We start from the raw sequence: 72,089 nt of genomic DNA on the forward strand, positions 1-72,089 counted from the left end.
TGCCTGGTAACGAGCTGTGCACCTGTGTACTCATCACATGACCATGGACCATAAATCACATGACCATGGACCATAAATCACATGACCATGGCCAGAGTTTTATCCTCTAGAAGTAACAGAATGAATGACAGCAAGCCGAAATCTAGAAAACTGTGAGGAATTGATACAGAAAGTATATTGGAAAATTGTATATCTTTTTATTGTACATTTGTTTGTCAATATTAGTCTGAAAGTGGCCAACCCCTTTAAGGCTAAGGCCCCACATGTCATCCCGCAGCACAAAAAGTGCTGTGGGAAAAAACACGGTGGCAACGCATCGTGGTTCTTCCCGCAGCGCTTTAGACAGAAAGTTTGCGGAGTTTTCCTCTGCGGACTTTCTGTTACAGCTATACCTATGGGGAAACATTTTCCGTTTCCGTAGGTATAAGTGACATACTACAATTTCCAAAACCGCATCGGTTTTTACCGTGTCCACACCGCTGTTTTTACTGCAAAGTGGGCATGGGATTTCAGTAGGTAGAAATGACATGCTGCAATTTCCAAAACCGCACTGTTTTTTTTTTTACCGTATTCGCACCATGGTTTTTGCTGCAAAGTGGGCAAGGGATTGCCTAGAATCCCATCCACTTTGCCCTTACTGTAAAACGCCGCGATTTTTCCCATGGCATTTTCGGCACAGGCAAATCTCGCTGTTTCTGTTCTGTGGGGCCCCAGCATAAAATAGATATCTGAGACTGGAAAGAATTGGGGTAGAGGTAGGCATTGGAATAAAATAAATAAATAATAATTTACCTGTTGAATACCGTGTCTGCAGAGGTCACGTGTATGACTACACAACTACAGCCATCTAAACATAGGCTTGCCTGGAGTATCACAGCTGTGGGAATTTAACAGTTAAGTATTGCTCTCCTGTCTCTGCCCCAATTTTGTGACTTGGACGACACCATTAGGGTTCACACTGGGCAAGAGGGGGCGGATTTTGGCGCTAAATCCAAGTCAGAATCCGCCCCCTCACAATAGAGGTCTATGCAGACCGCTAGCTTCCTTTTTGCGAGCTGCCCTTTCTTCAGGCGGATTCCTCGGCTGATTCAGCTGTGGCGTCCACTTTGCGGCAGCACCCTCCAGACTAGGCCCATTCATTTGGGCCTACTCCATATCGGAAAGCTGCGACTGTGGAAAGCCGCAACAGCTGTGGCAAGCACATTTTGGTCCTATTCTGACACAGCTTCCTGCGTCAAAATCAGGACCAAAGTACGACATCCTGTGCCCCGTATGAACGGGGCCTTAGGGCCCCTTCACACGGAGTATACGCTGGCTGATTCTGAACGTGTAAACGTTCCGAATCAGCGGCGTTTAAAACAGATCCCATTGCTTTCTATGGGAGCCGGCATACGTGCGCTCCCCATAGAGATGAATGGAAAAAAGCAGCCCATTCATTTCTATGGGGAGCACACGTATGCCGGCTCCCATAGAAAGCAATGGGATCTGTTGTAAACGCCGCTGATTCGGAACGTTTACACATTCAGAATCAGCCAGTGTATACTCCGTGTGAAGGGGCCCTTAGGGTCTATTCACATGGAGGAAAATGGTGAGGAATTTGGTGTGGAATTTCAGTACTGAAAAAAAAGCCTCCCATTGACTTCAATGGGTGCCTTTTTCTGTTAGAATTGCACATTGTGGTTCTTCCGGCAGCGCTTTGAACAGAAAATTCGCTTAGTTTTCCTCCGCGGACTTTCTGTTACAATTATATCTACAGGAAAGCCGCCGGCGTTTCCGTAGATATAATTGACATGCTGTGATTTCCAAAAACGTGTCAGTTTTCGAAATCGCAGCGTGTTCATGCTGCGGATTATAACGCAAAGTGGGCATGGGATTCACATGAATCCAATCCACTTTGCTGTTACTGTAAAGCGCTGCAATTTTTCCCACAATGTTTCCACCACGGGCAAATCACGGCGTATCCGGTCCGTGGGGCCCTGGCCTAAGGCAGCACCTAAAGCCCCACTATAGATTACATTGTGACTTGCTGCACATTTTTGAAGTGCTGTACTATAGCATCTCATATGTCATGTTAGGATCGACCAGACAGACAGATACTTTATGTTGAAGTTTATTTAATAAAGGGGGTGCCCTGAACACCTCCTGTGAATTCCGTAACTATGCATCATTTAGCTCTGTGCTTTTACATAAACCAATCCCTTAGCACAGCCTCTCCCAATTTTGCCTGAGATCTGCTTCTCAAATATCACCCTATGTAGGGCTATCTCAGGTTGACATATTTGCCTTAAAGGGGTTATCCGGTCTCTAACATTGATGGCCTATTCTTAGTCACTTATACCAAGACTGCACAATTGGAGGTATTCTTTACATACCTCTAGCCATGGTCCTCACTTGCTGTACAAGCTAGGCGTACCAGTGTGGGTACTGCAGTGCTGTCCCACTGAAATCTCTGCAGCAGTGTTGGAGTACACTCGCTGCTACAGTTTGTACCGTTTGTAAACAATATCGCTATCGGGTTGTCTCTGTACCTGCTGTCCTGTGTGGATCCCAGGTGTCGGACCCCTGCAGATCTAATATTGATGGCCTATCCTAAGCACATAGGCCATCAATGCTAGAAATTGCATAACCCTCTTTAACCTAAGCCTGGGCCTACATGGCAGCTTTGGCCTTAACTTCAGTTGTGTGACCTAAGATAGTTGGGTTATCCTGTGACTTCAACACTAATAGTGTGCACAGACCATGACTTCAAGTCAAACATTCCTCAATTTTTGCAAATACAAGTTGCGCTTGCAGCTCCATACTGTGTGCAGGGTCCACTATGGAGTATAATACTGTGTGCAGGGTCCACTATGGGGCATAATACAGCGCGTAGGAGGGTCGGTCGAGGTCTTCGGCATCGGGGGGGGGAGAATGTCAAAAGTTCGCCACAGGGCCCCGCCATTCCTAGTTACGCCACTGGACTGGACGTCGTGGTCATGGCTCCATTTACTAACATTAGTAAGATGTTACACTTTGGGACTAGAAGTCCTGGTCGAGGCTCCATTCAATGACATTAGTGAAGGAGTTACAGTGACCTGGTGACCTTTGCATGCCACAGTTCCATAAAGCCTTAACCTTGTAGTGGAATGACTCCAGTTTATGAGGTAAATTATTGTAAGATTATTCTCTGTAATGTCACATCGTACAATCCTCCCACGTAATACCGCAGCTCCATACAGGAACCTTAGTAAATAATTCCATTGCGTAGTGGTAGACTCTCCAAACTAAAGCGAACTCCCATTGAGAAGGAGGGCGCCTCTCACCTCCCAACCGCTAGGGGTCAGTGTTCGTTTGGCTCTCACTTATTTCCCTTCCCAATCTCTATCTGTCTCGTCTACGTTTCTGATCTTGCTCGTTTCTGTGTCTGCTCTTCGTTGTATTCGTTCCTGGGGCTGTGGAAGGGAAGCCGAGAGGTAAATACGTGCGGCAGGGCCGGAGCCACAGGCGGCCCCCGGACATCGGGCTACATACTGCGGCTAAATCCAGGGCTGTCGCCCGCTTTTATTAGCTCCACGTACGGAGCACGATTCTGTGCTGTGCGGCATGAATGAAGACAATGCTCTGCAGCGAGTGTACAGTGTCTATGGACAGGGACAGTACAGCCTTGTATAGGACCTGGAGTAACATGAGGGCACAGGGGCTTATTGGGAAGGACTTCTAGGGGGAGATGAATATTTTGAGGGTCTTTTTTATGAATTGGACAACACTATGAAGTTCCCTAATATCATACACATAGTATCACAATTATATTACGGGTGTGATGACACTTTGTCCAGTGTTTAGCAGTGCAATGATGTGGCCTAAGGTTACAATGTATGACAATGTCAGCGCCTGAGTTATAGGACTAATTCATGCTAGCAGGGACCATACATGGAGTTTATAGGCAGGATACAAGTCTAATATCCTAATAATATGCAGTACTTATACTTTATTATCTGAGGGACCTTAAGTGGGTTTTCTGGATAGAAGAAAAACCATCTAAAGGGTTGGTTCACACTAGCGCTTGTATTCCGTCCGCAAGGAGTCCGCATGGAGACCCCCCCCCCTCCCGAACGGAATACCAACGCTAATGCAAGCGCTGTGCAGTTAAGCACACGGAGCCCATAGACTATAATGGGCTCCGTGTGCTTGCCGCGCACTGCCCGCACAATTCATTCGTTCGGGCAGTGCGCAGCAAGCACACGGAGCCCATTATAGTCCATTGTCCATTGTGATTGCATTCCGTCCGGGGGGTCTCCATGCGGACTCCTTGCGGACGGAATACAAGTGCTAGTGTGATCCAACCCTAAGGCTGAAGCCCCATGTTGCGAAAACGCAGCTTCTTTTGTTGCGTTTTTTTTTATCCAAAGCCAAGAAGGGCTACAGGAGGAATGGGAAATATATAGGAAGCTCTTATACTTCTACTTAATCCACTCCTGGCTTTAGCTCCAAAAACCGCAGCAAAATCTGCAACAAAAAAAGTTGCGTTTCCCCATTGTGGGGCCTTAACCTAAAGGTGCATTCACACGGAGGAAAAGCAGAAAAAGGAACCCATTGAAGTCTATGGGAGGCTTTTTCTTCAGCGCTGAAATTCCACACCAAATTCCTCACCATTTTCCTCTGTGTGAATGCAGCCTAAGACGGCGGCCACTTGTTTTGATGCCGATTTTACTGTGGTTTTTTTTTTTTTTTTTTTTGTGTCAGACAGAAGTGGATTTGGCAGGATGGAGTTGTATAAGTGCTTCCTGTGTAGTATTAATTTCCTTTAACCCCTTCCCGCCGATGGCATTTTTTGATTTTCGTTTTTGACTCCCCTCCTTCTAAACCCCATAACTTTTTTATTTCTCCGATCCCAGAGCCGTATGAGGTCTTAATCTTTGCGGGACAAATTTATGATGCCACCATTAATTATTCTGTATAATGTACTGGGAAGTTGGAAAAAATTCAGAATGGGGGGATTTTAAGAAAAAATGCCTTTCTGCGACTTTCTTACTGGCTTCGGTTTTACGGGTCTTGAACCCCAGGGGGTCTGATCACTAATGCAATGCGTTACAAAACATCATTTCTTTTGCAGGCTGCATAGAATAGCCTGCAAAAGAAAGAGACTGCAGACTGGCCAGGGAGTCTTTACAAGGCTCCTGACTGTCATGGAAACGTGACGTCGGCCCTGGAGATTGCTCCAGGTGCCGGCGATCACCGGCAAAATGGCGGCGCCCATGCACCGCCGGGAAAATGGTGCCTCCGGCGCCTTTGACCGAGGCGCCGGAGGGGTAATGCCTCCGATCGGTCCCTGGACCGATCAGAGGCATTGGTGCTGGCTGCCTGCTGTGTAAAACAGTAGACACACAGCGGCTATGGCAGCCGCCCGACTCCCGGGCGGCTGCCATAGTTAAACACCCTAGTACGGCGGATGTCGGGAAAGGGTTACAGCCACTCTTGTCTATGCCCTACAAATCTGCAGCAGATTCTATGGGACAATGCTGCAGTTCTGAGAGGACCTTTGGCCACCTCCACCAAGTCCAATTAATAGATGCTGCTCCACTGATTCCAGCACAAATGCAATTTTTTTCTGTAGCCCCCACCATTCTGGAGGAATAAGTGTAATTATTTTTGGTGCCTGATGTGCTATTTAAGCTCTGTAATGTCAGAAGGGCGGTATCAGGCAGGGGGCATGATTTATAGCTCCAAAGAGAGCCAGCCAATGTTAGAGCTCAGAATCACACCCTTGTCTTTTACTGCCTGACACCGCCCTCTTGACACTACAGAGCCTAAATAGCATGTCAGAAACCAAATATAACGGCATTGATTGTTCAGGAAAAGTGGGAGCTAAAGAAAAAAATTCCACCTGTTCCAGAATCAGCAGAGCAACAGCTGTTAATTCATGTAAAGAAATGGACTTGTTGGTGACAGGTTTTCTTTACAGCTGCCACTACAGATCATATTATTGAGCAGCATGGCTCCACATCATGTAAACACTACCAGGAGTCGTGCTGTCCTGAACAGCAGATCTGGGCAGGTGTAATGCTCTAACAGATCTAATATTGATGGCCTTCTCTAAGAATAGGCCATCAATATTAGAAATTGAATAACCCCTTTAATCCCATATTAAATAGGCCAAAAAAGAAGAGGCACCGAGCCAACCTTGGTGTAGTATTTTTTTAATCAAAAAGTCAGGGTAAGCAGAAACAAATGGTCGCTCACCTGGTGGGGTTGTGTGAGACACAACCACCTCCATAGTGTATCTTAGGAATGGATGTCACAGGTAAACGTAGGCGGCAGCTGGATATACGTCTGGGAGACATAAAGGCAACAACATTGGGGCCTGTACTGTTCAGGAACTTTTACATTAGCCTCCAACCTGTGTCTCTCTGCTATAACTACCAACTATAACTCCCAAAGTATGCTTGTAAGGGCTTGCTAGGAGTGATAGTTTTGCAACAGCATCATTGGCAAAGGTGCTTGTAAGGGCTAGTTCACACGTGATAACTTGTGTGCATGTTCCGTCGCGGCTGCCGCAACAGGATGCCGGTGCAGTGCACGTGAACGCATTGCGGTTCTTTCCGCAGCGCTTTTAAGAGAAGGTTCAGAGTTTTCCTCTGTGGACTTTCTCTTAACATTATATCTACAAGAAAGCCGTCGGTGTTTCCGTAGATATAATTGACATGCTGCGATTTGCAAAGCCGCAATGGCTTTGCAAATCGCAGCGTGTCCGCACTGCGATCTTTTCCGCAGAGTCGGGATGGAATTTGCATGAATCCCATCCACTTTTCCTGCACTGTACAACGCCGCAATTTTGTCTCCGCTGCAGGCACATCGTGGCGTTTACGTCCCGTGGGGCTCTGGCCTGAAGGAGTTTTCTTGACCCCAAACAAAGATTGAGAAAACCCATGATCAGCTGTCCTTTGTCCTGCCTTCCCAGCTGCAGCTCTCCAGGCTTTGGCCTTTATTTTCAGCATTCCAGAAGTGATATCAATAGCCTTCTACATGGCCAGAGCAGGCATACACTTTTTAAATTTTCATCGCAAAAGTTGTGGTCCTGTGGTAGCAATGATGAGCACGCTTTACTGTAGAAGCAACTTATTATTCAATAACTTATTGCTGAAGTATCAGCACTGAACACTGATGTTGAGGGCCGGGGCTGCAGCCGGGAAGGCTGGATGAAGGACAGTTGCAAATGGCTTATTTTTGTTATTTTAATGCCATTGCTTGTAATGTTATGACATTCCTTGTACCACTAGTGCACTATAGTATCTTCCTGTGCCAGCAGCTGTGGAGTCATATACAGGGGACTAGGAAACACATTGAGCTATGAGGCCACTGTATGGGGAAAACTACATTTGGCAACATCTACACTTGTGTTGGAGGTTCCTTTAGGAGTCTTCATGGCATATTCTGCGTACTATCTCAGACTAAATAAGGCTGCATGTGTAGCCTTTTCATTCTGCTAAATGACAGACACAATAACGGAAACTAAACAGATTGTATAATAATGTATGGGATCTACTGGGTTCCATCGGCATCCATCATTTAACAAATCAGTCTCCAGTTTGCAGTTTATATTTGTGACGGAACAGAACAATGGAATATCTGATAGCGACAGTAGCCTAGCCTTGGCTTTCAGGCACCTTACAGCTGGTGAGACAGAGGGCAAGCACGCTGCTGAATTTAGTAGTAAGTTCTTCTGCAAGTTTTTTTTTTTTTTTAACCTGCTGTTTAATTTCTGGTTCATTTGCATCCTTCAGACTTTGCATTGGAAGGGTTGAAGGCTGTGAGTAAAACTTGCAGAACAGGTCACTTTGTACATTGGGTGTTCCAGCATGTAGCCTTATGGCCCCGTGTGACCTTATGGATCAATCCTTCTTGAAAGTAAACGAGTGTTTGTGGTGCATCTATTAGCCAGAGTCCTGTAACTGACATTTTCCTTGATTACATTTTGGACCCAACCTAAAATTTAAAGGGAACCTGTCAGGTCCAAAATGCCTTCCAAACTACTAATAGTGCAGTGTGAAGTCCTTTAATAGGAGCAGAATCAACAGTTTGTAACCATAAAGGTATGTAACAACTCAGAGAATCATTTTGTAAAGCGGCATTCACACAGAGTTTTCTGACGCGGAATCCGCACAGAAAATAGCCTCCTGTTGACATCAATGGATTCTGCGTGGAAAACGGAACCCATTAGAGTCAATGGGAGGCTTTTTTTCCACGTGGATTCTGCGTCAGAATCCACGCCAGAGACCTTTGTGTAAATGCCCCCTTAGAGCTACAAATCTGTTAGTTCTTCAGCGATGAGCTTCCACCACATATGTGAAAAGAGCCTCAGCTACAGCTCAGCCACTACAGGCTGCACACCTGCCCTTTACCATAGAAACATAAAATGGTGATGGCTACACTTGTGCATTTTCGTTCTTCCTTATTTTTTGTTCTGTTGCTTATGAGATTTATTTTGCCTTGTTATTTTTTCCTGACGTAGTTGAAGGTCCTTCTTCTATCTCTCCATGACCATGAATGCAAGCAGAAGTGTGTTGGGATCCACAAAAAGTTCAGCTGCCTTCACACCGGTTGAGTTCATAGTGGGGTAATACTTGGGATGGGTCATCAATTGAGGATTGGGGAAGTCCAACACCTGGGACTCTTGCTCCAGTTATTAGTTATCCAGTTAGCTACAGCCTCTTCACTACTTAGGGAGCGTTACACTACTGTCTGTGTCCGACAGGTAGTGTCCGCTCAAAATCTGGCACGGACATTAGGAGCGGACACTAGCTGTGTCCGTGACACCTGTCATTTATTTAAATGGGCATCGGGTTTGTTCTTTTGCACTCCGTGCCTGTCCTTCACTGTCCGCAAGTAAAGATGTCCAACTTTTCAAGCGGACAGAAAAACCCGACATGAAATCTAATTCCGCTCTTTTCTGCCCTTCCAGCTTCTACTATGACTTATTAGGCTGAGATGAATGGGTGTAATTGGCTCAGGGCATGGGTTCTGTGGCTGAATTACTAGTAGAAGATGCCGTAAGGTCGAGCAGCACGCTTATGTTTTTTTCAATGAACACTTATTTCCGTAAGACTAGAGCTGCTGCTTCTGGGGCCCCAAGGCAACTTGATCTGTGCAGGTTTCCAGTCTCTGTCCCCCATAGATGACTTGCTAATGAGTATGAAATATTCCTTTATATGGGCTGAAAAACCTCTTTTAGTTCAGGTCCTTCGTTGCGAAAATTCAGGTTTGTTTTTTTTTTGTTGTTGCAGATTTTATTGCAGTTTTTTGAGCCAAAGCCAAGAATGGCTACAGAAGAAATGGGAACGATATAGGAAGTTTTTATTCGTCTACCTTTTGCTAAATCCACTCCTGGCTTTGATTAAAAAAAAAAAAAAAACACAGCAAAACCTGCAACAAACAGAGCTGCAATTCTGCAACGTGGGGCTTTAGCCTTAATGAAAAAATGTCAATAGGCGAAAGACTTTAATGGTGCTGGCCATATCTCTAACAACATTTTACTTTTTCAGGTGGTTTACTATGTCGTCCTGGGTGAAGGTCACAAGGGGTCAGCCACAGAAACCCGTAGCTGGCAAAAAGTAAGTTTTGTGATTTTTGTTTATTACATAGCAATGTTTGCTGTAGAAAATGTTATTTTCTGCTCTTTTCTACATTTATCTTTGCCTCTGAAAAAGACGGGGGCAGATTTAGTATATGTCATTGGGAGGGAGTGGTGCTTCAAGTGTAGGCAGACTTTATTATTTTCACTAAGAAGATGATGCAAGTAATGGCTGATATCTACACCGGCCCCTAGCTGGTGTATATTTCAGCTACTGGCGCATGGACCAGTCAAGAGATGCTGAATTTCTCTCATTTTGTTGACTTGCCCTTGAGCATATTTCTGCTTCGTATAACCTTTGTATTCTACAGATCTGTAATGCAACACTTATAGGCTTCTGTGGAGTCTTACGGTATGCCTTCTAACCCATATGTAGGTTTTTCTATAGAGACATACTGTATGATTAAGACAGAAGACAGAAAAGGTGGTGGCATGCCCTATCAGCATTGCTTGTATGGGAGAGTAACATAATACGAAGTACGATATGTTGGAATCTTTTGTAGTAAATACATCTTAGACATTCATGTTAGGGCCCTTTCACACAGAGTTTACGCTCTGTGTATTCTGTACATTTTACACGTGTAAAAATACATGATGACTCTGCTATAGTAGTCCGTATCAGTGATGGCGACGATAGGGAATACAGAGACTTAAACCGGGATTTTGTTGAATGGTGCCAGCAGAATCACCTCAGGATTAATGCTGGGAAGACCAAGGAGATGGTGGTGGATTTTAGCAAACGGAGAAGTGCTCCGACCCCGGTGGAGATCCAAGGGACATGCATTGAGATAGTCAGGACCTATCTGGGCGTGCTCCTCAATAATAAACTAGACTGGGCTGATCACCTGGAGGTGCTGCACAGAAAGCATCACAGCAGCCTCTACCTGCTCAGGTGGCTGAGGGCCTTCGGAGTCCAGGGGCCACTTCTTAGGGCCTTCTGCAACTCTGTGGTTGCTTCAGCCATCTTTTTCGGTGTGGCCTGCTGGGGGAGCAGTGCAATATATCAACCAAGGACAGAAATAGACTTGACAGGCTGATCAGGAGGGCCAGCTCTGTCCTGGGGATCCCCTTGGACCCAGTACAGGTGGTGGGTGACAGAAGGATACTGTCCGTGGTGACCTCCATGCGGGAGAACAAATCCCACCCCATGTATGAGACCTTGATGGGACTTGGCAGTACTGTAAGTGACCGTCTGCTTCACCCCAAGTGTGAGAAGGAGCGCTATCACAAGTCCTTCCTTCCAACCGCGACCAGGCTGTATAATCTACATCAGACCAAGCGAAGATCACTCCGCACAGAGTACTAATGATTATGACTATGAAGTCTTCCTTCTTTCTCTTCCGTTCCTTAGCTGCTATGGACTCCTAGTATATCTTCTCTTCTCAGCTTATGTGTGTCTACGTCTGTAATATATTACTATGTATTATTCTGTATCTGTATTACTATGCTGCTGTAACATACTGAAATTTCCTGACTGTGGGACTATTAAAGGATTATCTTATCTTATGTAGTTAGCCATTGAGTTCAATGGCATGTTCGTATAACGCGTGTCTTTTTGCGCGCAAACAGATGTGCGTTATACGAAAAAGCCATTGAACTCAATGGCTAACTACATAAGATAAGATAATCCTTTAATAGTCCCACAGTCAGGAAATTTCAGTATTGAAAAACTTATTGAATTTCTCTATGGCCATCGGTATTTCTTAATACATAACTAACATGAGTCTTAATCTATGTTACACCAGTGTACCACTTTTTAAAAACCTATCAATATATTTTTGGAGCATTTAGATGGATTTTTACACACAGGGTCTCACTTGAGATTTCACGCATGCTTTTTTTTTCTAGACACCCCTTCCCCTACAACAAGTTTATATCCTACACATTTTCATTCAGATATTGCTTATAGATTTTAATAGGTGTATTAATACACAGAATTCTTCATATTTCTTGAAATATAAGTGAATCTAGCCCACATGTACAGGACCTTTAAGACTATAGAATGGATGGCTTATTAGCTTGACCTCCATATATGAAGAAAAAAAACTATGTGACAGAACAGTAAAATATGGCACAGTATTAATAAGATGCTAGAAGTCCTAGATCTGAGGTCTGCCTCATATAAACACGTTATGAGCACTGTGTCACAGGGGACGGTGCTGCTAAAATAAGATGGGTATGACACACATACTGAATTCCTCTATGGCCACACAGCATTTCTTCAGGGGCCTTTTCCAGAGCCCGAGTTCCATATTTAGTTTCTTTTTAAAGGGGATCTTTTTTTTTTTTTTTTTTTTTTTTTCCTTCTTACATGAATGAGCACCAGATTACATTGAAGTTTTGGTTTTACACATGTAACGCAGCCGCGCACAATGATAGACTGTAGCCATATGGAAAACCAAGATGTGTTTAGTTACAAGATCTCAATATAGACTTCAATAAAGGAGCTGTAAAACTGTAGTAGAAGCATAATGCACTACAGACACATGTAGCTATTACAGCATACAAGTATGTGTGTAGATAGATAGATAGATATAGATATTAACACTTGTATGTGTATATCTAACGTATACTTTAACTGAACATCATTGTATGAAATGGTGCTACTAGGCCATTGCATACTATTTTTTTAATGGTGTACGGATGTGAGAAGATGTCAGGCAGAGTACTGTAATCTCGCTATATCTCCCCTAGATTTTTAACTTATTTGTGGTCCGCTGTGAGTCTTGAGTAGGCCTCAGCTCCAGGTGTAGACCCTGGGCTCATTACTGGGCCAGAAAAGGCTGCAGCTCCTGCATTGTGTGCAGTTCCTTGGAGTGAGAGGAGGCGTCGCGTCTGGTTCTGTCCTGTAACCCTGAGTCCGGTGAGACTATATTGTACTTGTTTTGTTTGTGTCGCTGGTAGTAAGCCACATGTATAGTTAGGTTATCATTTCTGTTTAGTTAGTCGCTCAGATGAGAAGGATTTTATTCTGTTTTTGCCTGAAGTTAAGGCTGTATTTTATTTTGCTCATTTTGTGCCTGAAGTCCAGGTTTATTTATTTTACTGTTTTTTGTTTTTTTTTTTGGTTTTTTTTCTAAATAAACCTGTTTGCTGCATATTTTGTGTTCCTGTCTTTGACTGTTTGGGTCCGCTCCATTGCTACTACTGAGCTACCTCTCCCACAATGTCTACCTATTTTTGAGTTTTTAGTGTGTATATTGGAAACATTCCTGGCCATCTCCCTGAACATTAATCACAAACGTAATATGACAGTATACAGTAGAGCATGACCTAGAATTTTTCAACCAGGTAGAGCGTGCTGAGGCAGAGACTTGTTTGACACCTAACCCATCATGTATTAAATTGACAGCTATTATCAGTGAAATCTAAGGCCAGTTGTTTCCCCCCCCTTCCTCATTTTCCTATGTGCTGGGAGTTCCAGTGGCCTGGCTTCTAGTGATCAGACACATATTCACTATCCTTTCTCAGCAAACATTATATATGGTGGGATTATCCCTTTAACCGGTTAAGGACCGCCGTACGTAAATTTACGGCCTGCGGTCCAGGTACCTAAAGACCGGACTATTGTAAAAATACGTCCTGTCTTTAGGTACCTATTTCGCGGGGGGAGGGGTGCGGGGAGGACGGGGGTTAGGTGTTACTAACACCTAACCCCTTCCTCAATAACGTCCAGTCGGAACGGAGTCCGACTGGACGTTTTAACCCTTTCGATCGCGCCGTGAAACATCACGGCGCGATCGAAAGGCATCCGCCAGCAATTGAATCAGATCGGCACCCCCCGTGGCGAGATCGGAGGATGCCGATAGCAGTAAAAGGTAGTCTGGGGTCTGGCCAGTGACCCCAGACTGCCCGAAGCCCCCACATACCTGGTGATCCTGCCAGGACCTTCTGATGTCAGGCTGTGCGTCTACACAGCCTGACATCCTGCTACGGAATGCCATGTGGGACACCTGCAGGCTGTGTCTCACATGGCATTCTATATCAGCAAAGTATTGCTGATTGAAGTGTCCTAAATGGACACATGAAAAAGTAAAAAAAAATGAAAAAAAAAATAAAATGAAGTGTATGAAAAAAATTAATAAAGTTATAAAGCCCAAAAATCCCTTTTTCTCAATAGAAAATGAATTATATAAAAAAAGAACTAAAAAGTAATAAAAACAATGCATATTTGGTATTGTCGCGTCTGTAACAATCTGTACAATAAAACTGAAATAATATTTAATGTACACGGCGAACGCCGGAAAAAAAAAACGGAAAAAACTCGCCGGAAGTAATGATTTTTCGCCATCTCTCCATACAAAATATGCTATAAAAAGTGATCAAAAAGTCATATGCATCCGACAACAGTACCAATAAAAAGCGCAGGTTGTCCCGCAAAAAATAAGCCCTCAACCAACTCTGTCAACCGAAAAATAAAAATGTTACGCCTCTTAGAAGATGCGATGCAAAAAACATTGATTTATGTCCCCAAATGTGTTTTTCCTCTGCAGAACTAGTAACACATAAAAAAATAATATAAATGAGGTATCGCCGTAACCGTACCGACCCGCAGAATAAAGGGAACATGTTACTTATACTGTACGCTGCATGGTGTAAAATTAAAAAAGTAAAATTCAATGCCAGGATTGATTTTTTTTTTTTAAATCCAGCAAAAAAGGGTTAATAAAATGTATTCAATAAGATGTAGACACCCAAAAATGGTGTCATTACGAAATGCATCTCATCCCGCAAAGAATAAGCCCTTATATGGCCGCGTCACCAGAAAAATAAAGAAAATATAGCATCTCACAATGTGAAGACAAAAACCCTCAAAAATCGCCAAATTATTAGAACACAACTGGCTGCGTCAGGAAGGGAATATATAAGCTGTGTGAGCGAATGTCAGGGGACATCCCAGATTTACAGCTTATGAGGGAACAGACACCAGAAGTGACCCCTAAAGTGACCCCCAGAGTGACTCCCCCAATCATAGGAGCTACTGGGACATAGTAGGGAATTTGGTGTTTGCAATGTCCTCCGCACTGCTTATATATTCCCTCTTCGCCATCCGCTGTGCAGTCACGTCCGGGATACTAATACTCACTACACCCCCTGATAAATTCTTTGAGGGGTGCAGTTTTCAAAATGGGGTCACTCCTGGTACCCCATGGAATCCACTTTTCTGGTACCTTACAGGCTCTACAAACATGACATGGTGTCCAGATACCAAACATCTGAATCTGTACTCCAAAAGCCGCATAGCGCTCCTTCCCTTCTGCGCCCTGCTGTGCCCAAACTGCAGTTTATGACACATGTATGACACATGTATGACACTGGTGTACCCCGGATAACGGACATAATGTCATATGTGGGTATAAACTGATATTAGGACACAGCCGGACACAGAAGGGAAGAAGGGTCATTTGGTTTTTGGAGCACAGACGGTTTGGTTTTTGGATGCCATGACACTTTTGTAGAGCTGAAACGCTAGTAAAGTGGAATCCCCTGATATGAGACGTTATTTTGGAAACTACACCCCTGAAGGATTTCTCCAGGGGTACAGAGAGCATTTTTAACCCCCAAGTGTTGCTATAACTTATTATCCATAAATGAATACGAAGCGGATTGTGAGAGGTGAAAATGACCATTTTTCCAGGAATCTGTCCTTTCAGTGCGTAATATGTTGTGCCCACCTTGTATCAGAGATGAACGCTCTAAAAGCTGTTGTGCCTGGGATACCCGTTTAACAGTTTTTGGAGTGTCTCTGCTGACATAAGTCGGGCACAACATGTTGCACACTGAAATGGCAAATCTGTAAAATTTTCATTTTTAACTTCTCTATCAGTTGCAATTTCATTTCTGGAAACTAAATAAATGCAACACTCAAGGGTTAAAAATTCTCGCTACACCACTTGATAAATCCCATCAGTGGGGTAGTGTCCAAAATGGGGTGACATGTCTGCGGATTCCACTTTATTGGCAATTCAGGGGCTTTGCAAAAGTGGCATGACGTCCAAAAACCAAACTGTGCTCTAAAAACCAAAATAGCGCTCCTTCCCTTCTGTCCCCGGCTGTGTCCAAACAGCCATTTCTACCCACATATGGTATTAAGTCCGTTATCCGGGGTACACCAGTGTCATACATGTGGGCATACACTGCTATTTGGGTACGCAGCAGGGTGCAGATGTGAAGGAGCAATATGTGCTTTTGGAGTGCAGATTTAGATTCTTCGTTTTTGGACACCATGTCACATTTGCAGAGACCCTAAAATTGCCCCTACAAAATGGGGTCACTTCTTGGTGAATTCCAGTTTACTGGAACCTCCAGGGCTCTGCAAAAACATCATGGCGCCCAGAGGGTCCCTCTAAATCTGTACCCCAAAAGCTAAAACGCACAGTGGTCCTTCCCTTCTGAGCCCTGCTGTGTGCCCAAGCAGCAGTTTACACCCACATATATAATTTTTTGACCCCCGGGATGGCCCACTTAATAGTTTTAGGAGTGCAGATCTCTGACAACACAAAGTGGGTGCAACGTATTGGGCACCGAAATGGCATATTTTTAAAAATTTCAATTTTCATTTTGTACATTAATTTTTGGGAAGCATTTTAGGCTCAAAATGATAATACCCCTTGATACATTCCTTGACAGGTGTAGTTTCTAAAATGGGGTCACTTTTGAGGGGTTTCCATTGTATTGATACTTTAGGGGCTCTGCAAATGCGACATGGCCCCTGAAAACTATTCCAGCAACATCTGCCCTCCAAAATCCAAATAGCGTTCTTTCCATTCTGAGCCCCACCATGTACCCATACAGCAGATTATGGCCACATATGGGGTATTGCCGTGTTCAGAAGAAATTGTGTAACAAACTGTGGGGGGCTTTTAATTCTTAAACTATTTACAAAATTAAAACTATGGCGCTAAATGGACGATTTATTGGGAAAAAAAAGTAATTTTTCATTTTCACGTCCCAATGTTAATAAAATCTGTGAAACACCTGTGAGGCCAAAATACTCACTCTACCCCTAGACAAATTCTATGAGGGGTGTAGTTTCCAAAATAGGGTCACTTATAGGGGGTTTCCACTGTATTGGTACTTTAGGGGCTCTGCAAATGCGACATGGGACCTGAAAAATATTCCAGCAAAATCTGCCCTTCAAAAGCCAAATAGCCCTCTTTCCATTCTGAGCCCCGCCATGTTCCCATACAGCAGATTATGACCACATATGGGGCATTTCTGTGTTCAGGAGAATTTGTGTAACGAACTTTAGGGAGCTTTTTCTCCTTTATCCTCTTGTGAAAATTAAAAATTTGGGGCTAAATTGACAGTTTGTTGGAAAAAAAGTAATTTTTCATTTTCATGGCCCAATGTTAATAAAATCTGTGAAACAGCTGTAGGGTCAAAATGCTCACTCTACCCTTTAATATGTTCTGTGGGGGGTGTAGTTTCCCAAATGGGGTCACTTTTAGGGGGTTTCCACTGTATTGGTACTCTAGGGGCTCTGCTAATGCGACATGGCACCTAAAATTATTCCAGCAAAATCTGCCATCCAAAAGCCAAATAGTGCTCCTTCCATTCTGAGCCCCGCCATGTTCCCATACAGCAGATTATAGCCACATATGGGGTATTGCCGTGTTCAGGAGAAATTTTTAACAAACTGTGGGGGGCTTTTACTCCTTTAACCCCTTGTGAAAATGAAAACTTTGGAGATAAAGTGACATTTTAGTAATTTTTCATTTACACATCCACAAGGGCTTACAGGGATAGGGACAGAAGGAGAGGGGGGAGACAGTTCAGATGGCAGTGCGGTGATAGTGTTATTGGAGGTTGTAGGCCTTCCTGAATAGGTGAGTCTTCAGCGCCTTCTTGAATCCTGTGATTGTGGGGGTCAGTCTTATGTGTCTTGGTAAGGAGTTCCAGACTATGGGGATGCACGGGAGAAATCTTGGAGGCGGTTGTGTGAGGAGCGGATGAGTATATAATAATCATCGCCCTGCTCTAATGGAATTCTTTCATCTGTCCTCTTTATAGGGCTTGACTTTTGCTGGACATAAGCTCATTTTCCTACAGTGTTCTGATAAGTCGCTGTTGTTGCCTTTTAGTCCATCTATTCTTGCTAATAGATATTTTGGCCCCACCTTTTTATTTTATTGTCTGCTTTCCAGATCTACCCAGTCCCAGATTCGTCCAACCTATGTGTACATCTATACCCAGCCTCACGTCTTCCTTTGTCAGCTAGATCACAGCTAGGTAGTCCTATCAGTAAGACATCTTGGGAAAAACCAACTGCACTTCTCCAGGGGGATTTCCTCTTGAATAGAAGCTCCCTAGAGATGTTACTATAGCAACAGCAATGCCTATAGCTTCACTCTCTTGTAATTCCATGGCAACATACCCTCCAACCAAACCAATTTATCTAGTACAATGTGGTTTTGTGACGGACACAAGCAGTGTTGGCTTCCATATTACACGTATAATAATGACGCTGCTCTTGTGTATTATATTACTCTCCTGTGACGGACACAAGCAGTGTTTGCTTCCATATTACACGTATAATAATGACGCTGCTCTTGTGTATTATATTACTCTCCTGTGACGGACACAAGCAGTGTTTGCTTCCATATTACACGTATAATAATGACGCTGCTCTTGTGTATTATATTACTCTCCTGTGACGGACACAAGCAGTGTTGGCTTCCATATTACACGTATAATAATGACGCTGCTCTTGTGTATTATATTACTCTCCTGTGACGGACACAAGCAGTGTTTGCTTCCATATTACACGTATAATAATGACGCTGCTCTTGTGTATTATATTACTCTCCTGTGACGGACACAAGCAGTGTTGGCTTCCATATTACACGTATAATAATGACGCTGCTCTTGTGTATTATATTACTCTCCTGTGACGGACACAAGCAGTGTTTGCTTCCATATTACACGTATAATAATGACGCTGCTCTTGTGTATTATATTACTCTCCTGTGACGGACACAAGCAGTGTTTGCTCCCCATATTACACGTATGATAATGACGCTGCTCTTGTGTATTATATTACTCTCCTGTGACGGACACAAGCAGTGTTTGCTTCCATATTACACGTATAATAATGACGCTGCTCTTGTGTATTATATTACTCTCCTGTGACGGACACAAGCAGTGTTTGCTCCCCATATTACACGTATGATAATGACGCTGCTCTTGTGTATTATATTACTCTCCTGTGACGGACACAAGCAGTGTTTGCTTCCATATTACACGTATAATAATGACGCTGCACTTGTGTATTATATTACTCTCCTGTGACGGACACAAGCAGTGTTGGCTTCCATATTACACGTATAATAATGACGCTGCACTTGTGTATTATATTACTCTCCTGTGACGGACACAAGCAGTGTTGGCTTCCATATTACACGTATAATAATGACGCTGCTCTTGTGTATTATATTACTCTCCTGTGACGGACACAAGCAGTGTTTGCTTCCATATTACACGTATAATAATGACGCTGCTCTTGTGTATTATATTACTCTCCTGTGACGGACACAAGCAGTGTTTGCTTCCATATTACACGTATAATAATGACGCTGCTCTTGTGTATTATATTACTCTCCTGTGACGGACACAAGCAGTGTTGGCTTCCATATTACACGTATAATAATGACGCTGCTCTTGTGTATTATATTACTCTCCTGTGACGGACACAAGCAGTGTTTGCTTCCATATTACACGTATAATAATGACGCTGCTCTTGTGTATTATATTACTCTCCTGTGACGGACACAAGCAGTGTTTGCTTCCATATTACACGTATAATAATGACGCTGCTCTTGTGTATTATATTACTCTCCTGTGACGGACACAAGCAGTGTTTGCTTCCATATTACACGTATAATAATGACGCTGCTCTTGTGTATTATATTACTCTCCTGTGACGGACACAAGCAGTGTTTGCTTCCATATTACACGTATAATAATGACGCTGCTCTTGTGTATTATATTACTCTCCTGTGACGGACACAAGCAGTGTTTGCTTCCATATTACACGTATAATAATGACGCTGCTCTTGTGTATTATATTACTCTCCTGTGACGGACACAAGCAGTGTTTGCTTCCATATTACACGTATAATAATGACGCTGCTCTTGTGTATTATATTACTCTCCTGTGACGGACACAAGCAGTGTTTGCTTCCATATTACACGTATAATAATGACGCTGCTCTTGTGTATTATATTACTCTCCTGTGACTGACACAAGCAGTGTTTGCTTCCATATTACACGTATGATAATGACGCTGCTCTTGTGTATTATATTACTCTCCTGTGACGGACACAAGCAGTGTTTGCTTCCATATTACACGTATGATAATGACGCTGCTCTTGTGTATTATATTACTCTCCTGTGACGTACACAAGCAGTGTTTGCTCCCCATATTACACGTATGATAATGACGCTGCTCTTGTGTATTATATTACTCTCCTGTGACTGACACAAGCAGTGTTTGCTTCCATATTACACGTATGATAATGACGCTGCTCTTGTGTATTATATTACTCTCCTGTGACGGACACAAGCAGTGTTTGCTTCCATATTACACGTATAATAATGACGCTGCTCTTGTGTATTATATTACTCTCCTGTGACGGACACAAGCAGTGTTTGCTTCCATATTACACGTATAATAATGACGCTGCTCTTGTGTATTATATTACTCTCCTGTGACTGACACAAGCAGTGTTTGCTTCCATATTACACGTATAATAATGACGCTGCTCTTGTGTATTATATTACTCTCCTGTGACGGACACAAGCAGTGTTTGCTTCCATATTACACGTATAATAATGACGCTGCTCTTGTGTATTATATTACTCTCCTGTGACGGACACAAGCAGTGTTTGCTTCCATATTACACGTATGATAATGACGCTGCTCTTGTGTATTATATTACTCTCCTGTGACGTACACAAGCAGTGTTTGCTCCCCATATTACACGTATGATAATGACGCTGCTCTTGTGTATTATATTACTCTCCTGTGACGGACACAAGCAGTGTTTGCTTCCATATTACACGTATGATAATGACGCTGCTCTTGTGTATTATATTACTCTCCTGTGACGGACACAAGCAGTGTTTGCTTCCATATTACACGTATAATAATGACGCTGCTCTTGTGTATTATATTACTCTCCTGTGACTGACACAAGCAGTGTTTGCTTCCATATTACACGTATAATAATGACGCTGCTCTTGTGTATTATATTACTCTCCTGTGACTGACACAAGCAGTGTTTGCTTCCATATTACACGTATAATAATGACGCTGCTCTTGTGTATTATATTACTCTCCTGTGACGGACACAAGCAGTGTTTGCTCCCCATATTACACGTATGATAATGACGCTGCTCTTGTGTATTATATTACTCTCCTGTGACGGACACAAGCAGTGTTTGCTTCCATATTACACGTATGATAATGACGCTGCTCTTGTGTATTATATTACTCTCCTGTGACGGACACAAGAAGTGTTTGCTTCCCATATTACACGTATAATAATGACGCTGCTCTTGTGTATTATATTACTCTCCTGTGACGGACACAAGCAGTGTTTGCTTCCATATTACACGTATAATAATGACGCTGCTCTTGTGTATTATATTACTCTCCTGTGACTGACACAAGCAGTGTTTGCTTCCATATTACACGTATAATAATGACGCTGCTCTTGTGTATTATATTACTCTCCTGTGACGGACACAAGCAGTGTTTGCTTCCATATTACACGTATAATAATGACGCTGCTCTTGTGTATTATATTACTCTCCTGTGACGGACACAAGCAGTGTTTGCTTCCATATTACACGTATAATAATGACGCTGCTCTTGTGTATTATATTACTCTCCTGTGACGGACACAAGCAGTGTTTGCTTCCATATTACACGTATAATAATGACGCTGCTCTTGTGTATTATATTACTCTCCTGTGACGGACACAAGCAGTGTTTGCTCCCCATATTACACGTATGATAATGACGCTGCTCTTGTGTATTATATTACTCTCCTGTGACGGACACAAGCAGTGTTTGCTTCCATATTACACGTATAATAATGACGCTGCTCTTGTGTATTATATTACTCTCCTGTGACGGACACAAGCAGTGTTTGCTTCCCATATTACACGTATGATAATGACGCTGCTCTTGTGTATTATATTACTCTCCTGTGACTGACACAAGCAGTGTTTGCTTCCATATTACACGTATAATAATGACGCTGCTCTTGTGTATTATATTACTCTCCTGTGACGGACACAAGCAGTGTTTGCTTCCATATTACACGTATAATAATGACGCTGCTCTTGTGTATTATATTACTCTCCTGTGACGGACACAAGCAGTGTTTGCTTCCCATATTACACGTATAATAATGACGCTGCTCTTGTGTATTATATTACTCTCCTGTGACGGACACAAGCAGTGTTTGCTTCCATATTACACGTATAATAATGACGCTGCTCTTGTGTATTATATTACTCTCCTGTGACGGACACAAGCAGTGTTTGCTTCCATATTACACGTATAATAATGACGCTGCTCTTGTGTATTATATTACTCTCCTGTGACGGACACAAGCAGTGTTTGCTTCCATATTACACGTATAATAATGACGCTGCTCTTGTGTATTATATTACTCTCCTGTGACTGACACAAGCAGTGTTTGCTTCCATATTACACGTATAATAATGACGCTGCTCTTGTGTATTATATTACTCTCCTGTGACTGACACAAGCAGTGTTTGCTTCCATATTACACGTATAATAATGACGCTGCTCTTGTGTATTATATTACTCTCCTGTGACTGACACAAGCAGTGTTTGCTCCCCATATTACACGTATGATAATGACGCTGCTCTTGTGTATTATATTACTCTCCTGTGACGGACACAAGCAGTGTTTGCTCCCCATATTACACGTATGATAATGACGCTGCTCTTGTGTATTATATTACTCTCCTGTGACGGACACAAGCAGTGTTTGCTCCCCATATTACACGTATGATAATGACGCTGCTCTTGTGTATTATATTACTCTCCTGTGACGGACACAAGCAGTGTTTGCTTCCATATTACACGTATGATAATGACGCTGCTCTTGTGTATTATATTACTCTCCTGTGACGGACACAAGCAGTGTTTGCTTCCATATTACACGTATGATAATTACACTGCTCTTGTGTATTATATTACTCTCCTGTGACTGACACAAGCAGTGTTTGCTTCCATATTACACGTATGATAATTACACTGCTCTTGTGTATTATATTACTCTCCTGTGACTGACACAAGCAGTGTTTGCTCCCCATATTACACGTATGATAATTACACTGCTCTTGTGTATTATAGTACTCTCCTGTGACTGCCAAACCACATCTTACCTTGGACAGTTTGGTACAGACCTGACACCAGTATGTTCGGGCTAGTTCACACGGGGACATGGACGCTGATTTTGACAGCTGATTTCGCGGCCAAATCAGCCTCCATAAAATGTAGCCCTATGTGAATTGCTAGCTTTTTTTTTTCTGCTAGCTTTTTTATTGCTAGCTTTTTTTGCTAGCAGAAAAAGAAGCAACATGACCTTTCTTCAGGCGTTTAACGCCTGAAAAAATGAATAGGAGTCTATGGGGCACTGAAAAAAACGCTAGCTTATTTTTGCAGCTGTTTTGGCAAAAACAGCGACTGAAACCGCTAGCGTTTTTTTTTTTTTTATCATGTACTTTTTTGTAATGCAAAAAAAAAAAAGCTTCAAAAAACAGTGACTGAAAAAGCGTCAAAAACAGCGTCCAATGCAAAAAACAGTGTCCAAAAGCAACGCTGAAAAATCAGTGACAAAATCAGCTAGGCTTTTTTTCACGTGTGAACTAAGGGCTAGTTCACACGGGGACATGGACGCTGATTTTTGACAGCAGATTTTGCGGCCAAATCAGCGTCCATACAATGTCCACACTATGTGAACTGCTCCCACCGCGACCATCGTGGTCGCGGCTTTCACCTCCGCTGTCGGCTCAAATGAATGAGCCGACATGGAGGGCGCTGCGGCTGGGCGGAAGCCGCGGCTCATCGCGAGCGGCTTCCGCCCGAAAGATAGGTCATGTCGCTTCTTTTTCTGCTAGCTCGCTAGCAGAAAAAAAAAAAAGCGAGCAGTTCACATAGGGATACATTGTATGGACGCTGATTTGGCCGCGAAATCCACTGTCAAAATCAGCGTCCATGTCCCCGTGTGAACTAGCCCTAAGCCTGTTTGCCATTTGTTTGTGCATCCCTATAAAGCTGTTAAAGGTAAATAAACCCATTCCTGTCACCACACTCGCACATTCAGGCTTTGTGCACACAGCTAGCACCCTGACCTGTATTATTCTATGGACCCATACTCGCGTCGGTGCATGGTGGGGCTGTGAGTCTGGGGCAAAACTCAGAACAAGCCGTATTCCTGTTTATTTCGTGACCAGGTCTCAGTGACGTAAATTAATGGGTCCATGTTGGCACAGGCGGCACACGTAATATCATTATGCGCCATTTATCCGCAGACCTGGAAATGCTTACTATGACACAATCTATTGGTCAGCATTTTAGATTTAATGGGAACTAATCTTCAGACAACTTTGATTTTCTAGCATTATTTGTGTTATTAATAAATTTTGTAATTTGCTTAACAAATTTTGGATCATTTCTGTGTATTCTTGCATTCTTTACTCTCTCCCTTGTTTCTGCATTGAGAGCTGTTCCTGCCTCTCGCTGAATGTTACTGTATATGGAGTATAGGATTATGGCGCTGTGTAACACGTAGAGGGAGAGGGGAGGGTCACCTCAAACAATTATGTCTCGGACATTATGAAATATTGCTTTTTGTGTCCTATGAAAGAGGAGATTCAATGCTATCTAAATTATCTAGTAAAAAAAAAAAACGCAATCCGGAAACGGAACGTCACTACCATTACTCCTACCCCCTTCCCTCCAATCAACTCCATTATACTTTCCTTTCTTCTTCCTTCCAGGCTTCTTCCTGTGGTACAATTCCTTCTGCTTCTGTGACATCTGCGCGCACTATAGACCCGGTGAGCACTGCTCTGTGCAACCGATAATCCACCTCTACAGCGCAGGCATGGCAGCAGCATCATAGACCTGCGCAATAGAGGTGGATCGTTGGCTAGAGGGAAATATTGGGTCTATAGCACGCACTGGTAGTCAAAAAAGGATGGGCGTCCCACAGGGGGAAGACTGGAAGGAAGAGGTTTAAGTATATAATGGGGTCAGGGATTGAGCTGGGACAGCTAGAGAGACACGGAGGGACAGATGAAGAGGGGAAGTGAGGTGAGAGGTAGTTAGTGTGGAAGTTACATAACAAGAAGCTGAACCATGTAAACAAATGCGGAAGATAGCAGGAGCCCCAAGAGACACCCAGAAATCACTCAAAACTCTGCTGAAGGTATATGGTGCATTTATTAACTAATTACTTGCACTGACAGACCTTTGTTTTTTTGTTTGTTTTTTTTTAAGAATTTTTGCCTGGAAAACCCCGTTAAGGCAGGACAGTGTTTTCAACCAATGATATCTCTGGAAATAATTTAGATAGCAGTGTAACCTTATTGTCCTATGAAAGAAGAGCCTTCTAGTCACCATGACTTTTAAAGAGTCTCTGTCAGTAGGAAAATTGGTATCAAACTAATGACAGTGATGACTTTTATACTTTCCAAAGATCTTTCTTATTCTTTATGGCAGTGCCATGTTCATGAAATTAGTGTGTTATGCTTCTGCAAATTAGCAGAAAAGGGTTTTAGTGGCAAACTAATGGTGGTACAGATTACAAAGAAATGAACTTCATATTGTTCAGGGGCACAGTGACAACCAAATAATATATTGTATTTAGAATTTTGTACCTGGGGATAAGTCATCTTTGAGAGTCAGATTTACAGAATAGCCTATAATCTGATTGCCTTAAAATTCACCATTGATTTTGGATTCAGCTATGCCAACATGATCCCTTCCAAACCCCTTTTTGTGGTGCATATTTTTATACCCAGTCTTGCGATAACGTGCACAGCCAGAATGCAGATACGAGTACATAGTTGTCCTGTAGTGCTTCGACATTAACCAGAGGCCTAATCCTGCTGAAAGAAAATTGTCAACTCCGTCACAAAAAGTGCTAAATACACAAACCTAGGAAATTAAACTTTCACATTGTCATGGAAACCTGCTATGATACAATATGTCGTGTCGGAAGTCAACATCTAGCTAGGCTGAATGTGCATGTTATTTCAGCAGGGAAATAAACAGCTGTCAGACCCCGCAACATGATCATGATTGATATCTAGTCTGCTGAATCTTGTTTCCTTCTGGCATCTTAGTTGCCATAGACATTGGGCCCCATCATAGTCAGTCGGGTCCGCAGGGCTCTGTGTGTAACCGCTGTTTTATCGATCCACCTTTGAACCTAGCGTAAGCCAAATGATGTGCTTATACTTTCTGCTCTATAGGTGATTTCTTGTTGCAGCAGATATGTAGATAATATACATAATGTGTCACCAGAAAATCAACTATTGATTAAAGAGGACCTTTCACCACCTCCAGCAAGGCTGTCTCTTTATACTAATAGGTGCTGCTCTACTGATTTTGGAAAAGTTGGAATTTTTTTCTCTAGCTCCCACTGTTCCCAAGCAATAATTGCAGCTGTATTTTGTCTGATATGCTATTTAGGTTCTATACTGTCAGATGGGCGGTATCAGGCAGGTGTAGATGGGGTGCGAGAGGTGGGATTCAGAGCTCTGACAGTGGCTTTGAATCTTACCCTCTGTCAGACACTGCCCTTCTAACATTACAGAGCTTAAAGAGGACCTTTCTCCACCTCCGACAAGTCCAGCCCTTTACGTCATTTAATAGTCGCTGCCCCACTGATTCTGGCACAGTTGGATTTTTTCTCTAGCCCCCATAGTTCCCGAGCTATCAACACTGTTAGTTTTGGTGCTTGATATGGTCCAATTTTGTCGAAAGGAGTGGAGCCCTGATGGGTTGGGCTTGCAGAGGAGCCTGTTTGGTGCCAAATTCTATATTTTTTTTTTTTTTTTTTTTTAGCATTTGGCAACCATGCACTCTAAGAATAAAACTTCTCCAGATCTTCAGGATGGAAATTTGCTATATATTATATATAGCCTATCTTCCTCTTATAAAAGGCAAGTTTGCCAAAAATGCACTTTCAAGATTGTGGCGTAGGAATCATCTTTGCTTCTGAATACCCTGAAGTCCATTAGCAGGGATGTAGTTAGTTCCGCTGGTACTTCCACTTCAGTTCTCCTTAAAGCTGTCTGCTCCACTATGGGCCTTGAAGAACCTAGGGAGCCCTTGGAGAAATAAAGATTGAAAACCTCAAGCATATGGAAGAATTGAAGAACATTCCTAGAGATATTACCTCTAGATTTTAAAAGAAAATATCACTTTATAGTAAAGGATGCAGCCCTTTGAGACTGTACCCTGTAAGGTGGACATCCCAATTGCTAAAATATAATAATAAAAAAAATCTCTGCCTTTAGATGATACAGGATTTTTTTGAGGATCTGCTGAATAAAAAAAGCATAAGGATTCCATGAGAGAGTTTGCAATTTCTCATTGGCCATGTTGAGGACTAGCATTGCTTCTATCTGCACTGAAAAATATTTGCGCATCTGGGTGGATCAGTTGCAGTCCCATTTATCTTCAGGCATGCCCAGAGAATACATTCTAGCCTTTCATCCAGTCCTACAACAGGCTATTAATTTCTTGGCTGACTTGCTTAGGTTATTGACCTGATCTTCTGCAATGGTTAATGTGACGAGAGGAACCATTTGGTTAAGAACTTGGTCAAGGGATGCTGGTTCAAAGAGTAAGTTGTGCCAGTTTACATGTGAAGGGGATCGACTCATAGGATCAGGCCTGGACAATATGCAGGAGAAAGCCTCTGATCAGAAGGGGTTCCAGATACTAACACCAGTGGTATTCCTTTTACAATCTTAACTAAGGTCATCCAGAATAGAACAGCAGGAGAAGCTTTGACAAATCCCAACAGCAGAGAGAATTTTTGTTTATCCCTCCCTCTTCTCATTGAAAAACCAGCCAATGATGCCAGCCTCTGAGTTTGGGAGGGGGTGGGAAACTAATGAATTTCCTTTCAGTCTTTCCTTTCCTTTAAGTCTTTCAACCCCTTCATATCATACAAGAGGTTCAAAATGGAGGCAATTTGCTCTACAGCGAAGCTCCTTACCAAGAACTGTTGGATTCTCTCTCTGGATCTGACTTGTACTTACTCTTTCCTATCCATCTGGACTGTTGGCTTCTCTTGAGAAAGGCAATTGGTTGCAGCTTCATTTCCAGGCTTTTCCATTTGGCCTGTCAACTACCCCTCAAGATCTTCTTGGGAGTCCTATTAGGGCTAGTTCACACGGGGGCAAAGAGGCTGATTTTGACAGCGGATTTCACTTCAAAATCCGCCCCTTTATTAGATTTTCATGAAACAAAATCCTTTCTCTCTCCAAAAGAACAGGATGCTGATATCAAAAACTTTTTTTGTTCGATTCAATAAAGTTTAGTCAGTGAAGGGCTGACACTTCTAGGCTCCTTAACCTCCGCCATCCCTTTGGTCCTATGGGGCAAGGCCCATACAGGAATATTACAGTATGGCACAAATGTCACACCGCTATGTGAAGAGGGTAATCATTGCACAGAAGACACACAAAATTCCTTGAGCTGGTTGCAAGAAAATAAATTTATTTGAAAACCTGGAACGCTTTCTTGGCCTTTATTAAAGATAAGTGGAATCCTTTGTTTCTCTCTTCTTCCACTTTGAATCTTGAATTACTGCAGGCTGGTTTTGAAAAAGGCCTGAAGGTTCGCACAATAAAGGATCATATTGTGTCTCTTATCTTAAGTTTAAGGGAACCTCCAGACTTCAACCTCCTAGCTGTTCCACTCTCTGCCCTCAAAGACTTAAACCTGCTTTGTCTGTCCTGGTGAATCCTGGTTCATTCGAACGCTTCTGACATTTCCTTTGGACGTCTCATCTCAAGACAGCTTGACTGCTTCTCCTTCTCTTCACAGCTGGACAAGTTGGGAGATCCAAGCTTTTGTTTTGTTTTTTTTCTCATAAAGTCCCTTTTCGTATTTTTCTAAACCACCATCATTTTGTTCTTTCCTAAAGTGGTCTCAAATCCCCACTGTTTACAAGAGATTATCCTTCCTTCCTTTTTCCAGAATGTCTTGCCCGACAAGGAAAAGGCGTACCACAGTCTTGATTTTTGAAGATCAGTTTTGTCCTTCCTCCATTGCTCAGATGCATTTAGAGCCTTTGATCATTTTTTGGTTCAGTTTCTGGGAAGGATCAAGGAAGCTGGAGAAAACAAGATAATTATCACATGATGCATCAAACGGGCCATCTTGTCTTGTTGAAAGCAAGTTTCACTCTGTAGTCACAGCCTCTTAGGCGAAAAAGAGTCTCTGCTTCTGTTAAACAGATTTATCGAGCAGCCCCCCGGCTTCTGCCGACATTACAATCAGAGACTTGTCCTTTGACTGCAAAGTGTTATGTAATGTGGCCCATCCCTAACTTTATTTCTCTGTCATTCCCCCTGCTTGTGCCATTGTGGAGGTGTGGGAAGAAAGCTGAGCATTACTCTTACAGGTAGTGGAGCTTCCAGAGTTTTTCTGGTTTGTATTTTTCAGTGTGATTTCACAATTTTTTTGGTGTTTTAAAATTCAAGATTTTTTTTCTTCCTGTTACTACTGGAGGGAAAGTGAAAGCGGGCCCTCTTAAAGACTTCCTGTTGTTTCCTTCCCTGGGAGCGTCTGCAATGAAGAATAAGAAGGGCATCTTTGGAAAGTGTAGGATCTGCCCTACAAACATTAGTTTGAGCCTAGGCCTCTTTATAAATCTATCAGAAATCCCGTGCCAGAATGGAAATCTACACCAGATATGAACTTTAGTAAAGTTTTAGGACTTGTAGTAAATCAGTCAGATTTGAGACAAAATATGCCTGTTGTAGAGGGAATGATATAAACTCCAATGTGTTATTAAAAAAAAATAAAAATCAGTCTTGAAATCACTTGTGTAAGTGCTTCAAAATTATCACATAAAGTGACGCATGACAGATATGAAAAATGGAGACGTGTCCTAAAGAGTGTAAAGATCCAGATATGGGAACTTTTTTTTTTTTTTTTTTTTTTTGAGGTGGTGAACATCAACATCTATTGGAGGTTTCTAGGTGATACGTAATAAATAATATGACTGACTTAATTTGATATCTCCTATATCTCCTGAGTAGTGAACTGTTCATATATGAGGATTGGCTTATCGAAAAGTAAACTGTATGTACTGCTTGTTTGCTCAGGCTTACAATCCATTCATTGTTAAATAACCATCAGTGTCGGCCAACTCATTAACTGTGCTTTTGTTTTCTCAGGAAGCCAAGCTGGATTCCTCGTCTTCTAGAGTAAGTTTTGTCCTCTGTGCATTTGGAAGAATTTCATGAGCTTGTGGCCAGTTAACTCTAATAGTGCACAAGCAGCTAGAACAGGATTTTGTGAGCTCCTTTAAACTGGAAACAGATACTGCAGCCTTAAAGGCAACCTGTCGGCACCATTTAACTACTATAACCATTAACGAAAAATTTACCTCTTGTCCATCGCTGTCTTTATAATTTTTTTTAACACTGCTTTCATCCTTGTATTACCTATGGTTTTGTAGTAGGAAGGGCTTTAGTGAAGCTCCCACATCCCACCTCCAACTACTGCGAGTTTGACAAAGGTCCTATGTTAGTGGACCTAAAAGTCGCATATAACATAAGTCCAATTTTTGCCATACTGACTGTTAATCTCCTGTGGTTTGTACCCATCAAAATCTCTTTGATTCGGTGCTCTTCTAGACTTTTTTATGTCTGGCATTCACTCTCTCTATGTGCTATCCATCCATCCACTTCTTTGCCTCTCTATCTTTTTATTGAACTATCGACCAATTGTTCCAGCAACCTGGCTGTCTGCCCAAGTACTGATCTAGCTACCAGTTTATCTGCTAAGCTTCCCATGTATTAATCTATGCTTCTATTCTTAACTATCTATTGGCATGTCACACTACCTATGTAAATTTCTATCTATACATCTTCCAGTCTATCAATCTATAGCTACCTTCCGTCATCATCTTCATTTCCTTTTTGGTTATACGCAGTTATTTAGTGCTATATATGTATATTTAGTGTCAGGTGAGCACCAGTGACATTTTCAGAGCATCTGGTCACCTGCAGAACGTAGTGTCCGGCAACTCTTCTCCTAATTACTGAACTCCATACTCGGACACATACCTGGTTGAGCTGTGTCATTGACACATGGGCAGAGATGTGACGTACACTTGTAGTTCACTGCTCTGCTTGACTTCCATTGCACTTGAGTATGATTTCATTGGGCCAGAGCGTTAACTTTTTTGGAGCTAGGGCAATGCGTTGTAAAAGTGGGGAAAAGATGGGACATGGAGAACTTGAATTTATATGCTCTCTGTAAAAAGTGTACAGCAAAAACCTTATTGACATATTCAACGCAAGTACTTTTAGTAAGGGTGGAAGCTGTGCTCAGTCTTTAGAAAGACAGCAATTGACAAAAAGTGACATGCCCTGTCCGTTACCAATGATGGTTATAGTGGCTAAAATGTTCCCTTTTAAAGGGGTTGTCCTGCAGCTTAAAGAGGACCTTTCATGAGTTGGGGCACATGTGGTTTTATATACAGCTGGAAAGTCGACAGTGCACTGAATTCAGCGCACTGTCGGCTTTCACGATCTTTGCCCCAGGTGAAGAGCTATTTTTGCTGGTACCGTAGCTCTTCACTGTCAGAAGGGCGTTCCTGACAGTGTGTCAGGAACGTCCTTCTTCACGGCAGCACCTATAGCTCTGTACTGTGAGAGAGGGGAGGACCGTCCCCTCCCCTCCTGATAATACTAGTATACGGATGAGTACTGTGAGCAAAGGGAGGAAACGTTCCTCCCCGCTTACACAGTACAGCGCTATAGGTGCTGCTGTGAGGAAGGGGCGTTCCTGACTGACTGATTGTCAGGAACGACATTCTGACGGTGAAGAGCTACAGTACCGGTACCAATAGCTCTTAACCTGGGGCACAGATCGTGAAAGCAGACAGTGCACTGAATTCAGTGCACTGTCAGCTTTCCATCGGTATATAAAACCGCATGTGCCCCAATTCATGAAAGGTTCTCTTTAAGAAATTAAACTAAGATCAGTAAATGTTATAGCCCCCCCCCCCCTTTCTCAAGTGGTCCTTATTTTCTGTATTGGTGATGTACCATACATCTGTGTGTGTCTTACTACTGGCAGGTAGTTACATGCTGTACATGCTTTTGTATAAGTGTTGAGGTTTGCTGCAGTGGTCATTGCAGCAGGAAAATAAAGACTGTTGGGGACTAGTGAAGCACCCTTCATTGTCCTAACTGGTAATAGTTCACATTCTTTGCCTATTTTTTATTTTATTTTTTTTTTATACTCCCGGATGTCCTATTTATTATATTAAAGACAATGGTGTTTGAATTTTGTGAACCTTACATAAATTTGACTTAAATCTACATCAGATTTTCATAAGTCCTAAAAGTAGATGGAGGATCAAATCCAACAAATGAGTCAAAAATACTAGACTTCATCACTTTATTTACAGAGGAAAATGATCCAGTATTGCATATCTGGGAGTAGGAACTGTTTTATGTAAAGTGCAGAGATCTATTAATAACTGATGTTCATATGTCATATTTGTGAAATTAAATTATGGCACAAAAAAACAGAGATTTCTGAGAATTCTTGGTGTTGTAAAAGATTGTAAAGCCATCACTATAGAGTTTGGACTACATCAATCCACAGTCAGATAGTATACAAATGGAGGAAATTTGAGACCATTAGTACTCTACCCAGCAGTGGTCATCCAACAAATATCATGCCACAAACAAGATGTATAGTAGTGAGGTCACAAAGGAACCCAAGGTAAGCTTTAAAGAGGACCTTTCATCAAATTGGGCACATGCAGTTTTATATACTGCTGGAAAGCTGACAGTGCGCTGAAAGCGCACTGTCGGCTTTCCCGATCTGTGCCCGGTGTAAAGCGCTATCGGTCCCGGGACCGTAGCGCTTTAGTGTCAGAATGGCGTTTCTGACAGTTAGCCAGGAACGTCCTTCTGCCTCGCGGCGCCTATCGCGCGCTGTACTGTGGAGCGGGGAGGAACGCCCCCTCTCTCTGCTCACACAGCCCGTCCATAGACGACTATTAGCAGCAGAGGGAGGGGGCGTTCCTCCCCGCTCCACAGTACAGCGCGATAGGCGCCACGAGGCAGAAGGACGTTCCTGGCTAACTGTCAGAAACACCCTTCTGACACTAAAGCGCCACGGTCCCGGGACCGATAGCGCTTTACACCGGGCACAGATCGGGAAAGCCAACAGTGCGCTGAATTCAGTGCACTGTCAGCTTTCCAGCAGTATATAGAACTGCATGTGCCTGATTTCTCACATTAAAGTTTGTTTTCTTTGCTAAAAGTATTGATGACCTATCTTAAGGAGGGACCATCAATATCAAATCGATGAGTGTCCAATACCCAGCACTCCAATCAATTAGCTGTTCTCAGAGGCTGATACAAAGACAATGGAGCAGGAAGAGTACAGCTCCATTCTCTGTGTAGTGGCTAGGTTACTCAGTCACAACACGGAGAACAGAGCTGTTTGTTATATTTGATGAGAGTTTATTTACTATCTTTGTCTTCCTAATTACATCATGGAAGACAGACTTGCACATTCTCAGTCAGCGCCCTCTATTGGTGTGCATACTTGAGGCACTGGCATCCTAATTACTTCATGCAAGTCAGATTTGCATATTCTTCCCATGTTTCTTTGCAGTGGAGCGCTCATGGCTTAATAAGACTCCACACACGTATATGGTGCTCTCTCCCTATGGAGTGACGATATCCCCTCAACCGTGCCTAAGCCTCTCACCTCTGCCAGATCAGTCCTTTCTGTGCCAAGCTGACGAGATGCAAGTACATCGAAACAGCTGTCCTTGGCTGAGAGACTGTATCTGGTATAATCCCAACATCATTGCAAACAAAGGCCTCTGAGAACGTCGACATGATGTTAAAGGGAGCGCCCTCTATTGGATGTCTTGACTGAGACTCGGTCTTCCTAATTACATCATGGAAGATAGACTTGCACATTCTCAGTCAGCGCCCTCTATTGGTGTGCATACTTGAGACACTGGCATCCTAATTACATCATGGAAGTCAGATCTGCATATTCTTCCCATATCCCTACGTTAAAGGAGAATCTGCATTTCAGCACACAACCCTTATACCATCTGTAAAACATGGTAGTCTCAGAGTTTTGCCTGTTTTGATGCATTCGAGGCCAGGATGGTTTGCCATCATCAATGAAACAATAAATTCAGAAGTATACCAGAAAATTCTGAACTGACTTAAGACAAACCTGGGTCATGCAAAAAGACAACTACTCCAAGCAAACAACCTGTTCTACAAAAAATAGTGGAAGAAAAATAAAGTTTAACTTTTGGAATGCCCAGGTCAAAGTCCTGGCCTTAATCTAATAGGTTGTAGAAGAACCTGAAGTGAGCCTTTTGGGGAGGAAATCCATTAATATAACAGAGTTGAAGCTGTTTTGTAGGGAGGAATGGGCTAAAATTCGTTCAAGCCATTGTGCAGGGCTGAACAATGATTAGTAAGGGCTAGTTCACACGTGAACTGCCCGCGTGGGTTTTGACACTGAGAGAGACGTGGCGAGCCGCGTCTCTCACTGGTCAAAACCCACCTGCTGCGACTATCGCAGTTGCGGCTTTCCCCTCCGCTGTCGGCTCAAATGAATGAGCCGACATAGGAGGGTGCTGCCGGGCGGCTTCTGCCTGAAGAAAGGACATGTCGCTTCTTTTTTCCACTAGCAGCAGCCCGCCGCTAGCGGAGAAAAGAATCCTGGCGGTCTGCATAGACCACCATTGTAAGGGAAGGTTTTTGACGCGAAATCCGCTGTCAAAAACCTCCCCTGTGCTCATGTGTGAACGAGCCCTAATGGTTTGATCCCTGATGGCTAATCTATGACCCGCTTGTACAGGTGGCACGCTGGGACATTTTTGCTGACACGCAGCAAACTGACGGCATCCGGAGTTGGGGCCACTCCTGCTGAGAGGTCTGCCCATCTTGCCTACTCCGTTAGTGGAGTTGGTGTTGGGGTTAGGCAGTGAAGCCAGAGCTCCCACCCCCACTAAATTTATTACAATCTTGCACCCAGAAATCTGGGAACACTAGATCTGTGTCTCATAGTTTCCTTGTCTGTGGCAGACTGCTAGACCAAGATCCATTCCAGTGACTTCAGGGGTATAGGAGAGCCATCTCAGGCGTGTGTGCTCCTTACACCCCATCCATTATCTTAAAGCAGCTACCAGAATGTCATCCTGCTGCCAGTGTACCCCAACACAGTTACCGCTCAGCAATAGTGGGGCAAGAGAAAAGCCCATCTGAGACATTAACTTTGCCAAGACCTCACTGGTCTTGGAAGTGTACGAAACACCAACCTTCAATTGAAGATTTAGCAAATGAGATTCAGCAACTAAAAATTCACTAAGCGGTAAGGTAAAGAATTATTTGTTTTTGCTCTATTAATAAATACAGTATACATATATTAAAAATATAACTTTTCGTTATTAGAGCTACAAATATCACAAAATTATGGATTTTTCTTGAAGTGACCGATCACCTGAATTATGCTTGTTTTTTTCTTACAAATTTAGACACACTGAGCGGAAAAGGTTGGCCATCACTGGGTTAGATGCACAAGTCATACCAGATACTGAAAGCAAAGATCCGCATCCGTCTGCCATTCACAGGTGTGTGATGTTGGATCACAATCTTCTATAAAAAAAAAAAAAAAAAAAAAGACCGGTTCTGATATTTTTGGCACTTTTGCATAATATGGCTCTCATTATCTACTTGTGTGAAAATCTGATGGAGTTTTAGGTCAAAATTATGCAGAAATATAAGAAATTCTGAAGTGTTCACAAGCTTTCAAGCACCGCTGTATAGGTCATCTATTACCATTTTTACCACTAAATAAAAGAACTGAACCCTTGTATAGTTTTTATATTGAAATATTACAGATTGTGCTTTATCTATGGATGTTTTTAACATTTATTCTTTCATTTTTAGCATTAATCCCTACAAGCCGAGCCAGAAAGCCACATTCTCAGAACAGTATAGTAGAGACTTAGAAGAACAGAACAGGTAATAGTTTTATGCTGTCAGCATACTGGTATATGTTCAGATTTTGGGAAATTCAGATTACGCAATCCGTCATGAAGTTTATAATGTGTAAATTTTCAGTTACATGGGATTTAGAAAAGCACATGCTCTTACGTTGTTCTGGAAATCTTTGTGTCGAGTGTGTCTCCAAATGAGCGAAACTGTATTGACTACACTCTCTAATGCAGTTAAACACACAGCCCCAAAATCGAACGTATAATCAGACATGCCAAAAAGACACACTTTGGTATACCACCCTTTAAGGAATTGTACCAAAATGAAAAAAGAGAGGATTAGCATTTTTCACTTATCCGCTACAATGCTTGAGGTTCCAGTTGTCAGATCCCATCTATCACTGGAAGGAGGGACCCCTGTTCCTTGGCCACAAGACAATGGCTAGGATGACTCTCGATGGAGCTGTAATCGAGCTGGGCACTCCATTATAATCCTTTCCCTGGTATATGGCCGAGCAGGGTTCTAGGCTACTTTTATCAATGCCATAGGCTGTGAATGGATCAGCAAGGTGCATGTTCATCTGTCACTCCTTACTTACTTAGTCCTCCTAACTGTTCTGGTGATCGTTGGAGAACTCAGAATACCTACCCATCTAGCAGTGAAAAAAGTTCTGTAAAACTGAATACTCCTTTAAGAACCGAGTATCTGACTTTGATCCTATGCAGTCTGGGTTCATGTAATATTTAACTTTACCCAATAAGGGCTTGTTCACATCTGCGCCCGGGAGTCCGTTTTGCAGGTTTCCGTTTCCTGCACAAAACAGAGCAGGGTACGGAAAGCTGCAGGACTCTTTCAAATCCATTCATTTGAATGGGTTTGAAAGGTGTCCGGCCGTGGGCGTTTTATGCTCTCCGCGGCGAAACTGTTTATTTTTTAAACGGACACAGAGTCGGACATGCAGTACTCTGTGTCCGGTTTAAAAAAAAAAAAAAAAAAAAAAAAAACGGTTTTGCCGCGAAGCTCATAAAACGCTCACTGGCGCTCACGGCCAGACTCAGCATGAAAGGATGCGGAAAGGAAACCTGAGAACGGACTGCCGAACGCTGGTGTGAACCCAGCATAAGACTATTATTTCTTATAATATATTTTTTTTTATCCTGTGAAGTTGTGGCTTTGCAAATCATACGGCATTTGTTAGCCATACATATTTATAATGTCGCCTAAACCAGTTAATCCTCGAACTGTAAGGGAGTCTCCCAGCTCTCCACCGCTCCATCAAGCATGTTGCCTTTAAAGTTTTGTCTTATTCCACTTATCCCTTTCAGAAAAAAGGAAATACAAGCAGCCACATCAGGTTGTTCCACAGTTACATGATATATTAGTCCTTCTCATACATTGGCCAGATATTGCCATCAAAAAGTTCTGGGAGATCGGGAATGATCTTGGATTATAGATGAGTTTTTGTATGTAAACATGTAAACCATTGTATTCTGCTATGCTAAGATCACATGAGCGTGCTATTTTCAGTTCATTTACATTATATTTGTTCATGTTGTTTTAAATGTAAGAAGTTGTAAGTAATTCATTTCTTTATCTGATGCATTGTGTTTCAACAGCTTTGAGGAACTGTTTGGGAAAAAACATAACTTTACTTCTGCAACAGAGGAATACTGTGAGAGATATCAATACTCACAGAACAGTAAGTCAGGGGACGTTTATTACCAATACTATCGGGGCAGTTTTACATTAGACAGAACAAGTCTGCAGTGGTTCTAAAATAAGAAAGTACTGAAAGGGGTATTTCGGCCCCAACTGGATAGGACTTATCCACAGGATAGGTCATCAGTATGTTATCTGTGGGAGTCCGAACCCTGGACTCCGCTCAAGATCAGCTAGAACAGCAGTGGACAGGAGTAGAAAAATGGACACCATGTGATCTGTTCCAGGATGGACATGATCTGAGCTTGAGGGAGCACCCATATATTTTTTTATTTTTTTAAACTAAAAGAAAAGGTTGACCTTGCAGGATTTTTTTTTTTTTTAGCCGGCATTTTCCAACAATCACTGCTATAGAATCTTTGAATGGAGACTCCAATGCAGATGTGATCCCAGTCTGAGAATTTGGAGTTTGTACACATTATTGCTGGTAAAGCATGGCACCCAGATCAGGACCTTCTGCTAGTACATAGAAGCAGCCACCATGGGGTGTAGCGAGAATCTGTGCTCCTGTGTTTACAGAACATCATAGTAACCAGTGTCCACCTGTTCTGGATCTGAGCTCAGAAAAATTCATGCAACATGAATAAATGTTCGTCATTTTGTTTTCAGTATTGTCAGGCACTGGTTCTGAAGAGCTGCAGTTGTAATACCAGAGAGGTTTCTCATTCAAACTGTTCTTTAATCATAGACACCCAGTACAACTCCGATGATCGCAGAGAGAAGCTTTATCTGAAGTTTTATCAGCAGATACAAGATGAATTCCACAAAGAGAGACCATCTGACTGTGTGATTGTTGCTATCAGCAAGGATCAGATGTAAGTCTATTGAAGTATAGGGTGTTCTTAGGTAGAGGCAGGGGATTTCAAGAATATGGCAAGCTTGATTTGCCATGGTAGGTTAGCTATTTATAAGAACACGGATGGTCTGCCTTTTGCTGCATAAGGTAAGATATTTCTTGGATATATGTAGCATTTCTTGGATATATATGGGAATAATATCTCCTCTATTAAGGTGTCTAGGATGAGCTTTGACATTTAATTTCACTTCATTAGACTACTTCTGTAGTTGTCAGGGCATCGTGCACTGCAGTATATGGGGGGGGGGGGGAAAGGGATCAAAACACTGAGGAAGGTTATGATAGAGGGGGGAAAAAGTGTGATTTATACTTCTTTGAAGATTACATTCACATTATTATAAAGCTAAAGAGGTGACTATGACCATAAGTAGATTTAGATTTGCAGAAAATTACCAATAGATGCCAATGGAAAGGACCATGAATGCAGGAACTTGCTATTCTCTGTAACCTGGCCATGATATCCTTGTGGCCAGTTTATCATCTTGTGAACACACTGTCCCTCCCTGATCTAACAATAATAACAAAATCATGGCTGGTTTTCTGACAAGTGCCAGACCATAGAAATTTTCTACATTCATGATTGTGTCCATTGGTAACCGATAAACAACAGACTGTGACTATCACGGCAAATCTTTTGAACTCCTAAAATTCAGAATTATTTGCAAAATTATTTTTCACTTGTGTATGAATCTAAATATGGCTAGGTTTGTGGAAAAGCTCCTTTAACATAACTCTAAATAATGTTCCCAAAGCTGAGTGCATCTGTTATGTAAATGCCTGAATACTTCAAGAAATAACAATTCTGGAGTTGTTTTCTTACTGCCCTGTGTTGTAATATTACTATTCCTCCTGGAAATGTATGAATACATAGACAGCAGGGTGTTACTGTTCCCATAGTTAATAAGGCATGTGCCTGTGAATAAATGGACAGTAGGTTGTGACAATTGTAATTGTTAATACAGCATGTGCCTTCACACCTTTACATTGTCCAGTGAGTGATAAGTGTCTACTAAACCTTATTAACAAGGGAAATGGTAGTGCTCAGTTGTTAATAGATTCATTAAAGGAGTTGTATAGGATTACATTGGCCAGATAAGGAAAGTATAAAGTGACATCATAACCCTTGTTCTCATTTAAAAGGACCTTTGCTTGTAGCATTGCCATGTGACCAATTGATAAGTCACTTTCTGAGATAAAGATTGCAGCCATATTTTCTAATCCTGCACTACTTCTTTAAATATAAAATAACATTTGTGAACAGCAGCTTGCCACCTTGCTTCTGTCTCCAGATAGAAAAATATTTAAAATAATTTTGCACAGAGTAATGCTAGGTTCACACCTGCGTTCATCTGTCCGTTCTGAGCTTTCCGTCTTCTGCATGCCAGAAGACGGAAAGCTCAGACCGGGTCCGGCCGTGAGCAGCGGTGAGCATTTTAGGCTCTCCGCCGCGAAACCGGATTTTTAAAGTACTGCATGTCCGACTCTGTGTCCGGATTATAAAACCCGGTTTCGCGGCGGAGAGCCTAAAATGCTCACCGCCGCTCACGGCCGGACATCTTTCTCACCCATTCAAATGAATGGGTGAGAGACTCCTGCAGGTTTCCGTCTCCTGCCTCTGTTTTAGGCAGGAAACCTGAACTACGGAGTGGACAACGCTGATGTGAACGAGCCCTAAAATGAATTAAAAAATAAGTGGATGCTTCTAAAAGGTAATAGCAATTTATTTAAAAAAATTGTGCAAATATTATCATAATGTTGAGCTTAATGCATGAATAATAAAATGTGTAAGCTCAAAACATGTGCTAAAGGGATGCTTAAAGGGGCTCTATCAGAAAAATTATGCTGCATGAGCCCCACATATATCTGAATAGCCTTTAAAAAGGCTATTCAGGCACTGCTAATTTTATTTTAACCCAACCCTCCCCCACCCCCGTCTTAAACTAATACCCTAAAAACCAGCGGAAGGCGGGACTGAAGATGACGTCGACCAGTGCATGAATCGCCCAGCGTGCACAGTAAGTCTAATTTGCATATTGTTTTTTAGGGTATTGGCTTAAAACGGGGGGGGGGGAGGTGTTTAAAATGCCATTAGCGGTGCCTGAATTGTGTGTGTGTGTGTGTATATGTGTATATATATATATATATATATATATATATATATATATATATATATATATATATATATATATATATATATATATATATATAATATATATAAATTTCTTTTTTTTTCTTTTTTTTTTTAAGAGGTTTTCCCATCATCTGTTTCAGCAGCTTTGCCTGCTGTCTCTTCTTTTCACTTCCTGTATTCTTCAGCAAGCTGGGTGGGTGACTGTTTGATGAACAGGACATTATGAAGTATCTAATATAAATGCAGATCAAATAATTTGCACAGTAGTACAATGTATTGCATTACACAGATTTGTATATAACACTTAACATGGATTCTGTTCTCTGCAGAAGCATGGTATCTTTGTGTTTACGTAGAGAGATAATTCACTGCCCAAGTCTTTATCAGCAAAGTGCAATTAACAGAACTGATTGTCCTGGTGACAGAGCTGCATATAACAGTGAGAGCACTCGGCGTCACCAGAGAGCAATGGCTCATATCATACATCCTGCTTATCAGATAGGTTGTGCGTGGAAATGACAGCAAAAAATGCCTTGGATTTTCTGCCGTGGTTTCCACATTCAAATATTCAATCTCAACCTAAAAAGGTGTATTGTCTTTTAATCCTTTCTCTCCAACTTGTGTACATTCAGAACACATGTATATAAGTGACTTAGTAATTTTTAAATACAATACCTCACTCCTCTTCCTCTGCACTTCAGTTTAACTATATAAGAGCCTGTTCATACGACCCACTTCATTGGCTGTGTGGTACCCCATGATCTTTGATAAAAAGATCGTGCACCATTTTTTTCATGGATCGGTCAGACCGGATTCGCCCATTGCAGTAAATGGTTCAGTGAGAAAACTGGTTGCACACTGATCTGTGTGGATCTTGTGTGAATAGAGTTTGAGTCAAGAGTTCCTGTTTATGTTCCATAAAATCCTCATACTGCCTGGTCAGCTTACATACAGATCTCAGGACAGTAAGGAATACATATCGATTGATAAGTAAGACATTAACCATCATATCGCATCAATAAGACTATGATTTTGTGAAAAAAAACATGTCCTGTTACATATGAAATGTTTCTTTTGTATTGTATTTAGGAAACAAGGGATCATAAATTGAATATAACTGCTAATGGTTGGTGATCAAAAACAATTTTAATGTTTTTAATATTTCACTTCATAAATGGAGTTCCCAGATACCTTCCACAACATGAACATAAAAACCCATTTTGAATTATAAATCATGGTAGAGTCGTGTGTTTTCATAAGATGAACAATGGATTCACCAAACAGTAGTAAAATACCGGCAAAACCTGTAAAGACATTTCTAGACATTATCAAACCCATCACAGGTTTAAAGGGAAATGTTATTTCTTTGTTTATCTCAAAGATGTCTTCAAGCATGCTAATTCAGTAATTTACAGTAACCTTACTATATGGTGGTTAAAGGGGATGTCTTATGATGAGCGACCCCTGCCCATTTTAGGGTGGGATGTTCAACCCTCTACGAGCCTGAATGGATAGAGACTATTTAAGAGCAGCTCCCATTCTGGTGGACTTCTGGACCATTCATACAGTACATGGTCAGACATTCGTTTGAAGAAGTTATCCGGACTCCTAAAACTGTTAATCTGTCTTTAGGACAGGCCATGAATATAGTATTGGTGGGGGTCAGGTTATCCCAATTGATAAGCTTTTTGAAGGGGCTGTAATGAGTACTGCAACCTTTTCCTTGTGTGTGTAGACACTGGTTCGTGGACAGGTGTTTGGTGGCGATGCCCTATGGGAATGCCATCAATTTTAAAAGGCTCTTTAATGGTCAGCATGTATTACAAGGTGTATTGTGAAATCTGTGCCCAGATGATCTCTGTTAACTTATTAAATGGGGTTTGTCACCAGGGTAAGGCATATTAACTCAGATAGGCTCTCCTGAATGTAAAGCTGTTTTCCCCTGTGAAAGGTTGTGCATACACTACTGAGATACTTACTTATTTATTTCACAATATTAAAATGAGTTTTCTGGAGCACTGAGTGCGGTACTATTGATCCAACCTGCCTTGCCCCACTGCTCTAATTCACTGGTGAATGCAAGAACAGCAGACCAGGTGAGATTTCAGCGTAACTCCTTGGCACTGTCACTTAAAGGAGGAGGAGGGTGGTGTATATTGGAGCAGTGTGGGGTATAGCAGTTTTGAGCAATGGAGCCACCCTCCTTGCTCCAGATTGTTTATTTGCCTATTGTGAAATAAATTAATATCCAAGCAACAGAGGCATGAAGTTTAATGGAGGAAAAAGTGTTACATTCAGATGAGCCTAACCTGTCTTACTATGTAGCTGGTTTAATATGCTTCACCCTGGACACAGACTCCCATTGAGAGTTGCAGTCCTGGAAGCATTTGCTACCCATAGGGAAGAAGAGGGAGAGGGGAACACGTTGGGTTAAGGTTTAGGGTTCCCATGAGAGAGTGATAATTTGTTGTATATAGTGTAATGTTGAATGGAAAAGGACTTCAGAATTCTCCTATAATAGTTTTTTTTTCTCATCATTAATAACACTTTTGTTTTTCTACTAAATTCCTTTAAGCATGGCTATGCTACCGACACATAGTACAAACACAAAAGAACCATTTAAAACCATGTTTTCACTGTAATAGATGACACCGTTTATATTATTGGGTTGCACACACTAAAAATATGCAATGATAACAGAACACATTGAACAATATCCCTTTGTCCTAGTAGGACAGATAACATACACTGGTCTCACTGCTTAAAACATATCGTCTGTCTTTTGCCAATAACAATCATTTTCTCTTTTTAAAGGGAGTACGCCACTGCCATAGGCCATCGATTACAGGATCATGGCCTTGTGGTGGAGATGATATACTTGACATCAGAGTCTGGTCTCACACGCGCCCTCCAGGAGGTTAAAAATGATGGCTCCCCGTTTTGCATACTAGTTGAACAGTCAAATGTAGCTCTCTCCTCTTGCACTGCAATCATTCTTCATGACTCTATCAAAAGTAAGTGTAGTTATACATAAAGACTATTCCACACTCCACAAAAACGTCCGCACTGTTCAGTTCACAGCACAAAAGCCTAACCCACCCAAGGAAGCGTACATAAGACGACTGGTCTTTAACAGTCCAGCTGTATGATTCACTGACATGATCTGGAAAAACAGTAATTGTACGTCCCTAAATGCTATGGGCTCATTATACTTAATTTAGGTTTTAAAAAAAATCCTTTAGCCAGTTTTATATTGTACCTTGCATGTTTTCTCAAATATCGCTGACTACTCTGTTCCATTCAGCTAGAAATGTGACAGAGTGCTGGTCTAATGGCTTATCTGTCTGTAGCCGTCATCTCTGCTCCCCCGAGAGCTCAAAAACACTCAATAAAGGGGTTGGCCACTTTCAGACCAATATTGAGAAACAAATGTTATTGTTTGTACAATAAAAAGATATACATTTTTCCAATATACTTTCTGTATCTATTCCTTACGGTTTTCTAGATCTCGGCTTGCTGTCATTCATTCTGTTACTTCTAGGGGATAAAAGTCTGACCAGGGTCATGTGATGTACAGTCCATGGTCATGTGATGAGCACACAGGTACACAGCTGATTACCAGGCTGATGTCTGATTACTGTGCTGTGACTATAACGAGCGGCACCTGTGTGCTCATCACATGACCATGGACCGTAAATCACATGACCATGGACTTTAAAGAGGACCTTTCATCAGATCGGGCACATGCAGTTTTATATACTTCCCGATCTGTGCCCGGTGTAAAGCGCTATCGGTCCCAGTACCGTAGGGCTTTACAGTCAGAAGGGCGTTTCTGACACTTAGCCAGGGACGCCCTTCTGCCCAGCAGCGCCTATCGCGCTGTGCTCTAAGACTGGGGAGGAACTCCCCCCTCCCCTCCTGATAATACTCATCTATGGACGAGCACTGTGAGCAGAGGGAGGGGGCGTTCCTCCCCACTCACACTCTACAGCGCGATAGGTGCTGCTGGGCAGAAGGGCGTCCCTGGCTAAGTGTCAGAAACGCCCTTCTGACTGTAAAGCCCTACGGTACTGGGACCGATAGCGCTTTATACCGGGCACAGATGGGGAAAGCCGGCAGTGCGCTGATTTCAGCGCACTGTCAGCTTTCCAGCAGTATATGGAACTGCCTGTGCCCAATCTGATGAAAGGTCCTCTTTAAATCACATGACCATGGACTGTATATCATATGACCATGGTCAGACTTTTATCTACGAGTATTAAGCAGAATGAATGACAACAAGCTGAGATCTAGAAAACTGTGAGGAATTGATACAGAAACTATATTGGGAAATTGTATAGATTTTTATTGTACAAACAACATTTGTCTCTCAATATTGGTCTGAAAGTGGCCGACCCCTTTAATGCTAAGTTTATATTACATTCATCCCAAAATTCTGCTTAAATGAGTGTTCGTAAGGTCTCGGGAAGTAAGGCCTATAGAAGGCTGTGAGACCAGCAAAATAAAAAAAAAAAATGTTGGGTGTCTTTACCGTATGGTACTATGCCCCTTATGATACATGTGAATAAGCAGCTGGTGTGTTAAAGAGAGCTTTTTTATTTTCAAAACCTACAATGTGACATCTCTAGCTTACTACCCATCCCTAGAATAAAATGCCATCCTCCCTCTCACGTACAGTTGTTGCTGTATAATTTTGGGCACTACTAAACATTCCTTTTAATATTGCCTGTCTCAAAAACATGTCACCATAGTATCTGAAATTATTTTCATCAATCTCGTAAAAAATTAATTCTTAACGAAATACTGGTTTCATATTTTAAAAAATGTGGACTCTTAACTTCCTTCCTCCAAGTACAAAGTCTTGGCAGTGCTGCTTTCTGGATTTCTATGAAGTAATTTACCTTCACTAGATATAAAAAAAAATCTTGACCCTTTTTAAATACACGTGTATACCTTTTACCTCTCACTTTATTGCGTCAACACATTGAACACATGATTTTTAATGCTTTTAAAAGATGTAAACTCCCGACTGACACAATAAGTTATGTCTCTCCTCTGTAGTACACCGTAATATGCCCATGGAGGATGCCCTGGCTCTGGTAGTTAAGGCATTTGGGAAAATTTTTGGCGAGCGTGAACAGCAGGAGCGTAATGAGATTTCACACAAAGCGGCTGATCTGGCGGATGACTACCTGGAGAGGGAACTCTATCAATCTTACAATGTCCCTCTGGACATTAGACACCTTCTCTTCCTCTTAAGCGATGGCAAATATTTATATTCTGAAGAGCTGAACGCAATCAGTGACTATCTGAAGACCAGGATAACTGAGCTGGAAGGTATACTCAATGTTTGCCATCTTGACCCCACCACATGTACACACTCAATCCCCACTCCCCCCTGCTTAACACCAACACTGGGACCACATTCGTTTTCTAAAAGCTCACTTGTGTCCTACCAAATCACTTGTCAAAAGTTTGAGCAACTTTGTGCTTCGTTTTTCCGTGTCCTCTGATTCGCCCTTATGTAACCTAGATATAAATTTGTGGAATTGAAATGTATTTGATTTGGTTCAGATGCATACGTGAAATACAATCCCGTGCTCTTGTACTCTTCCTATCATTTCTTAAAAAAAATAATTGCTCTGTAGAAATAACTGATAATAAAAACCCTAAAAATCATGCACTAAAATGGTATAAGCCAGAACAGCTGAAATCGTGCAGTAACACCAACTTGTTTCCAATACAGTCATTAAAATGTACGTCATGGGTGTCTGTCATTTGCTCTACCATGCGGTACATTTTTGTCATCTCGCATCTGCTATCGGTGCACCTGTAGGATCAGCAGCAGGAGCGGGGCTGTAATACAGGGCCCTACGACTTCCATTACTGCACTTTCAGAACAAAGGTCCCTAGGGCTGTCATGTGTGCCAATTTCTAACCACAGGCCTAAAATGCAGTGTAATAAAATACAATAGCAATACAGTATTCAGGCAGAAATGTGGCATGTTCTTTCAAATAAAATAAAATGTCATGTTAATGTCCCACTATGAAACAACAAAATGCTAAGTAATTGCAAATAAAAAATTTTGCACAAAAATATTTTAAAATATAAACACACATTTTTAAAATATAATTTATTTGATTTAATGAAATACATATGACCCCCCCCCCCCGCCCAAAACAAAAAATTTTATGCTAGTGTGTGTGTGACAACCTATATTAATTTACAGCTTCATATCACACAATTACACTTCATCTTCACATTAATTAAAAATACAAGTCACTGTTACTCAGTGTAAGTTGTTATATTCCCCGCCGATTAAAGTGAACCCTGTGGATTTATCATTGAATAAAAGATACTAAAACCAAAAATGATACTGGATCAAAAAAGCACATTGGTTATTCTGTCTGGACATAGGATTGTATATACAATTGCCTTTCATCTTCCCAATATGGATAAAATAATAATAATAAAAAACACCTAAACGTTACAATAAAATTTAAATTTTGGTTAGAATATTATTACTTTTTGCATTTGTGGTGGGGTTTTTTCCCCTTCGAAGTTTTGTGATTTGGTCATATGATTGTAGATGCATCTGAAATTAATTTTCTGGTCCACAATAACCTTGCTTTAACCTTTTGTGACGAGTCACACTTTTTTTTTCCTCTGCTTAATATAATTAATCTCTAGGTTATGAAGAAGCAGATACCACTGAACAGGCAAAAGCCTCGTATGAAAGTCACTCCAGCACTAAAACCCATCTCCTGGAGAAGCCACCTCCTCTCCTTCCCACTCCTGCCAGGAATTCCTACATAGCACAGCCTAAACCTTCTTTGCTCGGTGACAGACCTTCAGGCGCTGGGCTCCTTCCAACACCAGGTTAGCAGAGCCTCTGTCTTGCACTTTTTACAATTTTTTTTTAAAATCAAAATAAGGGTATGAATGGGGCTACACGGTGACTTAGTGGTTAGCACTGTAGCCTTGCAGAACTGGAATCCTGGGTTCGAATCCTGCCAAGGGCAAAAAACCATCTGCAAGAGGTTTGTATGTTCTCCCCATGTTTGCGTGGATTTCCATCCCTTATTCCAAAGACATACTGATAGGGAAAAATGTACATTGTGAGGACTCACAATCTACATTAAAAATAAGGGCATGAAGAAATTGCTTCCAATGTGAACACATGTTAAAGTAACATGTGTTAGTGTAAATCATGCAAGTTCCTTAGGTGCTTTTTACACTACTGCATGTTACTGACATGTACAGAAGTTGTTAAAAGAAGCAATCACAGAATAACGATACCAAGGCAAATCCGAAATACAGAAAGGAAAAATTGTATAATAATAATATCAATGGAATCAATAAAAAACAAAACTGTAGCGCTAAGTCTGGGTATTTTCATTCATTTAGATGCACAGAGGCCCCTAATTTTGTAGAGTTGTCTTCCAAATGGTCCACTAACATAATGCAGGGAATAAATCTGTTTTAGTTTTGCCCTTGTATAGTTATTCTGTGATAGTTGTTGTTGGCATATATTGACTCCCTGTTATTAGTTTCCTTAAAACCACTTCCCCCCGTGACTGACATTAGCTTTTGCTGCCCATCTCTTTTCTATATCTACATGTCACAGACACAGGGCTTTAACTGTTTAAAACAAAACTGGGTTTTCCAGGTTAGAAAGTTCCTTTTCATACACTCTTATTAGGGAACTCTTATTTATCAGCACTGGGTCCGGTTTTCATGACATTGATAAGTTTGTCACTGGGGATCTGTCATGTCCTGCAGTTCACACTGTACATACAGTCCTATTATTATTATTGTTGTTTATTTATATAGCACCATTAATTCCATGGTGCTTTACATTTGGGGGTTACATACAGTACACAAAATATACAGGTAGATATAAAACTAACAGTGACCGACTGGCACAGTGGGGAAGAGGGCCCTGCCCGCGAGGGCTTATAGTCTATGAGGGAAGGAGATAGACAGAAGGAGAGGGGGAGACTGTTCAGATGGCAGTGCGGTGATAGTGTTACTGGAGGTTGTAGGCCTTCCTGAATAGGTGAGTCTTCAGGGTCTTCTTAAAGCCTATCTGTGGACAGCATAGTATAGACAGTATCTAATTTTTTTTACATATGTTTAGCAGCAAAAAACAGACTGGCATTTATTTATGTTGATTTAGTATTTTTAATAGTAATAAAATAGGATTAGAAACTTGAAATCCAATTGCCAACTATGTGGGTACGATGGGGAGTGAATTTATGCTCTAGTAGGGAGCTTTATATTTTGTGGGATGGCATTGTGGGAGAGAATTATACTAGCTGGGGGCATTGGGGAGAGCATTATACTATGTGTGTGGAGGACACTTGGTAGACATGCACTGCAGCACTTAAAGTCCAACTACCCAATCCTTTGCTTCCCCAACATCTGCCATCTGTGGAGTTGGGAGGTTCCCATACGCACTATATGGTCTGTGGGAACTGGCAAAATCAGTGGGTTCAGCCGATAATACCTCTTGCATGTGGCCAGCTTTAGTAAATGTGCCTGTTCTCCTCTGTGTCATATAAAGGCTACTAGACTGCATATGCAGTGTCCTACATCTTAAAACTGCACTTAAGCCATTCACTGTTAGTATTGCCAGTCATGCTCTTTACCATATAGTATGTAATGTATATTTACCTTGCACATATATCAGAAATCTATTACATTGTGCGCTGGACATGACTAGTCTCGGCATATTAATCAAGCTTTAGTAAGTGGGGTAAGCATGGACTCTCCCAGAGTATCTCCAAGGAGCGTGTATGTAACCATGGTTTAGTTGGAGAGGAGTGAATATCATCTGAAAGATTCTCCTTATATAACTGCAGTGGCCATGATATGGTAGAAAATTTTTTGTGCGCGATTAAATCTAATATTCACCTTTTAAGGGAGAAAGTTGTAATATTTGTGCTTGGCATCTGTTTCTGCCAGATGTTGGTAATCCTCAGTAGCCACAAGCGGCAGGGTTTTAGCATTGTTCAGGAGCACATGTAATTACTGATACTCTCTTACTGATCTAGCCATGTTCAAACACAATAATGGCTAACATCTGCCCCACCATCGCACGTAGAATGAGAGCAGTGTCGACATGATGGTCTCAGCTGACTGCCTTAGGCAGGCAGCAAGTGTTCTTGGGAAAATATGGAGCAATAAAGGGCTTTCCAGTGGTTAAAACATACTACAGAATTATTATTTTTAGTGCACTATTAATTCCATGGAACTGTATATTTGAAGTAGGGGTTTCCATAGTACAAATACCATAATAGACTGACCGTGATTGATGGCATGAAAGCCATATATAAATTAGAGGTCCTCACGCTGGTCTTGTTCTGACGTTACCCAGGTCCATGCTAGGCTATCCATCTTGATGTTTCCTAACACAAGAAATTCCTAGAAATGCCCATTCCGCCAGTCCCTGCTCTGTGCTGACCCGCATCAACTAATGAATGGCAAAATGGCTAAGTGGATATCTCCTGGCACTTCCTTCATGTGTTGAGACATCAAGAGACAAAGAACAGGGACCCAGGCAGCGTTGGATGCAGACCAGCAGGGGAATTGGTGATGATTAGTGCCATTTTCCATATTAGAAGAACGGTGATGACAATGAATGGCCTTGAGTAGGTAACAGGTGTTATACGGGCTGGACGTAGGTTTTCCCACCTGCACTTTACCATCTGAGGGAATAGCAGATATAGAAAAATAGGAACCATCACTATCCCTATTATACCCTACTAGAGGTGCCCTAATAATCGTTAAATTATCATCGGAGTTCCTTTTGTGTTGCATTCACAGTGCGATAGGCTTAATGCTCTTCGAGGTAATGGGAACGACATCTTAGTTTATTGATATGATTTCAAGAGGATCCACAGAGGAATGGCAGTACAAAGAATTCCAATATAACTTGTTTAGAATTATTTTGTAATGCATACAAGTATTTACGAAGCGACATCTCTAGAGAGCCAGCACTTCATGTTTAGCATTGGTATCTGAATCCTATTCATTACTTCAAATGTTTCTCTTCAGGATTTAAGAAGACAGATCACACAGAAGATGGCGTCAGTGCTGTGTATGAAGCGAACATGCCGACAGTGGGGTCTCCTGATGCACTGGCCAAGCCTCCACCTCTCCTCCCTACTCCAGGCAGATCTCCACTAATCGCAATGGGGAAGCCCCCTCTCCTGCGTGACAGACCCTCTACTGGACTTCTCCCTACACCAGGTGGATATTGGTTTTTATCTAGTGTATTCTGCAGGGAATCAGTAAGGCTCAGTTCACACTTCATTTGAGCCTTCCAAATCAAGTATTAGAATGTTTTCCTAATGTAAAGCACTGCACAAAAGTTTTAGGCAGTTGAGGGGGAAAAATGCTATAGAGTAAGAATGCTTTTAGAAATACATTCAGAAAGTGTCAATTACCAAAATTAAGTGAATGAACAAAAGAGAAATGTGAATCATATCGGTATTTGTTGGGACCGCCCTTTGGAGGACGAGTCCTAGAAGTGATGATATGACCACCACAGAGCCCTGATCTCGCCATCATTTAGTCTGTCTGAGATTACATGAAGAGAAGGAAGGATTTGAGCAAGCCAAGATCCGTGGTTGGTTCAAGATGTCGTGAACAGCCTCCCTGCCAAGTTGAAAAAACGTCCAAGTGTATCTACAAGAATTGATGCTGTTTTGGTGAAGGCTGGTCACACCAAATAGTGATGCAATTTAGATTTCTCTGTTGTTCATTCAGTTTATGTTTTGTTAATTGACCAAAATAAACTATGAGCACTTCTATTTTATATATATATATATATATATATATATATATATATATATATATATATATATGAAGCAGTAAAGTGACGGGACTATCCGAAAAGGACGCCTTGTTCGTTGCCATACCAGGTGAAAGGGGCCCAGTGGATGAGTTTGGCATTTATGCATCAGGGAGGTTACCCAGCACATGTGCCACATACTTTATATACAGTCTATTGACTTATAAACTGCAGGTTATGTAATGCCTGTTGTTTCTCCACTGCATAGCACATAATACCACAAAAAGCAATAACTTAAGAGTCTATTCAGATGTTTCTTCAATCAGGTGGTGTCCGTGATATGTGAAAAATAGGACGTGCTCCATTTGTAATACATAGCTTAGGGCTCGTTCACATCTGCGCCCGGGGTCTCCTTTATGCAGTTTTCCATTTCCTGCACGAAACTGGGCAGGAGTCGGAAACCTGCAGGCAGTTTTCAAACCCATTCATTGGAATGGGCTTGAAAAAGTGTCCGGCAGTGAGAGCCTGTGATCGTTTTATGCTCTCCGCGCAGTTTTTTTTATTTTTAACCGGACACAAAGTCAGACATACAGGACTTTGTGTCCGGTTTAAAAAAACCGGTTTCGCCGTGGAGAGCATAAAACACTCACGGGCGCTCACGGCCGGACCCAGTCTGACAGATTTCCGTCTTCTGTTTGCAGAAGACGGAAACCTTATAACGGAGACCCAAACGCTGGTGTGAACCCAGCGTAAGGCATTTGATCCTTTTTAACAAACTCAATTTGTTTGGTTTGAATGGACTTTTGGAAAAATATAGTTTATCTGACATGGGATGCAATTTGGCCATGAAAAAAATGTCTGAGAATTGGCTCAGTCAACTAAATAACCTTAGGGGTTTATTCACATGTCTCCAGATGGAATCCGGGTGCAGGTGTGAACCTAGCCTTAGTTGACTATACATAATATGCAGTGACTATACATTTGTATAGAGAAAAAAAGTCTAAATTTATAGCAAAAGACTTTAATTTTGACCTATGTTTGATATAAACAGTTATTTGTTCTTGCTGCTTTCAGTATACATGGTTCCCATTCTCTTCAATATTCCAATTTTTTTTTTTAACTATTATGTACAATGTATTATGCCTGCTATTTTTTTTTTATGTTCTAGTTATCTAATTGCATAGTCTTCCATTTCTTTAGGCATCTCCGCTGCAAAAGGTAAACCTCCACCTCTTTTGGCAATGCCTCCTAAAAGACCACCACTCCTTGGGTTTCCCCCTCACTCACCTGCAAAACGTCCATTGCTAGGAGAGAAACCTGGTCTCCTGCCAACTCCACGTAAGTATCATAAGTCTAATTTTTTCTCTCTTTGTATTCACCTATTAACCCTTACACACACCAGGACGTGTACATGAAGTATGATGTCTGCTACAAAAAAATGAGGATGTTCTGGCTTTTGGAATGCAGAGAGTAAAAAATGAAAAACAAAAATGAAAAATGTCTGCATCCAATGGGGGTTAAAGACCTTTCACCATCTCCACCAAATCCAACTCTTTGCATCCTTCAGTAGGGGCTGCTGCATTGATTCTTACACAGTTGGACATCTTTCTCTAGTCCCCACCGATCCTGAGAACACGAGGCTGTTCTGTTGCTCTGATAGGTTTACTTTTTGGCATAAGGATTTGGACTTTCAGTCTCTTTAGCGGTACCAGGAGCCTGCACCAGCTGCCTGAATAGTTGTTTTAGACAAGGACCACGGATAATGAGAGTGAGGAGACATAACTGATCTTATGAGATAATTAGAAGAATTCTTTATAAAGTTCTCAGGTTTAATTGTTATAGAATACCAATTAGATCAAATGAGAGAAGATTAAAAAAGTATTCTCCATAAATTCTCTGGCTCTTAGTTACACAATAGAAATTGTGGTGAAGGTAATTGTCTAACCTTAAACCATCATCTCGGCTTTACGTCACATGTATTAACTGTTTTTAACAGTTTCTCTGCCTCGTACCATGGACATGGTTTACCACAAGGTTCTGATTATTAAGCCTAGTAATTGCATCCACTACTAACAATAGCTGTCACAGCTTATCTCCTCCCCCTCCCTGCACAGAGCATGTCTAGAACACTCTCACATTGACCTCAATGAGTCTGCTCCCTTCTGTGGCCACGAGACTGCTGTAAAGCATATCACTAAATGTTGTGAACAGCAGTGGAGAAGTTCAAGCAAGATGGCAGCCCCATAATCACGGACAGAAAATCGATATGAATTAAAGCAGAAGTTAAAAACAATAGAAAATGATTTAGTTTTAATAAATAAAAAATGGTTTTACATTAATTATTCCTTTAAGGAAGAAAGTGCTAGAATATTTTCCATTATTTATTTTTGTTCCTTTTAACCTAGAATTCCGTGGTTTTGGTAATTCTAGTCGGGCATTATAGTTTGATAACTGAACAGGGGCCATCTTCATCAGTGAGTGCAATCCTCTTGTAATAGGCATTCTATTAAATCGTACTCTGTGGTGAGCCGCAGCCATTATGGTATCAAGCTTCTCAACAAATGACTATGATTTTGGATCAGATGCATATTCTTGCAATGTCTTGTGCATGGAAACAGTTTGTCTTGCTCGCTTTCTGAAACAAATGTCTTGCTTCATCTCCTAGGTCATATTACTATGAATTATTCTAATTATTCTAAATGCTAAATATAGAGAGAGTCTCATGCCTTTGTACGTATAGCTAATATAGTGCACCTTGCATTGTTGATAAATGAGGCATATATAGAAGTGATTGTGAAAAGTCCTTTATTTTACAGTATATTATTGGTATAGTATTAGTTTCCTTTGAAGCATCCTAAAGAATACTTAAGTGCCCCCTCCGAATATCCATCATCATTTAGTTCTATGTACATTTATATATTTATGTATCTTTATACTTCTCACTGCTCACCTACATAGCCATTATTTTTTAAAACCCCATTCTTTCTGCCCACAGTGACCACTAGGGCAGCTATAGACACTTCCTACATGCGGTATATACCTAAACAGTGAGTTCCCCCTAGTGGAAGCTGCAGGTAAATTTATATATGAATGCAATATGAAGTAATGATCTACACAAATATATTCTTCACATACCTGTGTACTGTTGTTACACAACTAATTGGTGACCATTTTCTGTAAAAATTCAGGAATTTATTTGACCTAATGAAACTATCAGAACTTTTATTAAAATGTTAGTCTAGCTAAAACACGTGTCGAACACCAGGCCAGATGTGGCCTGCGGCCTGGTGTTTTTTGGCCCACGGCCATTTTAATGGTGTAATAGTACTAGCCCCGCCAAGCCATGTCTCTCAGTTTTTTCTGTCTTTGGCGGGAAGGTCCGCAGCACTCCCCAGCTATAGAGAACTGGGGACCTTCTTACCAAAGATGGAAGAAACTGCTATAGGGATGACAGTGGTCTCCCTTGTGTCCGGGCTCCTAAGCCAAGGGGTCTATTAGGCCCCCTCCACACACGATTATCTCAGGTTTAGGGAAATTCATACTTGCTCTTCTTCCTGCAAAGCTCTGATGCTGCACTGGACTGTGCACCTCTTTTAATGTCCTTCCAGCCATGATATCTCCTCTTCCATGGTTCTGCTTGCAGGACCATAGTGCAGGTGATAGGGTAGCCAGAAGGAAAGTAGAAGAGGTGCACAGCTGGGCACAAACCTGTTTTGTGTTGTTTAACAATTCGTTAACATTAGCCTAATGATTGCCTTCAATGGGCTATAAACATAACTATGCTTAAAGAGGACCTTTCATCAGATTGGGCACAGGCAGTTCTATATACTGCTGGAAAGCTGACAGTGCGCTGAATTCAGCGCACTATCGGCGTTCCCGATCTGTGCCCGGGGTAAAGCGCTATCGGTCCCGGGACCGTAGGGCTTTACAGTCAGAAGGGCGTTTCTGACAGTTAGCCAGGGACGCCCTTCTACCCAGCAGTGCCTATCGCGCTGTACTGTGGAGCGGGGAGGAATGCCCCCTCCCCTCCTGATAATACTCGTACATGGACGAGCTGTGTGAGCAGAGGGAGGGGGCGTTCCTCCCCGCTCCACAGTACAGCGCGATAGGCACTGCTGGGTAGAAGGGCGTCCCTGGCTAACTGTCAGAAACGCCCTTCTGACTGTAAAGCGCTACGGTCCCGGGACCGATAGCGCTTTACACTGGCCACGGATCGGGAAAGCCGATAGTACGCTGAATTCAGCGCACTGTCAGCTTTCCAGCAGTATATAAAACTGCCTGTGCCCAATCTGATGAAAGGTCCTCTTTAACTGGCATCGCTACATTTATACAGTCACGGAATTACTACTGGCCCTTTGAAGAGAATGCTAATGTGGCCCTCCGTGAAAATGAGTTTGACACTCCAGAGCACCCTTCAAGAATCAGTAGACTATAGCATGGCATCCAGTTCAGTATACCTATGTGCTATATATGTGATTCAGCCCATTATCCTATGGTGTAAGAAATACTGTATCTAGTATGCCAGGCATGTGTGTAAATAGGGCATATTATAGGGTAGTGTGATTTTTCACTTGTAATGTTATGACTCTGCACGTTGTAGCTAATGCTGTAGAACATTGCTCTGAATACCAGTAGAGGTAGCTTGTGAATTATTTAAGCATTAGAGGGAGGATAGCGAGTGTCGTTCTGCACTTCTCATAACCCCGGTGGTCTCGTTTACTTTTTGGTAAAATAAAATTGTAGATTGATGTTCTTGTCCACGGATGTGCACCACACTGCACTAACTGTTTGCATTGTATCTCCTTTCCTGACAGCTGTATCTGTGAATACCTCTTCACTTCTCTGGCCGGCAAAGCCCAAACCTTTGCTGAAATAAGGATTGAAGATCTCCTCCTGACAGTATCTATTGTATACCCAGTTGTACTTGTAATTCAGTATTAGAGCAGTGCAGCAGAATTGTGATATTTGTAAAGTCCCCTACATTCCTAAAGGATCCAGTTTTTTTTTAATTATTTTTTTTTTATGATGTGATCTGTATACGGTTCCTCCTAAGCTTGTTAATGAATGGGAAGCAGGAAGTGAATTTCAAGTACAATGCAAGCCATCATGAGAACTACTTTATTGTTTGTATATTTTTTCCTCCTGATCTTTTCATGGAAAATAATAAAGTTTTTGTTTTACATAAGTTGTTACATTTTTAGTTTTGTATCTGATTTATTGAAGCTTGGGTTCGTGTGTAAAAGGCAAAGTTCACCTCTGTGTCAGTGTCACCCTGGTTTAGCTTTCAAGTACACACAAATTCTTAGTAGGTAAACCAGCAAATGTAGACCTTTCAGGCCATGGCTTTTCTTCGTAAGCCGCAAAGATTTAGCTACAATGTTTCACACACAAAATGCTTAAAAGGGTTCTCCTAACAGACATTTATGGCATAACCACAGGTAGGTCTTTGTAGGTTTATAGTTTGGCTTTATGGACATGTGTGTCTAGGTGTCTTTCCGATCTTATCAGCTATGTTGCTATTTTCTGCAGGTTTTCACGTCTTTGTATACAATGGACGTTGCCCCACAGTAGTCTATCCTACTGACAGCCAAGTCCAAACTGCTAATAGAGGTCAGGGTTTTTGGATGTTTTTGCAACTCTCTTCCAACTTCAATGGGAGTTATGGAAAGGGAGTAGCTTTTTGAGCTTTGCTGCATCTGTAAGCCCACCTACCAGTAACAGACTGCATTTAGATCAGATTACAACTAATTGTTTGGGATCTCAGTTTAAGGCTCTATTAGCCAGCAAATTGTCCAGAACAAATGCTCATTCAAGCGTTCTTTCCCCACTATTGGCATGTCTAATAATGCTGTTTGCTTGTTCATTGGGTGATTGGCTGATTTTGGCTTGTCACAAAATCATACAGTCAGCAGCCCATTTCTGTGTCTAATAAGGGATCTGCTGCCACTTGACAATGAAAATACATGCCGTAGAACGAGGTAATTAAGGGGAAGGGCAGGTTAGAGTGTAATGACTATCAAATTTGGGGTTCAATTTGCAAAAGAGACGACTCTCTTTATACCTAGGCTCGTAAGTGTGACAATGAGTCATCCTTTACATATATAGGGAAAAAGGTTTAGCAATGGTCATAGGCAGAGCTCCTTTAAAGTAAAGTCAGGAGCAAATGTTCTGAATGTGGCTGAGAAAAGATTGAGCATACTTCTAGTTCATGAAAATATTAGATGCTTTATTGATAAACAATGAGAAGACTTGGATAGGAAAACTTTCTTCCAGAGTCTTGAAAAGGATATATTGTTTTCTAGAATCAGATGCTGTCCATTAAGACAACACACCTAAGATTGATGTCCTAGTGGTGAAGATCTCTTAAAAAATAAAATCCTCAGTTCCCTTCGATGGCATGGGCTTGTTTAGAGATTCCATGGATAAAAAAAAACAAAAAACAAAACAAAGCTTTCCACAAGCGAGCTTGGGACTCCTGCCGCTATGTTGAGACCAGGCATTGCTGCTACTTGTACGGCCCGTTCCTTGGGAGTTTGATTGGAGCAGCTTCAGTTTCATTTATCTGCAGGAACTTCTAGAGAAGAAATCGTAGCCTCCTTACCAATGTTACAGCAAGCTACATGTTTCCTAGCAGACACCTTGGTGGATTTGGTCAAAGATCTTCTGCGTTCTTCAGCCAATGCAGTAAGAACAATGATCTGGTTTTGAACTTGGTTGGGTGATGCTACCTCCAAGGGTAAGCTTTGTCAGAAGGCGACCATCTGTTTGGTACTGGCTTGGACAATCTTCTTGAAAAGGCATCTGATGAGAAAAAGGGATTCCCTTTTGACTCCAGATTCTACCATCAGAGGCACACCTTTCAAAATCAGTGGATTTTCACCTTGGATTCTCAGTGTTCTCAAACAGGGCTACAAGTGTGAGTTTGAAAAGCCTCCCCCAGAGAGATTCTGGATTATAAAAATGTATCCACAACAGATCAATCGACTTTAGAAAAAGAAATAGATTACCGTATATACTCGAGTATAAGCCGAGTTTTCCAGCACAGTTTTTGTGCTGAAAAAGTCTGCCTCGGCTTATATTCGAGTCATTACGGTAATACTGTAGTTATAGACACGGGGGCGGGTGCCAGGCTGCAGAATCTCCACGCTCCTGGCAGAAGTACCGGAGCCTTCTTGCAGAAGTACCGTAAGTACTTCCGTAGCTTGAAATCAACAGCATCGCCATGGCGATGCTGCGGGCCCGGCACCTGCCCTGGTGTCTGTAACTATGGTAGCTGTAGTCTGTAGCTATAATGGCGCCGCTTTGCTCCAAAGCGGTTGCCATTGTAATCGGCACCTTCACTGTAACTCTTACAGTGTTAATGCTGGAGTCCCTGAGCACTGGAGTTACAGTGGAGATGCCCTCCGCTGCGGGGAAGCGGCAGATGCCGCCATGCCCCTGGAAAGAGGAGGGAGCGGGCGCAACTGCTTTCTCAAATGCAGCCCTGACGCGCTGAGAGAGATCCCCGGCCGCCGGAGCTGAAGGGAAGATCCCTGGCTGCTGGCAGGAGTGCGTACCTGAAGGAAGACCTTGGCAGCCGGACCTGAAGGGGAACTGCGGCCGGCATAAGCGCTGAGAGGAAATTCAGGCAGCCGAGTCTGCTGGGGATTTCCCTCAGCGCTTTTACCGGCGGCTGGCCACAGTTCACACTTCAGGTCCAGCGGCTGAGGTCTGCCTCTCAGTGCTCCTGCCGGGGATTCCCCTCAGCGCCTCTGTAAAGGCTCTCCGGCTGCAGTGCTTTTCTTTTGCAGGCTGCTCTATGCAGCCTACAAAAGAAATGATGATTTTTTGCAATGTATTGCAATGCATTAGCATTGCAATGCATTGCATTAGTGATCAGATCCCCCCTGGGGTTCAAGACCCCTAGGGGGTCTAATAAATGCAAAAAAAAATATTTTTTTTTTTAAAGTAAAAAAAAAAAAAAGTGTAAAAAATTCTAATTACCCCCCCCCCCTTTTTCCCTAGAACACATATAAAACTAATACTGTGAAACACGTACACGTTAGATATCCCTGTATCTGAAAACGCCCGCTCTGCAAATCTATAAAAATACGTACGGTAAACACTGTAGCTGGAAAAAAAAGTTGTCTAACTGCCCCTGCCCTGAGACTGTTCTCCCCCCCCACTTGGAATTCAGTCTGAATAGAAACACTGCAGATACCCTATATTCAGCCTGACTGAATTCCAAATGGGGGGAAAAACCCAGTGCTCAAGCTCAGGGAAGGGATAGACAGACAACCAAAACACCCCCTCTCCTTTCCCAGCAACTACTGCACTAAAAAACTCCAACCATTTTAATTTAGGAAATTTTCCAGTAGCTGCTGCATTCCCCCCCCCCAGGCTTATACTCAAGTCAATATGTTTTCCCAGTTTTTTTTGTGGTAAGATTAGGGGCCTCGGCTTATATTTGGGTCGGCTTATACTCGAGTATATACGGTACTTGTTATGCTCAGCAGGGTTATTAAAAAAGAACTAATAAACAAAAACCCTGCAGAGCCCAACTGGGCTCTGAACCACAGGAACATCCCTAGTGTGAACAAGGTCTGGCAGTTAGTGTCACTGCCAGATCCCTACACCAACTGGGTGCGCTCAGTTAATTCACAGAGGAAGCCTGTGCAGCTCAGAGCCGCCGCTACAACAAACCAGACAGTCTAGTCCAGGGGTAGGGAACGTACGGCTCTCCAGCTGTTGCAAAACTACAACTCCCAGCATGCATACTGGCTCTGCTGTTCTGGGAACTCCCATGGAAGTGAATGGAGCATGCTGGGAGTTGTAGTTTCACAGCAGCTGGAGAGCCAAAGGTTCCCTACCCCTGGTCTAGTCAGAGCCACTGAGCTAGACAGAGACCAGTACACAGTGTGTGCTACTAGTGCAAACAGTACAAGGCAGCTTACTGCCCAACTAACTGTGTGATTCTATCTCGAGTAATTATAACTAAGGCCAACTGAGGAATATTCACACTGGAACCCATTCACACACAACAACAATGAAGATCTGGATTGAGGCTAAGGCAGTGGGCTGACTCAGCTGCCTCATTAAATAGGGGAAGGGCGGTCCCAAACAGCCAGTCCAGATGCCGAAGATAAAGTCATTATTACTACAGATGCCAGTTTAAGGGCTCGTTCACATCAGTGCCCGGTCTCTGTTCTGCAGGTTTCCGTTTCCTGCAAAAAACAGAGGCAGGAGACGGAAACCTGTAGGATTCTTCCAAACCCATTCATTTGAATGGGTTTGAAAGATGTCCGGCCATGAGCGGCGGAGAGCATAAAATGGAGCTCTATACAGTGGGATCACAATCTCTCTCCCTATTGTTTATACTTATAGGTGTACTTCCAAGCATCATACATACTTTTCCTGCTACATGGCTACAAAATAGAGTGCATTTTACTTTTTATGCTGCTTGCTCCACTTTTTAAAAGTGCGCTTATCCTGTCAAGCCGATGCACATCAGATTTATCGGGGCAGATTTATCTCTGTTTATACAGCACTTCTGTGGCCTTTTGGGGGTGGAGAGTAACTAATAACTTCCCTTATGGGAGGGAAGAAAAGGGATATAAGGTAGTACTGTATCAGGAGAAATAAAAAAGAATTCAGTCGATTCCTGGAACACCACCCAAGGCCGCCAGAGCACATCAAATTTGGAGGGGTCAAGGGACTCTTCCGCTACCAGGTCCTCCATTCTCCCTATTAGGAGAAGCTCCTATAAAAATTCCACCAGAGAGGGAGCAACAGTGCTCCGCCAGTGTCCGGGAATGACCATTCTGGCAGCCGTGAGGAGGTGCCGCAGGTCCTTCTTTACCACAGAAATCCTGCCAGGGATGACTGAAAGAAGGGCTAGTTGGGGAGTCAACGTGACACAGTAATTGCACACCTTAGCATACAGCAGGACAAACATGGCATCCCAGAAGGACCTAAGAACATCACATTCCCACCAAATATAGAGTACCCTTTTCAGCACCACAGCACCAACACCGGTCAGTCACAGTGGGATAAAGGTTTGTGATTTTTTTTTTAAATACTGCTTGTGACAAAAGTTGTCTTAAGTGGCATTTTTTATGTTGCTCTTGCCACTTTCTTGAAAGGGACTTACAAGGTAAGTGTGAAAAGGGCCACTGACCCCATCAGATTTATGATCATCATTAATGATGCCTGAAATCTATGTCATAAAATGGCATAGATCTTAACGCAAACACTGGTCTTGATCCTCACAATTATATGCGACTTTAACAATTTTAAAAAATTGGGACAATCTCACAAGTGGAGAAACATCAGAGCAAAAAAACAGCATGTGATTCAGGGTGTGTCTTCATCTTCATCCACGCCTCTTCTTCCTCCGATGTCCTCGGGTCCCGTCATCCTCAGGCGCTCGCGAATGGACATTGATAAAAAAAAAAAAAAAAAATGACCTGGGCGCATGCGCGGTAGCATGCGGCTTCTACTACGCATGCGCCCAGGTCATTTTTTTTTATCAATGTCCGTTCGCGAGCGCCGGAGGAGGACGAGACCCGAGGACATCGGAGGAAAAAGAGGCGTGGATGAAGACACACCCTGAATGCCCGCCCAGTGTCCACGTTCGGTAAGTAGATCACATTCTTTTTTAGGGTTTTATTTTAAAACTGGGGGGTAGTTTAATATAACATTTACGGTGCCTGAATAGCCTTTTTAAAGGCTATTCACGCATATGTGGGGCTCTATCAGCATGATTTTGCTGATAGAGCCCCTTTAAAGAAACAGTTATAATGCGCACACACAAACACACACATAAATATTGCATTATATTATACAGATGATCATATGTCCTCTAGTGGGACTAGAAGGATTAGTTTGTTTTTGTTTTGTTTTTTTGCATACATGATGTGAAGTTGTACAGTTTACAATGTACAACTGTGAATGCCATACAAAATTTAAAAAATGTCAAAACTTGGGATAAAACGTGATCAAAAAGTTGCATGTACTACAAATGGAGACTAAGCTTGTTCTGCAAAAGACATGCCCTTACACATCTCTATTACCTGAATGTGGTTTATATTGTATACACTGCTGTATACTGTAAATACCAAGAGTGTATTTGTGTCGGAGGGTTTTTGGAATAATCCTTTTATAATAACCGAAGCGCCAAAAGTCTTTCACATTAAAACCGCATTGTAATTTGATACAAAATATTAAACAATACAAAGTGCATCATGATTGTCTATAAGAAATCACATGCTGTTTTTTTTCCTACCATAAGATTATAGCAGATATTGAAGAGTTAAATTGATTGTCCCGGTTTTAGGATTTAGTAGCCATAACTATCTATTCAGCAGGGGGAGCTAACAGCTGGCCGCCATGCTCATCAGTGATACAGTCTCAGTACTACACACAATACAGGGCCAAAGGCAGATATCTCTGGTCCCTGTATACTGTCCAGGTCCAGCTTCCATATAGGGCACAAAGCCAACTGCTTCCAGCTCAGTATTATGTATAGTACGGACTTCAGAAGCAGACCTGAACAGATGATCGATACACGGGCTCCTCATGGTCAGATATTTAGGATGGGCCTTAAAATTCCAAAACCTGGACAACCCCTTTAATCTCACCAAGTAAATGCCTGAATGTCACTACAATGAATGTCATCCCACTTCTTGTAGTATTGATTTCAGTTCTGCTCTGCAGTTAGATCTCACTCTTGCCAGAAGAGGGGGTATGTCGACTTCATAAAAGGGTCAATAGAGAAGTCCTCTTTATCAGGAGCTGGGATGAACATCACCGATATGTGATCTACAAGGCAGATTACTAATAGATTGTTCTGCTCAATACACTTCTATGTACAGCTGTGGCAGTGATAACCTAAACATCTGCAAATGGTTAAACTGCTGCAGCGTGATATCTTATCTTATACTTTTCACAGGTTTTTGCTGTGTTCTGTGAAAAAATATCACACTGCAGTAGTTAGACCAATTGCAGAAGTTGGGGTTAACACTGCTACATCTGTTGCTCCCAGGGATGTAACTAGCAAAGACTGGGCCCCAAAGCAAACTTTTGACTTGGTCCCAGTGGCAAAGACTTGTGGCCCCGCTGCAGTCTTCTGTCTGGGGCCCCCTACCTCATCCCTACAGTGAACTCTTGATAGTAATGGTTACAGGGTGGAAGCTGCAATCTTGATACAGATGCCAATGTTATGGGCCCCTAAGACTCCTGGCCCTGGTGCGACTGCACCCTCTGTGCCCCCTCAAGTTATGCCTCTGCTTGGTCCCCACCTCCACACAGCATAGAACCCTATTTCCTGGCACCACATGGTATAACGCCCCATTTACACACTCTATAATGTCTCAGATAGTATAATGTCTCATAGCAGTACTTGTATATACTATAATGTCCCATAATGGCCCCTCCACACAGTATAATGTCCCGTAAGTGGACCCTCCACATAGTATATAGGACATCACTAAAGAGATCCAAAAACAGCAGGGAGTTGCACTGTAGCTCAGGGATGGTAAGTAACACTGGTTTTTATGTTTGCTCACCTCCTCTGGTCCTCCAATCATTATACTTTGGGGTCTGACCCCTGAGTATAGTGATAGCAGTTTGAGTTCAAACGTTTTTGGTCTGAATGGAACTGCCAGGTGGATATTGCAAGATTAATCTAATGGCATTCACCCAACAAACACACTTGCCACAGGCTCGCATCCTTACTCACTGATCCCCGCTCCTACTTAAGGCCACTTCTGCTTTCCCTTCTGTGTTCCAAGGGTCCCTGTGTGTCCCAGATGACGTCGCTGTCAGCGATGTCCGGACACTGTTTAGCATCAGCGACTTGATATGGGATGCACAGAGGCCCCTGGAGGGCAGAAGGGGAGGTGGAGGCGGCCGTTAGTAGGAACGAGGATCAGTAAGTAAATAGGCCTTGTTTCCTACTAGGATTACTCCAGTAGGTAAAGGCATATTTGAAAAAGAACAGCAGGGGTCCAACAGGCCCCCAAGAGGTCGCTGGCCCTGTAGCAGCCATACAAGCGGTAATTTCGACACCGGTAGCTTTCTTTTATCTATCAAATTACAACTGCTTAGTCAGGAAAAATATCCCTCAGCATGACCTCTTGGAAGTTGTTTTTTTTTTGTTTTTTTTTATATAAATACTGGGATTCATATGTGAATGTGAATTGAAGTGTGCTGGAGTAAAATGCGCCAAATTTGTTAAAGGAGTTATACCTTGTCTACAGAATAAGGAATATGTATCAAATCGCTGAGAGACCCAGTGATTAGAAGAATGAGGAGCAAAAAAAATCTCCTTCAATCCTTCCTGTGAATGAAGCAACAGTGCGCTTGTGTGACTTGTACATTTGCTTCTGTGCATTGTTAGTGATGGAAGTGAATGGCATGATGCTCACATAAGCAAACCTGGCACTCTATTCATGGGGAAAGATTCAGGGGAATTTTCTGTTCTCAGTTATCCCGATTGCAGCAGAAGGAACCCCAGGAATCTGATACTTAGATACTTTGCGTCTAGTGAAACAGCTCCTTTAAGGGGCACAATCATCTTGAGCTGTTCTTGCTGGGCCATCTTAACACATTAGTGGGCCTAGTGCAAGGGCGTCATAAATGGGTCCCCATCATCACCCCTTAGAAATACATAATCCACACAAATTACCATATTTTTTGTACTATAGGATGCATTTTTTCCCAAAAAATATGAGAGGAAAATGGGGGGTGGGGAGTCTCTTATAGTCCAAATGCATCACCCTTCGGTTTCCTTCAGGGGGGTTTCCTGCTGCGGCAGGAGTGGGACAATGTGCAGGCCCTTGGCTGGGAGGAGAGGGTGTTCCATCCTGGCATCTGCCGTACTATTATGGCGGATGCTCTGCTGTAGAGCAGTCGCCATAGCTACCGGGTCTCTGCTGTAATTTACAGCAGAAACCTGGAGCTTATAACCGTGATCAGAGTCCACTCTGATTGTGGGCATTACTACCTGTAAGCCCCCTCATGCTACCCCTGAGCCAGGGAGTACCTTTTTCCCTGCAGGCTGGCTCGGCGAGATCGCAGGAGCCGACCTGTTTCTGTGACAGCCAGAAGCCTTATGAAGGCTCCCAGGCCTGTCATAGGAATATTACTACTGACCAACCTCAATAGTAATTGTGAGAAGGTGACATTTTGGAAGGTCGCAATATCTTCCCCAGATTCTTCACTTAGGGTACATTCACATGAAGGAAAATGATTCTGAATTTGGTGTGGAATCTGCCTCAGATTCAGAGCTGAAAAAAAGCCTCCCATTGACTTTAATGGGTTCCTCTTTCTAGCAGAAAAAAGTGAATGTGAGGCTTTTTTTCCAGTGCTGAATCTGACGCAGATTCCACACCAAATTCAGCACCTATTTCCGCCTTGATAATGCACCCTTATGTGTGGTAAATGAGGCTACAATTCAGGTAACACCTTAGCTGTGAGATGGCTCCTTCTGTTAACTACTTCTTGTCCTACTAGGGAGGAGCCTTCAAACACAGGTGGGAGCTGGGCTTCATTAAAGGCATAGTAAAGGTTGCCAAAATCTCAGTCCTGGGCAGTCCCTGGTGGAGAGAGGAGTTGCCGAGTTCTGTCCTAACACACTGGTGAGTGTCCAGTCTGAACTGTTGGCGTTTTTGTAAAACAAAGGCTACCACTAAGTCTTTCCTCCAACATAATGTATAGAATCTACCACAGACTGCAGTACAGTTATATTGCAGTCTAGGGGACTTGCAATCAAAGTTTTTAAAAAATATAAGTACTAAATCACCTCCTTGCCCTAGAATACATATAAAAGTAGAAAATTACTGTGAAACACATACACATTAGATATCCTGTGTCTGACAATGCCTGCTCTACAAGCGTATACAAATATTTTTCCCATAGGATAAGAGTTGGCGTGGGAAAGGAATCAAAAGTGCTGAAATACCTTTTTTTTTTATTTGTAATTGTTTCGCCTCTGAGTTGAATAAAAAGTGGTCAAAGCAATAGACATTCCCCAATATGGTATAACTAAAAAGTACACCTGGCCCCACAAAAAGAAGATGCCCTATGTATCTCCGTACAGCTGCAGGGTCAGGGTCAGTGTGTCTTTGCTGCTGTTGGAAAATTACAACTTTTCAACAAATATAGATATTAAATATTTTTCCATAATTTTTGCTTCAAATTTTTTTTTTTTCCCCTATTTTCCACTTAAACACCATGTGAGTCTTACGGTCTGATGCGTCTTCTAGTCCGAAAAATACGTTATAATATCTAGTCAGTGTCTCCCACATAGTATAATGCCTCCTTACTGGTCCCATACAATATCATGCTCCTCAGTGGCACATCACACTATTAAATGCCCTTGCAGAGGCATCAGATGTTAACCGGCCGCCCCCAGTGGCACATCATACATTAACCTGTTGCACCCTGGTGGCCCCTCAGACATTATATTATAATGTTCCCTTACACTGTCCCCACAGTATAATGTTTCTTTTCTAAGAGTCAGTGTGTGGCTTACATGGTATAGGGTCAGATCAAAACAGAGCAGATATTTTAGAAATGCTATGTACACCATCCGGTTAGCAATGTAGCAGCCGAATATCCTTTATGTAAGAGTGCTTCTTTATGGCAAGGGCAGACATGGCCATGGTGCAGCCTAGATGGAGCTGAAAACCTTGTGGCCAAGTCAGCGGCCGCTGATTTCTGTTAGATCATGAAGGTTTTACTGTTTAATGCGCTGTTAATGGCTGCTTGGTGTTGTGGGTAGACATTCCTCTGTGTTTTTCACATTTAGTTTAACCCTAGGCAATATGATATGTCCCATAATGAGTGCTTAGGAGTATGGCAGCTGATAACTCAGTATATGTGTCACCTATAAGTATATCCCTCAAGGGCGGAAACTGACAACAAAGGGTCCCTGTGCAGGATGTCAATCTGGGCCCCCCTTCTTTTATGCTCCTACTTTGTACGTAAAATACACGTATATACACATAAGCATCTGGTCACATCTACATGGGAGTTTCCATTGCACAGTCTATCATAAATATTCTAATAAAATTATGCAGCATGCTGCGCAATTGTCTTAAAATGATAGACACTATAATGGAAACCAGTATGGACATCAATTTCATTGCTCCACACCCATGACGAAGCAGAACAACGTCGGTGTCTAAGGCTCGGTTTCACTATCCTACTCATGTATCTGTTTTTTTTAAAAAAAATAAAGATAAAAAAAAATGGAAAAAAATTGAGGCAAACAGATACAGTGAAAAAGGCATATTTTACATGACATGCAATGTTTAAAAAGAAAAAAAAGTGTATATTTTCATGTTCTGAAAAACAAACATACAAAGTACATTGTGACGGATTTGTTTTTTGTCAAACACTTTTGTTTTTAAATGAATGCGTAAGCAATATGGTAAAAATGTGATGTGACCCTAGCCTTAAACAAATGTGAACACAACTTAAACATGCATAGTCCTGGGTGTCAGACCCTGCAGTACTGATAGTGATGGCCTGTCTTAAAGTGGTATTCCCATCTCAAGGATATAGTTTATGCAAATTAAAGAGTTTTTCTAAATACATTGCTTTAGCAATTTATTCCTCCTATTGTTTACACAACTTGTTTTTGGTCCCAGTCCTGTACTATGATGATCGATTGGAAGGATGAGTCACTTCTCTCTGGGGGAAGGCTGATTTCTCTCCTGTTATGTAAAGCTGTGTGGTCTGGCCAATAAATTCAGCCTATTGCAATTTATTGATAATGTCTTGGACAGTGTCTGTTTTCTTTCAATGTAAACATACAGATAACACTGAGTCTGTTCTCTGTAGAAACATGGTAAGTTTTCTATACAGACCTGTGTAATGTAATATACATTTACTGTGCATGTGTGATCTGCAATTATATCATATTTTAAGGATTCATAATAAATAATATCTTATGGTAAAGGTAATGTCTAAATCTACTGAGGTACTTCATGGTGTACTATTCATCAAACAATCAAAGCCCACCCACAAGCTTGTTAGAAGAATATAGGAAGTGAGTGGAACAGAGGACAAACAAAGATGATGAAACTGGGAGATTGAAAAACACTTTAAGGCTAAGGCCCCACGGGCCATAATCGCAGCACTTTAAAGAACTGCGGTGTGAACGCATTACGGTTCTTTCTGCAGCGCTTTTAAGAGAAAATTCACAGAGTTTTCCTCTGCTGACTTTCTCTTAACATTATATCTGTGGGAAAGCCGCTGGTGTTTCCATAGGTATAATTGGCATGCTGCGATTTGCAAGGCCACAACGACTTTGCAAATCGCAGCATGTCCACACTGCATTTTTTTTTTTTTTTAATTCAGAATTTTTATTAAAGATTTTGCAAGGGGAAAATAGAACAGACAGTAACAAGTAACCGGGTTAACAAACGTCTCGAGGACGTCAGGCTACATAGTAAAACACAAAAAATAACCATCTTAATGCAAGGGGGGAAGAGACACACAAAGTAGTGTGTGTGTGTGTGTGGTGGGGGTGCAAGTGGGTAAGAGACAGGCTAGGTCGCCCACTTCCGCCAGGCCGCTCGGATCCCGACCCGGGGGGGCGGGGGATAAAAAGAGACCAGTATCCAGGTGACTGTGCTGTGCTGGAGTAGTGTCAGTCTGAGGGGAAATCAGAGCCCAGAAGCGTCCGATACTCTCCAGATTGCTGAAAGGCGAACCAGTAAAACCAGGTTTTGGTATGCGCCTCAGTTGTGCCATGCAGGAAGGAGGTGAGGTTCTCCATGCGCATTACCTCGTTAACCTTCTAAATCCACAGGGAGAGAGGGGGAGGTTCAACTCGCTTCCAGAAATGCGATATACATGCCCGGGCAGCGAGGACCAAAACTCTGAGCAGGGAGCGTTTGAAGACTTTTACAGGAGACTCACAGTGGTTGAGGAGAAACAGAGCAGGGCCCAAGTGGTGAGAGGTCTCAGTGAGTTGGAGAGTGATCCGTTTGACTCCATCCCAAAAGGATGACAGGACAGGACAAGACCAGAAAATATGGAGCGTGGTGCCTTCCTCTTCGCCACATCTCCAACATAGAGGGGAGGTCTGGGGAAACATAGCCTTTATTCTCGTGGGGACCCTATACCAACAGGACTGGATTTTGTAGTTGGCCTCCTGGTAGCGGGAGCTGATAGAGGTAGCATGAGAGAGGCAGAAGATACATCTTCGCTGGTCCTGGGAAAGGGAGATGGACAGATCAGATTCCCACTTAAGCATGAATGGAGGGACAAAGTTCTTCGGGGGCTCAATAAGGAGTTGGTAGACCAGGGAGGGAGTGGTGAAGGGGACTGTTTCCGACACAGATCCTCTCTAAAGGGGTAGGTTCAGTGAGGAACTCCGTGGGGGGGGGGGGGAAAGAGTGCAGGAAGTGGCAGGGCTGCATCTTCCGCCATGTGTCTAATGGAGGCAAATCAGGAGAGACTTGAGGGCCCAGGAGCGTATTCCATCCCACGCCGTCTCGGAGGTGGCGGACACAGAAGATCCCATGGCGGCGCCAGTTGCGGAAGACACGGTCGACTAGTCCGGGTGTAAAGTCAGGGTTGCCTAGTACTGGAAAAAGGGAGAGTCCTTGGGAAGGAGGGTGGAGCGGACAAGGCCTCTAGAGCAGATCCAGAGTGTGGGACCAATGGTTGGATGTGGAAATAGGGACGATAAAGAGGACGAGTCTAACCATGGGGCAACCTGCAGTGGGATTGGGGAGAATGCCTGCTCATTGTAAACCCAGGGCTTAGACACTGAGTGTCTGCACCAGTCCACAACTCATGCCAGGTGAGTGGCCAAGTAGTAAGAATTCAGGTCTGGAAGGGATAGTCCACCACAGTTTTTGGGGTGGAAGAGAAGGGCTTTACCCACTCGAGCAGGCCTGCCTGACCTGATAAGCTGTAGTTGGGTGGAGGTGAGAGATCTGAGAAAGGACATGGGGATGTAGATGGGAAGCGTCTGCATGAGGTAGAGGAGACAAGGCAAAATGTTCATCTTGAAGATGGTGCACCTCCCGAACCAAGTAAAGGCGCCAGTGGATCATCGGTTGCAGTCGGCTCTGATAGAGGTCAGTAGTGGGGAAAAGTTGCAGTGAAAGAGGTCTTTTGGGTCTGGAGTGAGGTATACCCCCCGCACTGCGTTTCTTTCTGCAAAGTGGGCATGGGATTCGCATGAATCCCATCATTTTTGCTTGCACTGTAAAACGCTGCGATTTTTCCCGCAGCGGAGGCATTTACGTCCCGTGGGGCCCTGACCTAAAGCCGGGTTCACACGGGTTTTTTGGCCTGGAAACTGAGGTGAAGACCGCCTCAGTTTCCGGACCAAAAAAATGGGTAGCCGTGACTGAATGCCATGCAGTGCACTGGAATCCAGTCGCGCACTCCGCTCCGCATTAGGCCCAATGAATGGGCCTAGTCGGGAGTGTCTTCAGGCCGATTCACAAGGCGATGAGCATATCCATTCTTTTTTCCGGGAACCGGAACAACAGCTCCTGAAAAAAGACCTGACTGGCTTCTATTGATTTCAATCGAAGCTGTCTTTTTGGTCAGGATATTGAGGTGGATATGGCCTCAAAATCCTAACCAAAATACCCCGTGTGAACTCAGCCTAAGGCTATACAAATTAGGGTGCTGTATTCTTAACTATCTGTGTTATATATCTGATGCATTATTTATCTCATGCGGGAATGGTATAACAACTAAAAGAAATGCCAGGTGTTCACCTCGCCTCCAAAAAATGAAATAAACAGTGATCAAAATGTACCTTACAATCATACTATTGAAAAGCAAACCTTGTCTTCCAAGAAATAAGACCCTGGATAGCTCCTTTTTCGGATATAATAAATGTTTATGGCTTTTAGAACATTGGGATGATTTTTTAAACAGGTATTTTTACTGTATAAAATTAGTAAAACATAAAAAACCTAAATCTAAATTATCAGCATAATAATACTGGTTCAGAGAATAAAGGTAACCTATTGTTTATGCAATATGGCATACAGCACAAAATTTGAAAGTAAAAATAAATTGCCAAAAACTTTTTTTTCTTCCCCAAGATTATTACCATTCGGTCAATAAATTACAGGCATGCCATTGAAAAATACAACTTGTCTCCCAGGAGACAAAACATTAGCTACTTCAATTAAAAAAAAAAAAAAAAGGGTTGGCTTAAAATGGCTTTTAGAGCACAAGAATGGAAAACATAAAAAAAAAACCTGCATATTCTTTTGTTATATTAAAGGGGTTGTCCCATCTCAATGATCTTATCTATACTGGTCGCTTATGTAAATTGAAGACTTTTCCTAAATTTATTGCTTTAGAAATGCTGCTTTGTTTGCCTGCTATGTTACTTTATTCCTTCCATTGTTTATACAGTGTTGCTATAACCACAGACCTTTAGGACAAGTCACATCACTCACTGTTCTTGCAGTTCAGCTAATTGCAATTTGCTGATAAAGCTGAGTCTGTTATCTCTCTATGTAAACACACAGATAACACAGAGTCCATTCTCTACACGCATGTTAAGACCCGTTCAGCAAGCTGGGGTGGGGAAGGGGGGTGGGGGAATACAGGAAGTGAGAAGAAAAGACTTCAAGCAGAGTGCTGAGACACTGAGATGGGAAAACCCCTTTAAATTTTTTTCATATAACAAGAGGAGCGGCCATGTT

The 72,089-nt window shown here is 42.2% G+C and overlaps 1 protein-coding gene across 1 annotated transcript; it reads left to right on the plus strand.

The window, feature by feature from the left end:
• The first annotated feature begins 3,370 nt into the window (after positions 1 to 3,370).
• LOC142213487 (uncharacterized) lies at positions 3,371 to 56,563 on the plus strand. Its single transcript, XM_075281838.1, has 12 exons — positions 3,371 to 3,452; positions 9,519 to 9,587; positions 30,081 to 30,110; positions 35,859 to 35,933; positions 37,523 to 37,605; positions 38,314 to 38,440; positions 43,427 to 43,626; positions 45,674 to 45,949; positions 47,304 to 47,492; positions 50,673 to 50,867; positions 52,612 to 52,749; positions 56,226 to 56,563. Exons 2-12 carry the CDS (start codon positions 9,529 to 9,531, stop codon positions 56,285 to 56,287), a joined length of 1,434 nt encoding a protein of 477 aa, XP_075137939.1. The 5' UTR covers positions 3,371 to 3,452; positions 9,519 to 9,528; the 3' UTR covers positions 56,288 to 56,563.
• Positions 56,564 to 72,089: the final 15,526 nt, after the last annotated feature.

Source organism: Leptodactylus fuscus, chromosome 7, assembly GCF_031893055.1.
Source record: "Leptodactylus fuscus isolate aLepFus1 chromosome 7, aLepFus1.hap2, whole genome shotgun sequence".
In the NCBI taxonomy this organism is placed as follows: Eukaryota; Metazoa; Chordata; class Amphibia; order Anura; family Leptodactylidae; genus Leptodactylus; species Leptodactylus fuscus.

What these genes read in the sequence shown, in the direction of transcription:
- LOC142213487 (XM_075281838.1), top strand. Translation starts at nt 9,529, where the DNA reads ATGTCGTCCTGGGTGAAGGTCACAAGGGGTCAGCCACAGAAACCCGTA. An exon ending in TGGATTCCTCGTCTTCTAGA is followed by an intron (nt 30,111 to 35,858) that starts GTAAGTTTTGTC and finishes TTTCATTTTTAG; the next exon opens with CATTAATCCCTACAAGCCGA. An exon ending in TGGGCTCCTTCCAACACCAG is followed by an intron (nt 47,493 to 50,672) that starts GTTAGCAGAGCC and finishes GTTTCTCTTCAG; the next exon opens with GATTTAAGAAGACAGATCAC.